Source organism: Scophthalmus maximus, chromosome 9 (assembly GCF_022379125.1).
Source record: "Scophthalmus maximus strain ysfricsl-2021 chromosome 9, ASM2237912v1, whole genome shotgun sequence".
Taxonomy (NCBI): Eukaryota; Metazoa; Chordata; class Actinopteri; order Pleuronectiformes; family Scophthalmidae; genus Scophthalmus; species Scophthalmus maximus.
The window spans coordinates 2,687,899-2,759,987 of NC_061523.1; the positions used below are offsets into that span (position 1 = coordinate 2,687,899).

The window sequence follows — 72,089 nt, forward strand, 5'->3', positions numbered from 1 at the left end:
GCTGTGAGGTTGCAGTTAAAGGGCCCATATTATGCCCCCTTTTACACAAGTTACATTGGTTTTCAGGTGTGTCTCTACATGTCTTTGCCATTCCATGTCAAAACACCTCAAGGATCAAGCCACACAGCACCCTCCTCTTTCTGTATAAAAAGCCCTGTGAGACTATCGTCGATTCCAGCGCTTTCCTGCTCACTCTTCGCCCCCCTCCCTTCGTGTTCTGCCTCGCTCCGCCTCGCTCCTCCCCGCTCCTCCCTGGGTCTGCTGCGCAACTACGGCGTTGCGCTGCCATGACAACAGTCGCACGTAACAAGGCACATACACGACGAAGAGACCCGGGAGGCACAGCAAACGCGTTCTCCATAATTACACACAGAGCACAAGGGGCTGGGCGATAGAATGTTAAGGACATCCCGGCCGGCCGAGCCCGCCGGCAGCCGCAAGCTACGCATTGCATTGACTCCCCATTAAAATCCAGAATAGAAAAAAACCTGATGCTTACATACAAAGCCCTTAATGACCAAGCTCCATCGTATCTTGCAGAGCTCATAGTACTGTTGGCTATTTCATTTATGTTTCTTTACATTATATTTGGAAATAGTAGTGGACTCAGGCTGTTTGAGGGGCAGGAGCGAAAAAATAAAAAGGGCACCTACTGCACGACACTGGGCCCCACCAATATGCAAAAATTGAATCGTAGAGATTTGGGCGCTTCATTATGTTTTCTCACCTGTAGGAGTACCATATACAGCACTGCATCCCATTTTCTCTACTGGAAAGGCACCCTTTAGGGCACTGTCATGTAGGGGCAGCATAGAGGGCAAAGTAGTAGAAGAAGGTGTATGAATATGACCCAGAACAATGACGCACGTAATCATATAAGTTACTGTTACATATGAATCATTTCCATCTGATACCACGGTAATACACACTGAAACATGCTGATGGAGCAGCTGCATTTTGTAGTCCATCTTCAGAAATTTGTAGTTTCACCACAGTAGATGTACGTGAATAACATCCGCCGTCGCATGATGATGTAGTTTAGTAAAAGTCGAGTGGTTTCTCTGAGCACTGCTGTCAGCTTTTCCTAAGTCCTATCAGTCCTCCTTTACACCTTTTCTTGACCACACAACGTTTTCCACTGAGATCAAGGAATAGTAGATAGGAAGTACACTCGACTGCACCCCTGGTCTGCGTCCATTGGTAATGGTAAGTCTCTTGGAAATTCAAAATGAACTGAGAAGTCCCAGACTAATACGCATTTGACTATTAGTCTGGATACGCAAGGGTAGGTCACCAAGTGCTTGTTCTTTTTGGGAACTATACAAATAAAATGTATTTAAATTTAATTAATACAATAAAACTTTTGCAACCAATAACATTAGAGACACAACCTGTAGCTTATTTAGATCTACCAATCATAAGTCATCACAAGGTGTAAATGAGGTCATTATGAAATGACATTACAATTTTTAAAAGTGAGCGTTGATAGACTTGGGTATATACAGTATACGTCCAGGGTATGTTCCAGCCCTCCTATGTTTTTCAATAGCACAGCTACACAGACTCTGACTTCCTGAATGAGAAAAGCACAGTCAACCAGAGCAGAAAAGATAAGTAGATCCAAAGAGTGTCAGCTGAAGGCAAGGTCTTCTTTCGGATGTGGTGCTCTGTCCTCCCGCAGCTGCAGACTCGAGGTGGTTTCTTTCGTGGAATTCCCACGTTTTTCAGGATTTCATTGTGTCTTTGTCTTTTTTAATGACTGTGACTTAAAATGTAGCATAGTACAATAATTGAAATAAATGTACTGAAGTTAAATAAGTGATTTAAAAAAAAAACTCAGTACAAAAAAGAAGACATATATTCATTACAGTAACAACAGTAAATATAATGGTCACTTCCACCCCTGCTTATTTTGTTCTTTTGATTTTATTTACTTAGAGAATCCTGATTATTCTTTTTAATATTTGATCTTGTGCACTGCAGGTCTGCGTAATGTGTTTTGAAAGCTTTGGTTTTTTGCTTTGTGTTCATCATCTATCTTGGCCAAAACCCTCTAATATTTTTTTCTTCCCAGTGAGGCCTTTCCAGCTTAAATAATAGCTGTAACATAACTAAAACGTTCCATACATACCCCTAATCAAAAGATGATTCTGAAAACAAACATAAAAGAATATGTTTCCAAAAAAAAAGATTCACCTCTTTCATTACTTCTTTACTTGCAGTTTCTGAATCTGGTCTCTATTTGGTTAAAGGAACCCACCACAAACTATCTACACCGTGAAAGGTCTTAATGATGTTTCAAAGCTTTGTAGCCTATGTATTGATTAATTTTTTGGCCCAAAATACATCAAATTCAATGCATCAGAAATGTCTAAATCACCAACTGTAACTGTTTTCAGTTACAAACATTAACACTGCTAAAATAATCACACTTCAGTGGAAGCTGCGGCCTGCTTCGTCGTGCTCTGATCAGTCCAACCTTCTCTTCTGTACAGACCCTGATCACCCAGGAGGATGACAACACACTGACACCACAAAGTTCTAAAACACTTTTATTTTGTAGACTTTAACAGCATGTTTCTTTTCTTGCCATTCACCTACAGCAGGAATGAGCGGGATGAGTCTATGCACTTAAGGTTGATAGTTTTGGACATTTGAGATCAGGATTTTTTGAAACTGCAGGGTAAAGTGACAGTCTGCTAGCAGCCACTTCGAGTTGTATTCATAATGAGTCATCATTAGCAAAGAATGTGTTTTAAGAGTTAAACTGTAACCTAAAGGTCAGGCAATAGATATGCAAGTCAGAAGATATGCTTCCCTAGTTTGCTAAAATCTGTTTGCCAGAGGGTAGCAGCAACAATACTACCCAGTCATATTCTATTATCAGCAAGTCATTCATACTGTACAGTAACTCAAGGCTAAAAAAAAATATGGTTCCAAACAAACATCCAATTCAAAATGTGAAAATATCCCTTCAACATTATTATTATTTGAGAAAACATATTTGGATATGTCAGCAGCAGATGGAAGTGAGAGCCGCACATCCTGATGTCAGCAAGTCACAGCTCAATGGAAGTTATTTACTCCCTTTTTATTGAGTCAAGACAACATTGAGATTCATGAGGAAAAAAATAAAAACCATGCGTGCACTTTGTTTATTCCCCTCAAACCTTTTTGTTCCTCAGCATAAGCTTCACTGCTAATGAAATGGGTTTATATAAAGACAGATTGATGACACCCACCATGTAAAATTCATATGCGGTTGTTTCATGTCCCTTCTTGGTAAAGCAATGGTAAGGCAGCCACGAACACATGCATCTTGTGATAATTCCAAGTCCAGTGTTCCCTCTCTTTTAGCTCTGTGTTTAGTCTCTACCACCTCCCGAGGAAAATATCGGGCTCTTCAGCTGTTAAATGCTCCCCAATGTTCACCAGATGCTCGCTTTTACCGTCTGTCTGCTGTTTGAAGCAGTAAATGATGTTGGTGAGAGAAAATGCCAAAAAAATGCTAGAGTGCTCTGAGAAGCCGAGGGGAACTGCTGAACTGGTGATAATTGTCTGTGACCCCTGGTGGGAGTAGCTTTAACTGTGGTTAGTTTTCTAGCTTGACAGCACAGTCACATACTCTACCACTCATTTGTGTCAAAAACGTGTGTATACCTGAAGCATTGCTGATACATAAGCATATGGCAAACCCCTTTCTCTAACACATGGGTGTTGACAAGATTTAGTGTTGTGGTTAGTGCATGTAGACATCAACACGTACAGGTGGAAAAGTGCAAACTCTGCAGTTGTCTTGTCTTGAGTGAGCACAAGGTCAAACAGTATACCACAACAGTGTTACGTGTCATACTTTCCTGCCTCTCTTTGACAGAACATTTTAACCAACAGGCAGGGGCAGGTAATGCCAATGAGTCTCTACTGGTTCTGTTAATAAGGGTTGACCCAGAGCCAATTTGATAGAATCAGATCGGGAATATCATCTTCTTGTATGAGCAACCTGTTTAAAGCCTGTCCCTCTGTGGTTTAATGCACATTAAACTAGTCGGTTACAACCAGGGGGACTGTGATGCAGGAAACCATTAACTAACAACAAGAATCCTAAAAAGCACATTTGCTTGTCTCCTGGGGAGATGACTCACAGTTTAAGTGCTGCAATTCAAAAGTACTAGAGACACTATGAAACGTCATAGGGCCGAATTAAAGTAGAAACTGATGACAGTGGTGGGGCAGGAAATGTTCTGAATAATCCAAATACATATTAAAGATTCTAAGGAGTGGTTGGTGGGGACAAGGCAGAGGAGGACTTTCTTTCTTTTGTTGTACTGATATCATGGACATACATCATATAAAAGTTTAATCTTTTTTTTTTTTAAGAAGTATGTCATTGGTCTAGGACAGACGTGTGTGTTTTAAGGCAATTTGCTTGATAAGTAGCTTCTTGTCTTGCCTGTAGTCACTCTGGTGGTACCTGGTTAGAATGTAATCTAATATCCTCACAGTCCTGCAAACAAACAACAAGGAAATATGTTTTTATTGCAGTGCAAAGTTTGTGAACTGTGATTAGCGTGTGAATCTGAAGCCTCTCTATACAGGGACCATGGTGAATTTTGTAGGCTTCCATCTGTCTGTCATGAGGGCCAGACCATTGCCTTCAACAGGAATGGAAACAAGATGATTGTTAGTTAATGACAACAGCACCCCTCTTCAATTCAACTCACACTTCCTTCTCGCCTCCCCTGTCCCGACTTTTACTACAAGCTAGCTGTGATGATGACTGCCTGTGGGCAGTGAGTAGAGAGGCAATGGAGATGGGCAGGGCTAAGTCAGACCTATCCATCAGTCCTGCAGAGTGTTTTCAGCAGAGTTGATCTTTGCACCTCTCTGCTGTTTCTTCTTGTAGCTGGGCCAGCGACACACTGGACAGCAGTGTCGGCCCGCTGCCAGCCAAACCACAATGCACTGCTGGTGGAAGGCATGGCCACAGGGCAGACCCATCAGCAGCTCCTCACTGACAAAGTTCTCCAGACACACCACACATTCTGAGCACTGCAGCATATCACAGGGCCACACTAACCAGTCACAGTGCTGCTGGTTAGAGACAGCTGGAGGTGTGAGGTGGCTGTTATCTACTGCCCTGTCACACACACACAGATGGTTGCTGCTAGGCTCCATATTGCTGTACAGACACAACTGGGTGCTGCTATTCTTACTGGACAGTGACCTCTTATGCCTTTCACTCTCGTTTTGAGGTGTGCTGGGACCTGTATGAGGAAAATTATCTGTGTCTGAAACATAACTTTCTGTCTCTTCATGCGGCTGTACACCAGAGCTGCCCCCATGCTGCTGACCCACAGCTCTGAACCTCCACGTTGGCAGGGTTTTAATGTAGTCCACATTCACTAATGGGTGAAGCCAAAGATCAGGGAAAGCCAAACGCTCAAACAAAAAGTTAGGATCATCCTCCCAGTCTGAGTGGTCCGTTGGGACCTGCTGCAGTGATGCAATAGGGTGGAGCAGATAAGAAGTATACGAGTCCCACAGACTGGCCAGCCACTCCAGGTTTGTGGTGCTCTCCTCTCGGCTCCTGATACCACAGCGGCGTTTCTTCTCAAATAAGTCAACTAGTAGGCCATGGGCCAGGTAGGTGGACAGAAATAGAGCAGGGTGGGATGAGTAGAAGGTCCAGTCAGCCCTCACCAGACTGGCCAGTGTCGTGGTGTCAGCATAACGAAGCAGCTTTAGACTGTAACCATATAGAGTGTCCAGATAAGGCAGCTGGAGCAGAGCCTGGAGGGAGTTATCAATCAGAGATTAGTGATCAAATATACTCTGTGCAACTCTCAAACACAATGAGGACAGTCATACTAACATTTGTGGATATACCTCAGTGGCTGCTTAATTAGATACACCTCCCTAACACGAGGTTGCATTATTATCTCCTTCCTGTGAGGTCCAACCGTTCGTCCATTCTCATTCTCTTCTGATTTATAGCATTACCACAGTCATAAGTCAGTCATAACTTGTCGTTCTAAGTCCAGCCGCAGAGTTAAGCCTGTTGCACCAACTAGGCTTAAGGATTCTAAGCAGTAAGACTGGTGGGGGGCAGGCATAAAGTCAAAATTTAAGCCAGTAAAGGTAGGTAAAGTAGTGAAGTAGTAGGGTACTTGATGTGCTGAGCAAAACTTGTCTCTCTCTTTCTCTCTGGTTCTCCAACGGAGCGGGGGAGGGATTTAAAAACAGCTGATTGCTGCTTGTGGTGCTCCCTCTCGTTGTGTGCCCCCTTGTTTCCCATAATGATTGGCAAGAGGTCAAAAAGTTTTTTAATAATAATTTTTGAAGCTACCAGGGTAAGACATTCATAAAACATGCCTTATTAACACTAAACATATTCTGTTTGTGTGTCTATGATCTCTTCTGCTCCATTTCTGTATCAGCACACACCTACACACAACAAACGGTGCAGTTGGTGATGTTCGTTGTGTGTGTGTGTGGGTACGCCAAGTGTCGGCTTTATGCGAGAGATAGCGTATGTGGCAGGGCAAATTAGATTTAATAATAGTTCATTAATCAATTAATACTGGTCTTAACAAAGACAGTTTCAGCAGTTTAGACCAGTCTTAGTAATGACTAGTTGGTGCTACCAGCCTAAGTAGATCAGCTGTTTGTCAGAAACTGATTACCAACAGTCCACACTCCCAAGTTACAGACATCATATTTCCTCCATATATCGGTTGGCAGATATATCAGTTGGGCTCTAGTCTAAACCTCTGTAGACCAACTGGAATTAATCCACAACACTGAGTCTATTTAAACATTTCCATTTAACTGAATCACTTTATTTAAACCCTAAAACCTCATTATAATAGCAATAAATTTGATTCATATAACTAAGAAATGTAATTCAGACATCCAATCGCTTGTAGGGCATACCTATTTTGAAACATGACAGCATATGCACCGATCAGCCATAACCTTATGACCACTGACAAGTGAAGGGAATAATATTGAGAATCTCAGTACAATGGCACCTGTCAGCGGGTAGAATATATAAGTCTGCAAGTGATTAATTACTTCCCAAAGTTGATGTGTTGGAAATTGGAATGGCTAGATGAATGGGTTAGAGCATCTAAAAAACTGCAGGTCTTGATGGGACAAACCTTGAGGTGGCGACACTGTCATAGGCAAATTCAAAAGCTCTCAATCCAATTGAGCATCTGTGGGATGTACTGGACAAATAAGTCCAATCCTTGGAGGCCCCACCTCGTACCTTACAGAACTTAAAGACGTCAACACACCTTCAGAGGTCTTGAGGAGTCCATGCCTCGTGGGCCAGACCTGTTTTGGCTGCAAAAGGGGAACTTGCACAATATTAGGCAGGTGATCATAACGTAATGGCTGATCGGTGTATATCAAACAGCACTGAGCCCATGTACATATATAATATTGTTATTAATAAAATAAAATAATTTAAAACAAAGTGTAGATAACAAAATAATGTCTAAAATGTGGCAATACATTTTATTTGTATTTGAATTTGATTTTGAAAATATGCTCATTAAGGCAGGTGAAATTTAAATAAAGGAATTAGCTAGGTATAATGCAGTTATAAAAAATAATCTCTTGAAGTGAATTTGTGCTATATCTTTCATAACATTATATAAAAGCCCAAAAAAACAAACAAAAAATTATTTCGATATATAGGAACCGTACAACTAAATAGGATAGATACAATTAAATAAAAACACCATAGAATAGTAGTGTGTAGTAATAGTTATATCTAATAATAGAGACAAGACATTGTTAAGTGTCGGCCATCTTGTGAGGGAGAGTACTCTGTGGGGACTTAAAAGCTGTAGTGGAGTCCAAAGGCACAGGCAGAGATGAGGTACCATAACAGAAAAAGCACGGTCACCATTGGTTTTCAGTTTGGTCTATGGGACTATTATGAGTTTTGGATCAGTTTCGAACACATTCTGGGTCCAAGCCATGGATGGACTTGTAAGTAACTAAATTTTAAAATGTTTTCCAAACAGGCAACCTACGACGGCGTATTAGGGCCATTGTAGGAAAAAAATAAAAATACGGAGCCAAGGAGTAATATTTCGAGAGAAAAAAGTCACAAATTTAACAGAAAAAAGTTGGAAAAATGGTGCTTTAATCGCTTCATTGTTTTATACAACTAATCTGCAATCTATAAAATATATGTCCTATTGTTTAGTGACCAAGAGTTGGTGGTGGGAGGGGCTTTTTTCACTGAATATGCATATTCCTGACATCAAAATATTGAGTGAAGTTTATAAAGAACGAAGAACGCATCCAAGGTCCGATGACGTCATTGCATAATAATTTGCCATGTGTATTTACCTTTGGTAGAGATGGGGGCTGATTTGTTTCCAGCAGCTACATTTACAAGACTTGGCCAAATTCCAAGATTTGTGGCAAACTAAGAAAAACATTCAGACTATTTACAGACAGCTTTCGTTTTAACTTGCTTGTAACAATTCATTATTTGCAGAGTAGGGCACTGTGTTTGTGTATGACAGCGGAGGTGAATGAGAGACTGCATGTAGACAGAGCAGATTGAAATATCGCTTTTCTACATAAAAAAGCGATGTAGTTCCTTGATAAACAAAACACTATTTTTTTGCTCGTAGATTTGCGACTTCAATCTCGTAGATTTGTGAGTTTTTTCTCATAGATTTGCTACTTTTTTCAAGTAAATTTACCACTTTAATCTCAGAGAATATCCGAATTTGTGTTCTGGTAAATTTACGCCTTGAATGTCAGAAATTCTGTGTTTTTTTCTCGGAATATTACCACCCCCCGTCCGTCCCCGTATGTATATTTTTTTCCCTACAATGGCCCTAATACACCATGGTAGCAACCAGTGCAGTGATGCCAAAACCAAAAAAATGCAATTGAGAAAATTGTTGAATTGTTGAATTCACCACTTAAAGTAGTAAATGTAAGCAGTAAAGAAAAGAGTAGCAGTATTCCTGGCGTGAAGATATAAAAGCATGTTTGACTTTCTCTGTGTCATGGAAATTGAGCAGGTGTCTGATCTTGCATATATATTATTAAAGCTACTCATACTGTTAAAGGCTTTGACACTAATATCATATCACATCAAACTTTTAACAATGACTTACAATACACTACACAATTATCAAGTAATTCAAAGGACCAAACACACTGTGTTACAATATGACACAAACAAAAATGTGCCTAATGTATTCAGGTTTAGGTTCAGGGTTTGTAACATGCCCTTCAGACTAGAAAACAGTTAATGCCACTGAAAGAGACTACTGTGAAAAGAAGTTTAAGGGGCAGTAAGCATTTTAATTCAAAACCCTTTGTGTAAAATTCAGCCAATATTTCCTCAGAGTCCGCTAACTGTCGGTTCTATGTGAGCCAAATAAAATCAGTTTATTCTGCACAGCCCTGGCTTTGTATATTGAAAACAAAACAAGTGGTGCCGACCTTACCACACATCACTGTGTGCGCAGTTTGTAAACATCACTCCCTGACACCTTAAGAGACATACTAGCGACAGATGCTACGACTCAGGGGTTTTGGCCTTTAGGTAAGTACATTTTTCTCCCATCCTCGAGGCTGCGGGTTTGAGTCTGACTAGTGCGGTCAAAAAATCAACAACAAACATCTTTCTTCAAAATCGCTTACTGCCCCTTTAAGTGTGAGAACTGTGAAGTGTGGATGATATCCTACCAGAACAGGAAGCCAGGACACCAGCAGGATGGAGTTGTAGGTTCCAAGTGTTCGGATCAGAACTACAAATCGTTTCACTGTTGCTCCCTGTCCATGACAATGAATACATGATAAAATAAATTGGATACACTCTTATCAACAGAATGAGAGGATCATGCGTAAGGCCAGAGCCAGGACAGGCAAACTACAGTACCAAGGCTCCCTCATTGTCATCTATGAGGACTACGCTCGTGAGATACTGGATCAGCGCAACAGATACTGAGAGGTACTTACCAACCTTTACAACCTCTGGCTCAAGCAAGCCCTGCTGTTTCCTGCCAGGCTTATTTTCACAACTAAATACTGAGGTAAGAAACAATTATTTTAGAGACTAGAGACTATATAGTGGCTGTCCGTGCAGGGCCCTTCTACTTCATGTGAAGGCGTAATGTTGAAGACGATATTCTTTCTTCTTCTCTCTACCAGCATTTGTGGTAAGTGGGCACTGGGCAACACTTAAAACCTGATCTGTTGACTGCTGTGTTTACCATATTATGACACTGAGCCTGTAAGCACTCTCACCATTACACCTCACCACAGAGAGTGTTGTTGGTGGGTGTTCATGCTGTCTTATAATGAATGAATGTATGGTTTGTTAGTTAATTATTCACGCTAAATCCTTTGTTCATGATTTTGCAATTTAAAGGGGCATTTCACTGTCAATGGAGGGATTTGAGACCCTGAAAAATATTAGATTAACCACAAAGTTTTGAGCTGGGATGCTGTGATGCGTAATGGAAACATGATCACCACTGGATTATGTTTTGGGTTGTTGCAGATGAACTCCATTAACTCAAGCCATCACTGTCACTTTCTATGGCTTCTATCTCTCTCTTTAAGAAAGTTAAAGATCTGGAACTCTGGTAACTACAGGCCAATATCCCTTTTAAATGTTGATTTTAAAATATTGTCCAAAATGCTGTCTGTGCCCCTCCGACAGGTCATGCCAACCACAATCTCTGCAGATCAAACCGGCTTTACATTAGGGAGACAATCGTTTTTTCCAACACCAGGTCTCAACAGTCTTTAGTCCCCTTCATCAAACTTCTGCAAAAATAATATTGTCACTCAATGAGGAGATGCCTTTGTTTTAGTTGAGTGGGGCTATTTGTTTTTTATACCATATAATTTGAATTGAATTGAATTCAACTTTATTTCTATAGTGCCAAATCATTACACACATTATTTCAAGGCACTTTACATAGTAAGGTTGAGAACTCACAGTAGCCAATTTGTTTAAGAATTTTCGACCACAACTAGGCAAATGTAAAACAGATCTACTCTGGTTTCCCCTACATGTTGCAGGACGTGTCAACCTGATAAAAATGGTCATCTTACAAAAAATCTGACATCTTTTTCAACAATTCCCGATTTGTTTGAATAAATCTTTTTTTCTGCAATCTCAATCATGAGTTCGATACATTAATTTGGAACAATAAACCTGCACATCTCAAAAGATTAGTTTTCCAGCTCCCAAAATCAATGGTGGCTTAGTGCTTGAATTTTTTTAACGATAGCTACTGAGCTTGTAACATTTCCAAGCTCCTCTTCTGGGTCAATTAGGAACTGTCTGTCAAGTGTCAACCATGGGGTCACACAGAAGTGTCATTGTTCCAGAGCTTGCTGTACTCTGTAATTTGCTCTCAGCTCCCTAAGGTGGGCTCCAAATTGTCAAAAAATCCTGTCTTCACTAATAACATTAGGGTTGAGGGGGGGCTCAAATGTTTCAATGTTGACACTCTGCATGTGCCTTTTCACATTGTTGTATTGCACTGTAATGTCTGCTGGTCAATATCAATAAAAAGACAAAACAAAAAGAATTGGACAGAACTAACTGCATGTCTCTGTAGAAAATGTCTGCTCAGGGGTGAAAAGATCATTCAGATCCTCCACTTAGATAAAAGGAACAACACCACCATGTATTATACATTTTACTTCAGTAAAAGTAGATAGGTATAAGGGAGTAAAATTCTAGTTAAAGCTAGTCAAGATGGAGCTAAATGTTAATACTTTATGTGCTGTTCAATCCAGGCTTTAAAAAAGGACCATCAGCTGGTGTGTTTTGTGAGTAAAATCTGCAGAGTTTGTCCGGTTCGACACGTGTTCTCTGCAAGAAACGTGCAGCTGTCTTTACTACAGCTGCAGATAAGAGTATTGAGTTAAGTGTAGTAAATCCCCCCCTTTCAAAATAAGTAAAATGGAAAAAGAACAGGGAGTGACCTGTGTAATGAAGAGATCCATCCAGGCCAGCAAGTTGATGAGGACCAGACTAAGGACAAACAGGTCATTGACCTCCGGCTGGACCGAACGCAGGAAAGTGTCCATGGCAGCTAAGGACAGAAACTCCCCCGTACTACAGTGAGGTGGAAAAGAGGAGGACAGGAGAAGAAGAGATGGGGAGGAGAGGATAAGGAGAAGTGGAAGAGAGGTTGGACAGGGAAACAGGGAGGAGAAGAAAGAAAAAAAACAATCAGAAGAGAAATAAATTAATTTGGTTTTATTTAACAATAATTATGAATTTTCATGTTCAACCATCACCTGTTGCCATAGCGATAGATGCCTTCAGGCATCTTGAAGATGTAGGCAGGGCTATGTGTCACACCGATCTCCTTAAGGCTGCTGTGGTTGTCCCAGTGACTCACATCAACAAAGATGAACTCAATCCTGCCAGTGAACTTGATGGACAGCGAGGAGAAGAAGGCGGGGGGCTGAGACAGTCGGGCAAACAGAAACATCTTCACTGGGTGGGCTGGGTCAAAGCGCCACTCCTCCACTAGCTGCTCAGACTGACGCAGGGTTTTAATTCGATGAGCCACATGTGAGGTCATCCAGCGGAAAATGTGTTCAATTTCATTATGACAGCCGTTGTATTCTTTTAGCATCACTTTGCCCTTGGACGCTGAAGTCTGAGGAACAGACATGATGAGAGTGGAGTGCTGCCAGCCACGCTTGATACATGACCTGGTGGACAGAACACAGATGGATCATGTCAGCATCAGACACACATGAATGCATGGGGAAACTGACAAGTGCTGCATGCTTTATACAGAGTATCAGCAGTGTTCAACTTTTTAAGACCAATGATATTGAACCCACCCACTTCTATTGTCTCCATTTCAGCGCAGCTATCTATTCACTCGGTGGTAGTATGAGAGCACCGTCAGTCAAATCCATTCCATATGTGGAATGCCCTATTAAATTAAACTCCATACCGCATTTTCGCTACTCCCTTGCCATCCACGCTCCTCAAATCCATTCCGCTTGATTTGCTAATTGATTCCATATAAATTAAACCCCATACTACATTTTCCTTACTCCTGCCGGCTTCACTCCCGCGTTCTTACACTGAGACACAGCTCTCACACTGAGGCAGCAGCAACTGACTACACAGAGCACCTACTGCCCAGCTGGGTGGGTCTGGCTGTGCCCACATACTGTCACTATAGAAGCTTAGCATGTTAATGGATATGCATAAGTTGTTCACCTGTTGCTTTTAATGGCATCATGTAAATATTAGATGCTGTTGTGTTCATTTTTGGGAAACCATGACAGGTATGTGGTTGTCGTTTTGGGCTAAAAAAATCAATTTCTTACGTAACGACGAGTTTGTCGAGAACCAGCAACGAGGAGGGATTTTTCCCCCTGCACAGCATTCAATTGTCCGGCCTCTATTACACTTATTAATTAAAACACACCAGAATACAGGAAATGGCATATAGGACCCACCAACATCTGTTTTGCTTCTGACGCCCATGGCTTGGCATGTTGGCAAAGGGTCAGCAAGCAGTCAAACAAGGGGCATCAAAATTCAACTTGAAAAGAGAACTTGAAGTCTCAGTCCCATGCTCATAATTGCTCACCCAAGAGTTTGATTTTCTGTTTGTGGAAACTGTGCACTCGTAGCATGTGTGGTTTTTCTGTGCGCAAATATCGAATAACTCTGATTGGCACCAGATGTCGATACCCAACCCTATGTAGCAGCGGCGGACCTTGATACTGAAATAATCCACTAGATGTCCCCAGATTGTCTTTAAATGGCATGCATGTTCAGTCCCCTTCCAACCAGGAAGACAGAAACAAGAAAATAACCCCAGACATTTGGACAGGGGTGAAATTTTGAGGGGTAAACATTTTTTCAACATGTGATACTGTCATCAGCCTTAAATAACATAATTATTTGTATTGATACAACAAAAGAAGTCTAATGAATGTTGCAAACTTTTATGGTAAAAACCATTTTATGGTAAAGATAACAAAATAAAACTACTGTGATCAAAATGGACTACTTGCTATGAAATAAAACTTCAGTAATTGCGGTCAATATGATACATAGATATTTTATGATGTTATTACCTCATGAATGTGTAAATAATATCATCATAAGTATGATTTTTGACAATTTGCAAAACAATTGTCTCAGTAAATATGGTGAATACCCAGAATGAATATGTGAAATAATACTACTACCCATAATACTACTTATTCAATGGTAACAAATTGACATGGTCGAGACATGGTTGGTCTAGAACCTGCACGCCATGCTGTCCAATCAATTTGCATCGTTAGAGCTCCCTTGATGACACAGAAGGAGCTGATGAAGAGAGTGCATGGACCTTGTGATGCTAATTCTGCTGAATGGGGTGATTGATGTGAAATGAACAGTAATGCCTGTAGGATCATGCCTCATTCAACTGTCAAACCATGGTGTAAAGAGTCCAATGCAAAGATTTCCATTCCGTGCCCATCACTTATTCCTGCCTACAATGAGCGTATGGGAGGGATCGATATTTCTGACATGCAGGTACATCTGTACAAGACCCCGGGAAAGTCAAGGCGATGGTTCATTGCTTCGCGAATTCCTGGCTGGTCTACAAGAGGGACTGTTGCCTATATTGTTTTGTTGAAATGAAAACCAGAAATGCAATGTTATCCTGTTTAAAAGCAAACGAGGAATGCTTTGTGGCATACCACCAGAAACAGGATTGTTGGAAATGGATGTAATTCATGCCCAATTTTTTTTGCTGTTTATTTCTCCAAAAGGATGTTTTTTTTAAATTATATTTTTACTATTTTTGGCATTTGTATGCATTTCGTTACTTTTACCATGATGTGACATCTCTACCATTTCATATAGGCCTATAATAAAAAAACTGTGGTCTGTTAAAGAAATAAACATTGATTGTTGTTATTATTGCCATATAAGGGACTAAGAAATGCATCAAAAAATATTTCCATTCCTTTTTCAATGGAAATAATCACGTTTCACGCAAAGAAAAAAATAATCCTTACAAAAACAGAGGGCCTACGCCAGCGCCCAGCTGGACAGCGCTCGAGCCCAGATAACCTAAAATAAAAATCCTCACGGACACCGGGGGCATCGCACATCCAGATGTCAGGGAATTACAAGCAGTTGTGCTGGAGTCCAGAATCCTGTCGTCATTGTCCCGAAAATTAAAAAAAATCAGAGTTTTGGTTAGTTAGTTCCTTTAAAATATTTTTTTTATCCGTAGACCCAGAACCTATGCTTTCTTCCTTAAACAATAAATAACGGAGAGTGAAACTTTTAGACAAGTCTCACTCCCTTTTATTGGAAGGGGCTTGCCATTAACCAACTAATTTTCTCCGTGGGCCAAATTATGTCAAGCATGCCAAGCCAAGGGCCATAAAGTTCGGGGTTAAACACGCACCCGTACACCTTTATATATCTGACTCAAACCAAAAACATTTTAATTTACTGTGCCTCCAAAATCAAAAAACAATGACAACAGTCATTGTTTTGCAATGACATGTCTGCATAACAAGGTTGTTGAACAGCATGTCCAAAAAGCTTTCCACATAGACAGCTATCAGCAGCAACCACCTCAAGAAGAGACACACACACAAGAAAGACATTTTCACTTTGTTAAATACCACAATATCACACCAGCACATTATTAGTTTGACACTTTTAGAATATGTGCTTATACCAAATAATATCAGATTATTATTATTTGCTTTTCTTTTTATATATATTTTTATATTCTTTTACTTTAAATTTATGTATATTATTCAATCATTGGATTCAATTTTACCAATTAGTTTGCTGTTTGTTAGTAGTGTATTGTCCACTTTTTCTGTTTTCATTTTATATTTGTTCTTTATATTATCGGCTTTGCCGTTTCAGCAAATATGAAAAAAAACTTTTTTTCATATTTGCTGAAACTGTCACTATATACTGGTAGTAATATGTGAGACAGATCATATATGACAGAATCTAGTTCATTTAGCGACCCCTACTGCCTTTAATTCTATTTGCAAAATCCACCGCGCCAAAAGAAAAATAACCAATCACAGCCAGGGGGGTGTCTCTCCGCTCTGTCAATCATTCGGGTATGCGATGCACAGCGCTGACAGTACCTGTGCACACACTCGCACGCTCTGTCAAGACCAAGCTCACGCCTAAGCAATGAGCAGCAAGCAGCAGAAGCGGAGTTGGTTTGCAAACACCATGGCAGAGAAAGCATAGCTCAAGCATCAAAAAAAACTGCCCACTTTCTTTGCCAGAAATGCATACATGACAAAGACCAGGAGCAAAAACAAGCCAAAAAGAAGGAAGCAGATCGAGCAGAGATAAAAACCTGTGTACGATCGGAGCAGTTCCACAGATGACAGAGCTGGGATTCACAAACGATGCTTTCTGCTTGACTGGTAATTATCCCTGTTTCATTCATCTTCTTTTATTTTCCATAATATTGTAGCATTATATTAAGCATGATGACTGTGTGAGAGAGAGTGACTGAGCAAATGTTATGTGAAGCTGATGTACAGGGCCAGTTGTAATCTTTCAATAACAGCAACGTCTCCAGACAAATCTTAAGCTCCTGTGTGTTGTTTACACACTGTTACGTTCACTGTCGAGAAAGTGAACTACTTTGGCCTTGGAGAAAAGTACAATGCACATCTCTCCTGCTTTGAACAGCATGTAATTACACATTTTGTTTGACTGATAATCATGACCACAGATTATGTATGCAAATGCCCATTTTACAGTTTGTGCCAAGTTGGTTATATGCAGCATATAAAGTGGACAATTTATTCACCTCATAGTATTTCGATTTGTGAACAATTTGTAAGGAGGAGTATTTCGAGACTCCATTATTTTTAACCCTGTCCTCTGAATTTGCAGGTCAATACTAATAATTCTATACATATTAAAAGGACAATAAATGTTTTTCAAGATTATTGGGTTGTGGTTGATTCCATGTCAGTGTCATGTTGTAGATATATAAGTGAATATTTACGCATGCTTTGTTTTTCTTAGATTCTTATTTTCAATTTCTAAGATAGTTAGGTGTTAGAAGATCAAAAAATATTCTTTTATTGCCTTGGATTAGAATCCACATGAATCAGGAAACAATTCCTACAACTATGTTCAAACATTAAATTTGTAGATCCAAATACTTAAGTGTACTTGATTATTATAAATATTCAACACACCTACTTTTTATTTTATTCATGTGCAAAATAAAGCTTGTCAATATTACATCATTGTTTACTTTGATCAATTTGTTATGCTTTTCTTTGATATATTGCATGGGTAGAACTGAATCAGTGAATCTGATTACACCACAATAATGTGTAATGCCTTGAATTGATTCAAAAGTATATTAATACAAAAATGAAGTAATCTTCACATTGTTGTATATTTATGCAATGAGAAACCAATCACTTTCAAAAATACACTTTATTGCAAGGCAAATACTGAGGTTGCATAAATATTAAAATGTAACTTTGAAATACATAAATTAAATTAAAAGAAATGTATTGCACAGCACACTATTTACATCTAGCAAAGGCAACTGATGCTACACCATCTTTGAATGACACCAGTGCAAGCAGCAGGTCCCAACTGGTTCATCACAAGAAGATCAGCAATGTCTTTGGCTCCAGGATCCTTGGGTGTCGGGCCAACACGCTGACCTCTTCCCCATCTCCCACGGCCCCTGCCCGCAGCGCCTCGTAGCTGACTCCCTCTTCTGCTCGCTCGTCTACTCGTCGAAGCAGCCTTGGGTGTGACCACCTCATTTGAGTCCAGTGTACCAGTCTCAAAGCTCTATTAATGTTATAAAATATATGAAAGAAAGCATCAATCATCCTGCAAAGCAACAAATGATGTTTGTGAAGATAAAGCTGTTAATTTACAGGCCTACCATGTAACACTCTGTAGTAGCTAATGTGCTAGCTAACGCTATGTACGTAAACAAGCTAATATAAACTAATTTACGGTAGCCTATGTTCAAAAACACTGACGATATTGTTGATATTCACAAAAAGTCACATGTACTAATGTGAGGCAACAGTAACTTTAAAACGTGTTATAGTCGTGTTAAGTTGACAGTAGTCCGTGTGAGCTTCTTACCCGATGCGAACCATGTTACGTGCCTGGCCTGGCCTCAGTTGCCGTAGTAGGCTGCGGGTTCACGGCTGGCTGGGAGGACCTGTGGAGGCAGAACCGAAGTGCAGTGGAGAGGGAGGGGGAGAGACCAGGAGTTGTTGGATTTTGAATTCTGAGACTAAATCCACACTCCTCTCAGTCCTTCCGACTGCCGCTTTAAGTGACGAACTACAGCAGAGCTGTTAATACTGTGCAACATGTGAGTCGCACTGTCACTGAAATAAAGATGAATCAGAATCGGAATCAGAATTGTCTTCATTACATAAGTACATGAAATAAAAAATTCTACTCTATGGTGCAAACGTAAAAAAACACATTGACTAAAAACAGAGCAGGGAACGTGAAGATGGTCAAAAAAGGGGGGGGGGGTTGGACTCTCTTGGGTTTCTTCCTGAGTTCAAGTATAAATTCCTTGGTTTTTGTGGTGTTCAGTGACATGTTGTGAAATGCATCAACAATTTTTTTCTTCTTTTCTAAATACTCGCCACATCAGGATGAACAATAACGGTATCAGGGTCTAGGTGAAATTATTTTCACCAATATGGAAATGAATATGGGGTGAATAAATGTTGTCCCCGTCAGTTATAAAAATAATTCAGCAGAGGTGGAGATATGTAGACCAGAAAGGGGGAAATCCCACGCATCCCCCCCCGGCAAATTGCATCCTGTATATATACACAGCAACATGGAGGGCACATACGATATTGGTGTTGACAAATCATCAGAAGACCACCACCACCACCACTGCATGCACACGCACACACAGGACTGTAAATGATGCAGTGACTGATAACCCTAGTGGTATGAAACATACAGACATGTTAAGTTATATTGTTATTCTGTTTTTCGTTTACATTATTTGCTGAAATTAGAATAAAATATACTTCTTGATCTAAAATGTGTTTTTAATGGCATTTTAAATTATACATGATATAACTGGATTTTTATGGATAAACCTTAATTCTACGAGTATAAAACCTGGATGTTCTGACAAAAACAAATTTTTGCCTGAGTCTAGACATGGTTAATTTAGGTTAAACATTCATCCAAAGATATAACATGCACATACACAAAGTCAGCGCCTATATAGAAACTCAGTATATTTAGTAATTGGGAGCTGCCGATTTTGACAAAAGCCATATGTTATTGTCGCTGATATACAGATGTTGAGTCATCTCTGTAATAAGTTTGGTGGCTCTAGTTAATAGGAATGTATTCTCCCACTTCAACTTCAGCAAACCAATCAATGCAGATTAACATAAAACACATCCCTATCAGTTCACCAGTGCAGGAATGTCACCACAGATGCAAGACACCAGTTTAAAACTATACTGTATACCTTAAAAATCATTTCATATATGTAGGCAAAAGGTTTTTTTTAACATCCAAGGGAACTCCAGCGCCCCAAGTGATTAATCCCTATCTGAGAGGAACAGTATCTCTACTCCATAAATTCAATTACTGCCGTACCAAATTGGTACTTTTTGGCTGCTGATTGCATGATTTCCATTTCAGATTCTAAATGACTTAGTTATAGCCATATAAATTACATTTTTGCAAACTTATTGTCTACCTGCACATGTCCTCAGATCTCATGCATTAAGTGAAAATTTCCTGACTTCATTAGCTGAGCATTACGTACACATGTCTGTGACCAGATATGAATTAAAAGTGCAGCTACTTTTGAGAAAGACCCTGCTGCCCACCTGTAGTCATTAGAGCAGTTAAAGGTTCCAGTTCTGATCCCGAATTGAGATACTTTCTGCACCATCTTACCCCAGTTGGACTTACTGAGCAGAGCTTCCTGGTCCTGGGCAATGACCTGCAGGTACAAACAGGGACATGATGGGGTCAGACAGGCAAATTAATACAAGACAAACCTGTCAATGAACATGAATTTACATGTGACAGTCAAAGCCCTCACCTCTTCCTCTTATTGTGACCTTTTTGCTCAGTGCTTTATAAATCATCATCATTTAATAAAAAAAAGTGGTGAAAGAAACACACATCAGATCCATTTTGTATTGAGATCACATCAGCTCTGTCCATTTCATGAATGAAATTGGGTTGGGGTTTTTTTCTCCACTGGTTTAGAGAAGAATAAATCTGCAGGATTTCAAATTTAAATAAAAATCTGCAGACAATTTATGAGAAAGGAAATTTATTCAACAGATCTATTAGAGTTCAAGGATAAACAGAGCATGTGATGGGGGAAACTCCACACACAAACAAAAGCTGTTTGATTGGAAAGAGGGCAAACAACTCCATCTAATTATATCACATCTTGAGAAGCAAAACAAATATTCAATTCATCTATCAGGGATGTAATCAAGTTTAATGCCAACCATCCGAGTCCTTTAAAAATGGGTATCTTCTGTTACCATCTCTGATTACATACTTATATTGGCCTAAATGACATCTGCCAAAGGCACAATCAAACAACCTGAATAGATATAAATGAAATTTATTATTATTATTATTATATGGTAGAACTCAATTTATTACCAATGTATATTAATATAGATACAATTACACTGGCCTATACATTACACATGTACACAAAAGCAGATGACACTCAGTGTTTATTACATATGAATCTGGCACATTAAATAACTGGTGTAGCTACTTAAATCTGACATTTATTTTTCATGAGTGTCATCATCCAAATAGTGAAGGTCCTGACTGAAACTTGTATGCTGATCAACTGAAATTGTTGACCAGATAAGAAGAAACTGAAATTGATGTGAAGTGATCGGCTAAAGAAAAGAGGTGTCACTCTGTTGGATTTGTTGTAACTACAGGTAAATCTTAATTGTACAGGGTACAGTGTAACAGAGTGGAGCTTCATTCATCACATTCAAATTGTCTTTGGCTACTTCTCTCAAAAATTAGAGGAACTGAGCAATGGAAAGGTGACTTCTTGAACAAATCTCTTCAGACTCCTCTTTGCATAAATTTCAAGACCATGCATGTAGATTATATAACTGTAATTTCATACATGCTTGCAGTTTTTGCAGAGACAGCCGCCCCAGGTCTACGTGTCCGCGCTGCACTAGATGCAGTGTCTACCACTAAAAGTGAATTGTTGTCTCTATTAAGCCACCTTAACTTTGCTATGAGAATCATTCCCCAAGGCGGATCATTATATCAATTGTTTGACCTCTCAAAAATAGCGGACAAACTTCACAATAGTGATGAAGGATGTAGATCTAACCTAAGATTTTGCTCTCTGCTCTGCAAATTGGAACGGTATTTTCGTTTCTCACAACGACAAAGTAGAAACGTCAGTCTCCCTGAAATGTTTACCGATGCGGCTCCTTCCATTGGTTTTAGGGGGATTTACTGATGTTCGGCCAAAAGAACTGCTCGCCCCTCCTTCTGATCTACATTCTACCGCACTTTGAGTTGTATCCCATTGTTGTTGCATGCATTCTCTGGGGCAACCTATGGTCTAGGAAACAAATCAGAGTTTTCTGTGGTAACGAGGCTACTGTTTATATCATTAAAAAGGGTTGCATCTATCTCCTTTATTAATAACATTTGTTAGACGACTAACATGGTCATATGACCCAGGCAATTTCACACTCCGCGCAGCGCACCTACCTGGCTTGGATAATAAAACTGCTGACTCCATCCCGATTTTAAATGCCAGGAATTCAGAATCCTTTTTTGGATTTGACCAGCCTTCCCACAAACTGTACTAGACTAGAAGATACACTTCAGTATAATGTGATCTCTGCATCTCATTACATGAGACTTGGACCGGCAAAGTGTACAATAAAAAGTATTACTCTGCATGGTCCTATTTCACTTCATTCTGCGCTGCTTTCTTGGTTCCTGCAATGCCTGTTAACATCCCCATGATTTGTACTTTATTGTTTACCATTTTAAATCAAGAAAGAAGCAAACTTCTTCCATCAAAGCATTCGTAGCAGGTATTCAGTTTTCATTCAAGATGTGCAGATCCCCCAGTATGTAACCTGTTTGGGAACATGTCCATACGCCTCCTCTTCAACAGCCTAAAAAGAGAGGCCGGGATAACATGATAAGCGCCTTCCTTTCTTATTACCTCTAGTGCACAAACTGGTGTCTCACCTTAGGCAGGGGTGCTTCGGCTCTTATGTAGATTTAGAAAACAGACTTCACCGACATGGTGTTTTAAAAACAGTTCATATTTGAAGGTGTATATGTTGTCAGGTTTTTGTGAGAAATACAGAAACAATGTGTCACTGTCATTTTTATGACTGTGGAGCGTCTTCACTCTCCGCTTCCTCATATTTATTACTTGTTAACAGTTAGCAAACCAGCTTTGAATTGCATTACCACCCGCAAGTGGACTGAAGTCGCTATATTCATTATGTCCCACTCATGAGCGAAGACAATCTGCATTTATTGACCTTAAATACAGCCTGGCCATCTGACCAATTTAGTGTTTCTTGGGAGGCAAGAAACATACACATCATTTTCAGTTAAAGAGCAATGTTTCATGTTACTAGCAACAGCAATTTGAGCCAAAGCGGCAGACAACATATAATTACAATAAACCAACACAAAAAAAATATAAAAACAACATAGTGTTCCCATATGTGTCTGGAGTATCTGAAAAACTCAAGGAAGATCTTGAACAAGGGTCATAACCCCGTGTTTTTCAAACCCAGTAACACATTAAGACAAAGACTGGTTCACCCAAAAGACTGCACACCACACATACACAGAAAAGCAACTTGGTATATGCGGTCCAATGCAGCGAGGAATGTGTCGACCTGTATATTAGAGAAACTAATCAACCACTAAACAAACGGATGGCTCAACACACACTGTCATACTAACATTGGGTTGAAGAAGCAGCTGCTGTATCACTGATTGTGCCGCACGTGTGCATGATTAAGACGAGCATGTCACCCCATGAGGGGGATTCCCCCGGCGTAGCGAGTTTGAAGTGTGCCATTCTGAAAGACATCGGTCAATATTCTGGGGAGGTTTAAAAAGACGTGACTCTGGTTAGCTTTCTTGTGCTTGCTGCTATGGCCGAAGCCATACACCTTTCGATTTCTGCAACATCTGTGCCTAGCAAGGGCATCTTTTCAACTGCAGATGAAATTCTTACCTACCAATTGTTCCTGCTGTCTCCAGAAAATGTGGATGACTTGATTTTTGTCGACAAAAATATGCGCAATAGGCGTCAGTTAGCTCACTTGGTAGCACCGGTGCCCCACGTCCAGAAGCGCTGGTGATGCTAAGGATGTGAAGTAAAGCTGCCACTACATGTGATAACATCTTACAGCAGAGTTTGTCTGTGGCCTCAAGCAGTGTATGAGTATGTGTTGCCAGCTAAATTTAGGCTTAGAGCTTATTTTGGAATTGAAATGGCTGAAGATTAAATCTTCAGCCATAATCAGATCTGAATATTCATACATCCCTGAAATGTTAATATCGAATCGTGGTGATATCGAATCGCAAACCTCATACCCTATATTGAACCGAATCCTGAGGTAATTGTATCGTCCCATCCCGAGGGAAGATCGATGGTTTGAAAGAGGAGTGAAGGAAGCCATCTATGTTAAAATAGAGAAACCACCTCTCAACAGAGGAGGACTTAGACACCATCTTTCTCCCACTTACAATGCTGTACAACCACAAAACACCTGTGTGGGTAAAGGTGACTGCAACAACTAACGACTGTCGTTACAACAGCTTCACCGACAGTGGTTCAAACAGTCTAGAGCATTAACACTGCCCAAACCTCACAGAGGTTAAATACCTGGGATTCACCACAATTTATGCAGAGTTCACACTAAATGATTTTAAGCCTGATTTCCCGCTTGCCGACACATTCTGGAGCTTGCGCAAATAAGAGAAAAATCTGTTTGAAATCCGGGTTGCAGATCGGCACTCGAGCGCTATGTGTGAACTACTAATGAAGCACGACGTCTGGAGTAGTTGAGGAGCCCATCTCTGTTGCTAACCAGTTAAACTGTTGCTAACCAGTTATGTGACTATTTACACAGGAATAGTCTGCTTGAAGACTTTCAGTCAGGTTTTAGAAAACATCATAGTACAGAAACAGCACTACTGAAGGTTACCAACGACCTTCTCATGGCCTCAGACAGTGGATATGTTTCTATTCTCGTCCTTTTAGATCTTAGTGCTGCATTTGATACCATCGATCACAAAATTCTGTTACAGAGACTAGAACACATTGGGATTAAAGGAACAGCACAAGAATGGTTTAAGTCCTACTTATCTGATAGATTTCAGTTTGTTAACGTTAATAACAAATCTTCCATTCATACAAAAGTGAGACATGGAGTACCACAAGGTTCTGTACTGGGACCGATACTTTTCACTCTATATATGCTTCCTTTAGGCAATATTATAAGAAAACGCCACATCAATTTCCGTTGCTACGCTGATGATACCCAGCTGTATTTATCTATAAAGCCAGATGAAACTAATCAGGTAGACAAACTTCTGGATTGTCTTAAAGACATAAAGGCCTGGATGACTTATAATTTTTTACTTCTAAATTCAGAAAAAACTGAGGTCATTACACTCGGCCCTAAACACCTCAGAGAAACATTATCTGATCATATAGTTACTTTGGATGGCATTACCTTGGCCTCCAGCTCTACTGTGAGAAACCTTGGAGTTACCTTTGACCAGGACATGTCCTTTGACTCACACATAAAACAAGTCTCTAGGACAGCCTTCTTTCACCTGCGCAATATCAAGAACATTAGAAACATCCTCTCTCAAAAGGATGCTGAAAAACTAGTCCATGCTTTTGTTACTTCTAGACTGGACTACTGTAATTCATTACTGCTAGGATGCCCCAATAAGTCTGTGAAAAGCCTCCAGCTAATCCAAAATGCCGCAGCTCGAGTTCTGACAGGAACTAGAAAAAGAGATCATATTTCTCCAGCGTTAGAATCTCTGCATTGGCTTCCTGGAAAATTCAGAATACAATTCAAAATGCTGCTCCTAACCTACAAAGCCCTTAATAATCAAGCTCCATCATATCTTACAGAGCTCCTAGTTTCATATTATCCCAATAGATCACTTCGCTCTGTAAATGCAGGATTACTTGTGGTTCCCAGAGTCTGTAAAAGTAGAATGGGAGGCAGAGCCTTCAGTCACCAGGCTCCTCTCCTCTGGAACCAGCTCCCAATTTGTGTCAGGGATGCAGATACCCTGTCTACATTTAAAGTTAAACTTAAAACCTTCCTTTTTGATAAAGCTTATAGTTAGAACTGCTCAGGTGTTTAATAAACCATTTCTTTATTATGCTGTTATAGGCCTAGACTGCTGAGGGAACTTATATCATGAGCATCTTTCTCCCTCTCCCGTTCTCTCCTTCTCCCTTTCTCTCCCTTTATATCTCTCTCCTTCTCCCACCTTTTTCAATCTCTCTCTCTCTCTCTCTGCCCCCATGTATCTACATTACATGTCACTAACTCTGTTTTCTCTCTCCCCTAGTAGATCTGACCCCAGAGCTGCAGGATCCAAACCCGTCATTATTATTGCTATTATTAATATTAATATCATCACTAATAATAACAACAACATAATTGTATTTTTTAATTATAAGTATCAGTCTGGTAGAGATTACAGCGGCGGTTGTACAACTGTCCTCTCTCTCTCTTCTCTCCTACTGTCTCGCCTCCCACCCTCTTTCTGCCAACCTCTCCTCTCTTCCTCCTCTCTCTCCTCACCCCAACCGGTCGAGACAGATGACCGCCCACAACTGAGTCTGGTTCTGTCAGAGATTTCTTCCTGTTAAAAGGGAGTTTTTTCTCTCCACTGTCGCCAAGTGCTTTGCTCATTGTGGGATTTGTTGGGTTTTCCCTGTAATATTGTAATATTGACCTCACTATGTAAAGTGCCTTGAGACAATGTATGTTGTGATATGGCGCTATACAAATAAAATTGAATTGAATTGAATTGAATCTCCTGCAGCGTGAGCTGTGAGGTGACAGGCAGTGAGTGCGTCAACCTGGAAAACCGGGGGAGGAACTGTATCACAACAACACAACAAAACTATTTTTTCATTCTCAGCATACACTATGATAGAGTTAAATAAAGTTCAATAAACAAGGATGGTAAGGTTCAATAAACAAAGAGGGTAAAGTTCAACAAAAAGATAGCATAGATTTTAATTGAATAAACAAAGACGGTTCAAATTTTTAATCAAAGACGGTTCAATAGAAGAGTTCAATAAAGACACACTTGTGAGAGTTCTATAAGAAAGATGGTATATAATATTCAAGAACTTTCAGGCTTCAGGGTGAGATTTGATGAATTGGATGTGGCATCAACCCATTTCAATTTACAAAGTAAACAACCTGCTGAATTGGAAAAGACTTCAAACTAGCAATTGAGATCATAATCTTCTCAGGAAAATGTTTGTTGTCATAAATCAAGTGAGATATAGGGTCGTTTCCTCACAAGACTTCTGTAGAAATATTTTTTTTTGCAGCCAGTGGAATCGTCCAGGATCTCAGTAACTTTGGAAAAGGCCTCTTTTTTTTCTTTTTTTTTACAAAGGCTGCAGCTTACGATTATTTTCTTCACTCATTAATCTATCGCTTTTTTTTTCGATCAGTCGCCTAAACTAATGTTAATGATTTTGATTAATCTAGCCATTTATATGCATCAATCTGCATTGACTTCCTCCTGTTTTCTTGTGCCATATACCAAATTTCCCATGTTTTGTTTTATTCTTTTATCCTTACCAGCATTCATTACTATATATGTAAATTTAAGTTTTGACATTGAAGTTGGTAGTAAAGGTAAACTCTGCTTGAATGTTAGAGTATTAAGTTTTATTATGCTGCTGAATAACTTTCTGTACTGCAGAGTGGAATCCCCATTTTTACAACACGAGAGGTCTTCATCCATCTCATTGACTACCTTAGAGAAGAGACAAGTGCCTTGATCAAGTACTTTGAGGTTAGTGAAATAAATAGTTTTAACGATTTTTAGCAGTGTTAAGTTGATCAAAGTTTTGTACAAATGCAATCAGAGATAACTGTTAAAAAATATCACTAACGGGTAAAGGAAAATAATAGAGTGAGCAGTCACTGGGGCAGTTTCAATACCACACATGCCCTCCGCAGAACTGACCAATGGAGCACCGCTGATGTGATGTCACGTGACATGATGATGGTACGGAAGTGCATAAGGCACGCCTGGCGGCTAGTCTGACACGCCCCCAATGAAGGCAGGTACAGCCAGACCCATTGAGAGAGAGAGTAGCAAGCACTCTGTTCACTCCAATGGACCTTTTTTTCCCAGCACTGGCAGATCAGGGAGCCTCTCAATAGATCCCGGAAGTGAGCAGCAGCACATTAGAGAAACAAGAGAATGGAGTCAATGGACCGTCTCTGTGGCACTTATGAAGGGTAAGACGTTAAAATAATTAGATTGTATATTATCAGCACATGGGAATCAAATCAACATGCACATTAAAGCATTCAATTATAAATTAAATTTTACTTTAAAAAAATTTATTGACTAACCACATAGAGAAACTACATAAGCATGTCGGTCTGCTATATTGCAAATCGATACATTTATTGACTACTAATTACCAAAAATCACAGTTCTGTTGCTCTGAATAATGGATTCCAAATGCGCGCCAACAACTTCGAGGAACTATCTGAAGTCTACATGAGTCACGTGACGTGCTATTTGAACTTCTGTTGTCGCTACTTTCTCTCTCAACAGCTCTGGTTACAGCGATTGACCATTGAGCAATCACAACAGAATGGGCCAGTTGGCCAATCAGAGCAGACTGAGTTTCATTTGGAGGGAGAGGCCTTAAAGAGACAGGAGCTAAAAACAAGTGTTGTATACAGAGGGTACAGTCGAATTGTCAAATTGGCTTAGGAATTTTCCTAAACCTTGAAGTGACCCGGAATTATTTGATCAGCAGCCATGATAACAGCTGTTTCGATCCTCTAAATGCATAGGAAAGGAGCTTCAATGCTTCCTTTCATATCTCCTTTAGCAAAGGGTACACTGGACCTTCCTATGCAGGCGTAGAGTTGTTCGTCCACTAACCCGAAGGTTGGCGGTTCGATCCTAGCTTCTGCCAGTTCACATGCCTTTGTGTCCTTGGGCAAGAAACTTAACCCTAAATTGCCTATGACGGCTCTTCTGACAGTGTATGAATGTGCGCACCATTGCGTAAATAGCAGCGCTGTGTGAATGGGTGAAGGTGACTTTCCTTTCCGTCTTTTGTAGTCCATCTTCAGAAAATTTGTAGTTTCACCATGGCAGACTCACGTCAATAACATCAGTGGTCGCATGATGACGTAGTATAGGGAAAGTTGAGCCGGTTTTCTGAGCAGAGCTGTAGGCTTTTCCTAAGTCCTATCAGTCCTCCTTTACACCTTTCCTGATGATGTTTTCCACTCTGAGGTCAAGGAGTAGTAGATTGGAATAGTAGATAGGAAGGACATTTCGACCACACCCAGAGGCTGGAAAGAGGAGCTTCAGGAATTTGATGTGTTTACTGAACATTAAAACATGTTAACCTTTTCAAGTAATAACCCAAATTAAAATTATGAGCCTAAATACGAGAATAATGTCTCCTTTAAGATTTAGATTGTACACAATGTATGTGTATATATATATACTGTAGCCAGGCTGACAGAGTGAACAGTCTATTCCTCCAACCCTTAGTAGTAATGATTTCATGAGCTTCTTTACTAATAAGATTATTACCATCAGAGAAAAAAATCACCAGCTTCTTCCCACTAATAGCAAATACACTGTCCAAAACAGTAGCCTCAGAAGCAACAGCCGAAAATAAAAACATTAGAGAAGCAATCATCGATCTCCAGGCTCGTAGTATGAGGGACAATCTGGTCATCTCAGGCAACCCAGAGCAGGCGGACGAAGCCCCAGAGGACACCGTAAAAAGCTTCATTAAAAATCACCTGAAGCTCCCCGCCAACACCGTGTAGAACATCGGCTTCCATCAGGTGCACCGCCTGGGAGGACGGCGACCAGAGAACCAGAGGCCCAGGCCCATGTCCGAAGTTTGAACACTTCAAGCAGAAGGAACTGGTTCAAATCCGCGGCAGCCGAGGGATCACGGGCTGTCATCGCGGTGGATAAACTTTACGTTGATGGCCAGCTTTACCGCGACCTGGCTCTACTAGGAATCCAACAAACCCAGCAACAGGTGAACTGTATCGCTGTGATTCTCTTTTTCTTTTTCTCTCTCTCTTCCCCTCTCATCTCATTACTCCGTGATATATGGCAGGTTAATGGTTATAAAATACAGTGCACGTCTCGACAGTATACTGTGGTTATCTGACTAGTCTGTCCGATAATGTTCTGTGTAATTTCCTCTGTATTTGTTTCACTGTTTCTTTCTGTCAATGTTGCTATTTCCCATGTCTTCTTTGGGAGGCAGCAAAAGCAGTAATGAGAGGTAAAATAATCTCCTACTCATCACACAAAAACATACTGAACTATCTGAGAAAATTAAACCTTGAATTTAATGATATTATTGATAAAAGGACCCAATTTCAGTTGCAAAGACTACGCCTGGAGAACTTCGATCAAGGCAATAAATCCAGCAGATTCTTAGCCAACCAATTAAAATTGAATAAAGAAAAAATAACTTTTTCCTCTATAAAGGACTCAGCTGGGAATATGACTCATAACGCAGAATAAATAAATAATGCATTTAGAGATTTTTATAAAAACTTATATACATCGCAAATTGATCCATCTAGCTCTAACATTGATGCATTTCTGAACAATTTTGATTTGCTACGGTTAGATGATGAACACATCAGGGTTCTGGATTTACCTGTTTCAGTGGCTGAATTCTATGAAGCCCTCTTGCATATGCCGAATAATAAACCCCCCGGGCCGGACGTTTTTTTTGTTGAATTCTACAAGGAATTCTGGGAAAGACTTGCGCCCACATTCTATAGGATGGTAATGCAAATCAGGGGGCATATCAGCCTGCTCCTTAAGCCAGACAAAGACCCCACACTCCCATCCAGTTATCGCCCAATATCACTTATTAACGCAGATCTTAAAATCATCTGCAAAGCCCTACCAAGAAGGCTAGAGAAGATCACTCCTTGCATAATTCACCCTGACCAAACAGGATTTATTAAGGGTAGACACTCTACCAATAATATAAGCAGGCTACTTAATGCTATACACTACGCCACTATTCATAACTTGGAAACTACGGTTGTCTCTTTAGATGCAGAGAAAGCATTCTATAGGGTAAGTTCAAAATTTCTACTCGCTACTTTACATAAATTTGGATTTAGAAACTCTTTCATAGACTGGATCTTGTACAGCTCCCCAAGAGCTTCTGTCAGGACAAATGACCATACTTCTCCCAGCTTTAGTCTTCAGAGGGGTACTAGGCAGGGTTGTCCACTCTCTCCCACGCTATTCGCCATTTTTATAGAGCCACTAGTGGCTGCTATCAGACAAAATAAAAATATTAAAGGAATTCAAACAGAAAATGTACTCCACAAGATAAGCCTTTATGCGGATGATGTATTGCTTTTCCTCTGAAACTCACAAACGTCTCTTTCAGAGACAATCACACTTATAGAGAAATTGTAATCCATCTCAGATTACTCCATTAACAGGAGTAAATCCATAGTTTTACCTCTAATGTGCGATTTCCAGAGTATATCCACCACACCACTAAAGTCAGGGAATATTAAATATCTGGGTGTACATATTTCCTCCAGGCTGCCAGAACTGACATGGCTAAACGGCTACACGCCTTTACTTAAATCAATTGAGGATGACCTTGTGCAACGGACAACATTGCCCATATCACTCATGGGAAGAGTCGCCACCATAAAAATGATGGTCCTACCTAAAATCAACTACCTGTTTTCAATGTTACCCACCAAACCCTCTGCTGTCTGGTTTAAGTCACTGGACTCAAACATCTCCAAATTTTTGTGGAAAAATAAACCCCCACGAATCAGTTTAAAAACTCTGCAAAAAGCAAAAGATTGTGGTGGTTTAGAACTGCCAAATTTTGCTCACTACTTCCTGTCAAACAGACTACAATATATCTCAAAATGGATAAACCATTGTCCCCTGGAACACTCATGGATGGACATAGAACAAACATTCTGTAAGGAAATTAAAATTTCTGATATACCATTCATCAGCTCCAGTATCAAACATCATACCTGCTTTAAAAGCATTAACATAAGCACTTCCCCTGAATTTCTCAAAATGTCTGGGTCTTCACCTATCCCGTGCGGATTTAGCCCAATCTGGAATAATCCAGACATCCTACAAAATAAGAAAACGCTAAATTTCCCAGTGTGGTAAGACAAAGGGATAAGACATCTACAGCATGTAATGCAGGGCAGTAACTTCATTCCATTCCAGGACTTAGTGGAACAATATGGAATTATCAATAATAGATTTCTTGAATATCAACAGTTTAAATCCATAATTCGGGCGCGATTTAAGGATAACAAAATGGACTTAGATCTACCACCAATGATAACAGACTTTCTTAAACTCTCGCCCTCAAAACTACTATCAAAGATTAACTTGTCACTCTTGAAAACAGATGGTTCAGTTTCTCTCCCCCTCTTAAAGTGGGAGACAGATCTATCTATTAGTCCAAACCTAAACTTCTAGACGCAAATATGTTTAAATACCTGTAGAATGACTTATACAGTATAAAATTCTCCATAGAACACACTATACAAGACAAAAGATGTTCAGAATGGGTCTTAGGCAATCAAACATCTGTCTTGACTGCTCAGGTAACATATCGTTTAGTTATATATATGCTATGTGGCAATGTGCGCCTGTCCAGAAGTTCTGGCAGGGGATATGTGATGACCTATCGACTTGGCTAAAATACCCCCTCCCAGTTACCCCATCACTCTGCGTGCTGGGGGACCTAAGTAACAGTACTATAGAGGCTGCCACATCATACATGCTTACTGCCATATGCATTGCCAAAAGACTATCCTCATGAACTGGAAGGCAACAAAGAATTTAAGTATCACCCAATACAGGAATCTCCTTATAGACCACATTACCATGGAGAGAATGTCTGCTCTAAAAAAAAACCAAATTGACAAAATTCCTGTCTCTCTGTTCCCCCTTGATCAACTCTATCACTTAGTCGGGGGGTTGTTTGCGGCCTCGCTGCTCTGGGTTCCGTGCGATCGTTGGGCGGGTCCTAGGGGCTGGGTGCGTTTGGTGGCCCCCTGGGGCTGGGGGGCTGTTGCTGCTGTCCTGGGGTGACTGCTTTCCCTTTCCTTTGGGGGGGACGGGGGTGTGTGTGTGGGGGGGGGGCTTTGGGTCGGGGCTATGCTGGGCTGCCTCAGGTGTGTGTGGGGGCCTGTGGTTTGGGGCTTTGGATCTCTGGGTCTGGGGCGGGTCTGCATGCTGGGGGGGCTAACCAACTTAGCCTCCCTATGACCTCTTCCACCTTCCCCCTTTGGTTATGTCTCACTACATGTATAAACCCTTAGGAGTCTGTGGGGCGGACAGGCGGCGAGGCGTTTGGTGGGCTGGGTTACTTTATTGCGGCCTCGCTGTCCTTCCTCCCCCGCTGGCCGCCCCTCAATTTTAATCACACATTAGACACAGAGGGCTTGGGGGGTTGGAGGGGCACTTTGGAGAGCATCACTACCTGCCAGTTGTGGGGTGCCCGTGTCGCAACTAGCCTCCAAATTTTAACTGAACTTTAGTTACCACACACCTTACCTCCACTCCACCATACAACACTTCACAAATCATGACACGCATCCAACACAATACAATACATTTACAGAGGCATGCAGGGGTGTGGGGGCATCTCATTGGCCCTGTGTTCTGCCCATGGAGCCCCAGGGCGTCGGGGGCGCCGTGGGGTTGGTGGCTGTCTTGCCTGGCCTGGGGTGGGTCAGGGGGGGGCGTGGCCCCTCTGGTGGGGGGGTGCGCTCTGGACCCGGGGGTCCGGGGCCTCGGGCTTTTTTCTAATGTCTGGGGCGGGTCGCGTGCCTCGCCGGGGCCCTCTTTGACAGGGGTGGGGCTCCAGCTGTTCCACTGCCGGCTCTCTCGCAGTGGGAGCGTGCAGTTGTCCCCGGGGGCATGTGGTCTCGGGTCCTTTGCACTTTCGGGGGGTCGCGGATTGCCCTGGCTACTGGGGTCCCTGCCCGCCTGCTGCTGGGGTCGGTGCATCGCTGTTGTGGCGTCCCGCTCTCACTAACTAACTAACTACATTCTGTGACAGGCTTATGCACACATACACACACACATACACACACGTACACACACACGTACACTCACCCGCACATAAACACGCACACTCACACAGACACATACACTCACCCATAGACATACACACAGACACACTCATAGACACACACAAACAAATTTAAGTTGTCCATGGTTATCAACAGGTAGAATTACTCTTCATGCTTTTCATTAAGTTATTTATTTAAATCTATTGTAATTATTCTAGTTCTCATGGCTGTGCAGTATTGTTTATTTATTTTGCCCGACTTTTCCTCCTTTTCATTTTCCCTCAGTTGTTTTAGTTTAGTTATATCAACTGTTTATTGCTGTTGTTCGGCTGGCTGTCTTTTTGTCTTTGTTTGTTTGTCTTTCTCCGCCCCAAGTCCCCCTCCCCGTTTTCTTGCAGGTTTCGTTGCAGGTTTCGTTGCAGGTTCCTGAAACGTTGTTCCCCTCTGTTGTTTTCTTTTGTCCCCACCCCCCATCCCCGTTCTCTTGCAGGTTTCGTTGCTTTGTGCAATCGTTGTTCTCCTCTGTTGTTTTCTGTTGTCCCCACCCCCCATCCCCGTTCTCTTGCAGGTATGGTCCCTTCTCTGCAGTGTCTGTTTGTGCCTCCATCCCCATTTCTGTCCCTCTGTCCGGCCCGGTGACAAATCATAACATAACTAAATAAATAATAAAACAGACAAGGGCGTGTATTAAAACTCCCATGTTAAAGTAAAATCTGTTTGGCACAACAAGGTATTCAGCTCCTCATACTGTATACCAGGCTGCGGGGCAGGCCAGGTTAAAAAAGAAAAGGAAAAAAAAAAAAGAAGCAACAGTATCACCTAATTTATATCTAAACTGCTTTTCCCCCATAGCCAGGTGTAGTCAGTCTAATACTCAAATGAGTATTTGTCTTGAACCTCTCGGTTAATTCTACTTCTTAAGTGGGTAACGTTACCAACGGAAGAAGTAGAATGATGTGACATCTGTTGTCAACAGACTTGAGCGTAAAGAGAGGAGCTGCCTGTGATGATGATTCCACAATGTCTGTGAGCGAGTGTTGCCGTTTTAGTGGGAGAAATTTGAAAATATCAGGTACTTTAAGTCAAATGCTCGTTCATCAGTGGCAGCCTTGGTTGTTTACAAAAGTCGCTTTCATCCGCGCCATAGTGCAAACCCCGCCTATTATCAGATAATCGGTTGTGATTGGACCAGAAAGTGTTCTGCGGGGGAAATCACTTCCCAATGGAGGGGATCCAGATTATATTCTGGCAGAGCAAATTTAAATGAGCTCCCAGAATTTGGCTGGGTCCCCGGCTATTTCCCCCAGAGACCTGGTTGAGCTGACTTCTCACTGGTCACTACATCCAAGCCATCAACCTGTCTTTTAGATCCTATTCCATCAAGGCTGTTTAAGGATGTATAATCTTTAACAACAGTTCCATATTATATCAGATCAACCTATCTCTATTAACAAAGTACGTACCAAAAGCCTTTAAGGTGGCAGTAGATATCTTAGTTAACTATAAACCAATATCAAACCTCCCCTTAATCTCCAAAATCCTTAAAAAATCAGTTGCTAACCAGTTATTTGAAGACTTTCAGTCAGGATTTAGAAAACATCGCAGTACAGAAACAGCACTGCTGAAGGTTATCAACGACCCTCTCATGGCCTCAGAAAGTGCACGTTTCCATTTTAGATAGGTTCTCCAGGGTAGAAGCTGCCTCGCTCTGGGACAACACGATCAGAGCCGGCTCTGAGCATGGTGAACAGACACTCGGTGAATAGAGGAGGTGGTTGGCCTGGCCGTGTGTCATTCAGAAAACAGTCGGCCATCAGAAGAGAGGCTCATAAAAAATTAATTAGACAGGCTAACATTGACCTGTTTCTTTGCAGAGCTCCTTAAAAAGAGCTATAAAACCAAATTGAGATATTTTTTGGTACTGAAAAAAAAAAAAAAAAAAATCTTCTTAAGGATATCAAAACTTCAAATAAAACACCACAAAGGTGTACAATATGGGACCTTTAAGTGCCTAGAGATAATGTATGTTATGATTTGGGACTATAAAAATAAAATTGTATTGGATGAATAAAGGTGGATGGTAGAGGTAGTCAGGCTTCCAGCAGCATTGAAAAGGGGTGTTCGATTGATTTAGTTGTTCCTTTCCAAAGCCTGGGACAAATTTTAACAGAACAATAATAAAAAGGACAGAGACAATGTCCTTCTTGTGAGGAACAAGATTAACAATGAAATATTTTTGAGTGATTAAAGAAATTAGATTTCCTGATGTTTACAGTCATTTTCACTTCATCATGCACCCATACTGTCAAAAATGACTTTTACCTGAACCAGCCAGATCCCATCTTTAGTGTCTTCCACAAATTCATAGAAGTGCATCTCTCCACTGAAATGTGTGGTGCTGGAGTCTCCTGGCTCCGTCTGCTCCTTCTCTTTCTTGATGGCCGAGTACAGCTCCCCTTGTGTTAACTCTCCTGTAGGGGACAAGTACTAAATATTTATTGACCCAAAAAGTAAAAATAATAAAAATAATTTTTTAAACCAAAGCTAATACAGATATGTTTTCTTTAATGCTAATTAAAACATATGCCATTCAAACGGCATATACACAATTTGTTCAGCTTTTCATTTGATCGCATGGAAAACTGTAGGTAGGTTGTCCATTTAGAAATTGAATCTTTAAATGACTTGAACTTAATATTAACAGACAATGGCAAAAATACTTTCACAAATACTTATATACCCTATAGGTTCTGCAGTCTCTCAAAATCCTATGGGAAACACTGGTTAATCACAATCAACTACTATTTCTCATTGTCTGTCATTTGTCTTTTACAGAGAGGAAGACAGCATGAGAGCAGTCTCATGTAATCAAGATATATTTTTGATGTAGTTCTGCTGTTGATGATTAAAATCTATTTAAAAAAAGTCAGGCATCCAACTCTTGATTTTACCATAATATCCTACATTATTGTGAGGCAAAGGACACACCAAAACTTCTTTACACTTATTTATTAGATCAAGACACACACACACACACATTTATTCGCTTATTCCCCTTGTCTCCAGAACGTGCGTACACCATACGCATTGATCAGAGTTTGGATGTGGGAAGCGTCATACGCACATTTCCAGCCCCCGTTTGGTGGGTACGCTACGGTTATAAATGAGACCCGAGAACTCTGATGCAAGACTGTTGTCCACATCCCACAGGTCTTCTCAGATCACACACATAACATTTTAGCTGTTTATCAGAAGTAATCTCCATGAGGGCTGCAAGATATCAGGAAAACTTGCAATATGAGATAATGTTGTTCACTATTGCAATGACGATATGACTCGCGATATAAACATATAAACTGCTTATGTTTGCGCTGCTAACAGACTCCAAACAGTGAATAGCCTATACACACTGCTTTAAAAAATGAGAGCATTATTTCACTTCTAACAAAAAGGTTTTAGTGGAAAAACTGCACTTCAGCTACAAATTTGACGGTGAAGAGATATCACCAACATTTACTTGATCAATTTAACAAGACATCATAGAGGAAACCAAAGTCAACACAAACTCCTAGTACTGTCTTGAAATAAATAGGAATAATTTTACTTAATTTCCCTGCTCCTCTTCAAATATTTTCTTCTACTCTGAACAAAACATCCCTTACTGCCTGGACTGTATGGGAGAGATTTAAGTACAGGGCATTATATTCTACCAAAATGGGAAAATAAAAGTTGAAAAATTACAAAAACAATTATCTACCTTTATGCCAACTTCTTGGCCAAGAAAAACTACCATTTGGAACAATTTAACAATGTTGTAATGTAAATTCAAGAGAAGTAAAGTTAGTGTTGGGGAATAAAAAACCTTTTGTTTAAACCAAGGTCACTTTGACCCACACTGTAGGAACAGTAATGCAATGTAGTGTGTGTGTGTGTGTATGTGTGTGTGTGCACGCTTTCTTATGGCAAATTCTTGGCTAGAAAAAACGAGAAGTTTACTTTGTTAAGTTTTAAACATGAGCGTTGACAGGTTACGTTTGCACTAAAAAGCCTCTAGGTGAGCTACTTGCAGGCATACATAGATACATAGAATCGAGGTACTGCCAAGTGAGAACCAGATGCCTGGATTTTCTGTCTGCAGAGAGAATGTCAGATAAGGCACGCTGCTGCTCCAGGACCTTCTCTATCATCTTTTGCCTGGAGCCCCACCTGGTAGGGCATTCTGTGATGAGTGAGTGCTCTGGGAGGCTGTGTTCCTTTTGTGCTTCTTTTAGTGCCACCTTCTGTTTGTAGCTATGGGAGAAATGTCCAACCAACTCTTTGAAAAGCCCAGCAGCTCTAGCAATACGGTCATCATCTTTAATAGCATTTTCTGGGTAAAGAGGGGAAGACAAGACACCAAACACCCATTTATTATTTGAAACCTACCAGAATACACAATTACTGCATAAAAATACCTGAGTTATAAAACTATAACAATTACAAACTAGCAGTTTAATTTGTGTATGCATACGTGTTCAAAATCAATAACATGCTATAAGTCTCAGTTGCAAATTTTTCTTCTGTCTCACTATGCTCTGTATGCTACTCATGTGAGAATTTGCCACTGTTGCCTCTAGTCTTCGTTATCCTGTCCTAATCCCCCATCTCCAGTCTCCTCTCCTTTCCTCCATTCTCACTTATCCTGTCCTGTACTCCACTCTTCCATCTTCTGTCTAGTCCCAAAAATAATTTGGCCTATTCAAAGTCACAAAACTATAAGACTACAATACAGACTAACGTTACAGTGACAAGCACATCAATTCTATTCACCAGTAATTTAAACACTTACCGATAGCGAGATGCATCCTGTGGCCGAATCCGTGGCGATACACACTTACGGCTCTTCATTTAATTTCCAGCTGGCAAACACATCACGCCGTACATGAGCTATATTTTCACTGGTGTGCAATTCTGGGATTGGGTTTTAAGTTTGATGTCTTCAGTGAGAAAATGCACTGTGAGGGTCAAATAAGGCTCTGTCGTTCTCAACTTGACTCAGCTCTGCTTTCACAGTCTTCCGACACGTGTCGAACATTTTTGGAATAATTCACTTGGGTGAAGTAATTCCGTGATGGAATGTAGAAATCTAGCTAGTTTTTTTTAACTCCTCGTACAGTTATTTGTGGTTGTGTTGCAGGTGGCTATGAAGATACGTCGTGTTCCCCCTGGTAGTTGCCACAAGTGTTCGGCATGACTTGCAGAATACTTGCCTTTGTATCACGTCATCTCTTCTGTATTCAAAATACTCCCGAATAACAGACAAGCTGTTCTTTTAAAACACGAGTTGTCCTTCATCATCCATGTTTCCCTCAGTGTTCGTCTCTCCCCTTTCCGCCATTACGGTGCTCTAGCTTGACCTTGGTCACAACGTCACTTCTACATCCGGGAAACTAGGGCATTCACCTCTGTTAGATCAGTTGTGACTGACAAGAACCAATAAGAAGACGAATGTTGGTGACAGTTTCTAAATCCCTGCAATTTTTGCCCAACCCTACAAAGCTCCCCCAAAGTTTGCAAACTAAAACTGGGCCAGCAGAGGTTCCAAAGTTCTCAATTTTTGGGGTGTAAACACCCTGGAGTTGTGTGGAACGAGAGCTCTAAACGTAGCAACCTTGATGGGTTTTAAAAATATAGTAATATGGATGTAGCCTTAGGTCCTCTGACCTGGAGCCTATACTACGAAGCAAGTTCAACATACCCAGGATAGGGGTAGGTGATCATACAATCTTATACAGTAAATAATCTTACTTTGGTATATGATCTGCTTTTCGGAGGAATTATACAGATCCCAGGGAAGTTTAAAAAAGCGCTCTGGTGAACACGGATGATGACTTATACAAGACAGTCTTGTTACAGAAAACTGCGTGTGATTTTCATTACTTAAGTAATAGTATTATTCCACCCTTATAAAGCACTGATGCTTAATAGCTTAATAAACAAACAAGAATAAACTGTATTTCTCTTCACGAGAATCCCTCAGCGAACCAATAAAGAGAAATACGCACTGGGAATTGTTACCTTGTTCCCTGCATTGAAAGATCCCCTCTCCAGGAAGGGATATGTAAGTCTTACTTTGATTACATAGCTAATTTTGAATTGTACTTTGAATTGTATCAATAAATCCCTTTATACAATTTTAAATGTATTTATACAGAAACATACTTTTTTTGGATAACTTTGGCTATGTTGATGCATAAGTCATGAATTTCTTTTTTAGTCTTTAACCTCCCTAGGCCTCTGGCTCAGGGTCCTGCTCGAAAATGACATTTCCAACATGAATATAGTCAATCTCTGCAACTACAAGGTCTATATGAATAATATAGGTATCATAATAAAGGTAACACTTGTGAGATGCCTGTAGAGGTGAAAGGACCATATATGTTACTGGGTCATAATAAATGAAGATTGAACACAGCATAAATTACATATTTAATTTCCGCCTGACAAAAATTTAAATTTTTAGAGTGAATAACACCTTCTGAATTATGCTACTGTAGCCCAAAACCTCTTGAAATTGTAGCATAACATCTGAACATTATCTGTGCCAAGTGTCATGCTAATATAGTGAAGCACTGCAAAGTTAGAGAGATTTTAGTAGAGCTATGTTTAGGCACTCAACTCGACTCGTTGCAAGCCATGACGTGTCCATAGGAGTGTTTTGAAATTGTTGGGGTGTGTTATTTATTAGTTTTGAGGGAAAGAGCGGCTGTACAGTCTGCTTCAACTCTGTGTACTACAGTTAACACTCCGTCTCTGCTTTGTAAGTATTGGCAAGCTAATGAAAGGTAATGAGGTAATGGGCGAATTTGCCAAAATGTTGAACTATCACTTTAAGATGCAATCAAAATCTGCACTACAGTCTTATGCAATAAAAAATCCTTTTCTAAAAAAAAATTTTTTAATACACAGCATTAGCAGTTTTATTTTTCTCCCTCATTTTTCTAATATCTTGGTGGTAAAATCCTTTCAAATTTATGTTTTATGTTTTTCACTAACTTTTGTCTGTCTTTGGTCAGGAACATTTCTATGACAGCCAAAGCGGCACTGGATTTCTGGCATGGCGGCTCAAAACCGCTCAGAGGAACACAAAACTTCCATCCAAGGAAACAAAAATGCAGACAGCAGGAGGTGGTGGTCCAGGACAAAAGAGGGAGCTTCCTCAGATTGGTGGTCAGTTGGATGAGGAGCCTTAGCTGATGACCGATACGTACTGCCGATTTTCTTGAGCCGATATTTGGAGCTGATACTACTTTTGCTCCCTCAATTTAATAGTTAAATAGAATTAAATTCAGCGGCTTGTCTCGTCTGATCTGAGGTCTTAGTCAAAGTGGGGTTATGGCCAAGGCCGTGGCTCGCCTCCCTGGGTAGAGGGAGACGAGGCTCACGTCGCTCTGGAGCATCTCGGAAGTTCCCACTGCACCGGGACTCGTCCGCCCTTGAACGGGATCCCCTGCGCATAGCCTGCGGCGCGGTCAGTGCGGAGACTAAAAAAGTCCACGGCAGCCACCCCCGAGTGTGCGGGGCCCGACGGGGGGCGCCGCCAGTCCCAGCCTGCCGAAGCAGAGAAGGGAAAGGCGGGGAACAGAAGGAGGGTACGGGGGGGAGAAGAGCCAGCTGACGAGCAGAGAGAGCGCGTGGACGTGGAGGATGCGTAAAACAGCAACCACGAGCCTCGCGCCCATCCGTCGGCGGCGGCCCCCCGAGATTAAAAAGTCAATTTCCACAGGGCAAATGGTTTGGAGAAAAAGGTGAAAGACACAAACCCACCGGGCGCTCCGTCCACCGCTACCCACAACTAAGCCGGCCGGAGCCAGCGAGAAGAAGGAGGAGGAGGAGGAGGAGGAGGAGCGGCGGGCCGGGAAACATTGAATCCCCCTCCCGCTCTCCGGAGGAGAAGGGAGAGTTGGGTACCCGGCAGGCGTGCAGCGCGGCAGCCTAGGGCAGAGGCACCGCGACGGCGCTGGGAAAATGGCTCCGGAGAGAGCGGGGCCGGGCCCGATAGGCGACCAGATCTGCCCTCCCCAAAAAAAATAACGGCGAACGTAGCAGCCGCGCATTGGCCGATGCAAGTAAAAAACGCAAACATCGGCCGATATATCGGTCGAACACTACTTTATACATGTGCTTAATGAGGAGTTTGTGTTATCTAAAGTGGGACTGTATGATGTAATTCTCCATAGTTTTGAAATGAAAGAAACATGATATTCAAATTATACTATACACAAGTGTTTTTCTCTTTCTACAGAGTGGGACAGTGACATGGCATCTCTCTTGTTACTCCTTTTTTTCAGTCTGTTGGTGGAGCTGGACTGGGACAGCAGTCGGCCACTGAACACTCCTCTGCCTGGTGAAGGTGTTGTGCAGTGGGTGGTTGGCGTTGTCCAGTATGGACAGCAGTTTGTCCAGTGTCCTTTTTTCTGCCACTGTCACCAGAGTCCAGCTCTGTGCCCACCACTGAACCAGCTCTCCTCACCAGTCTGTCCAGTCGACCAGTGTTGTGCACGAGCACCATTGGTATAGGACGACTTCGGCCTACATGTTATCTCAGAAGCCTGACCACATGGTCTTCTGAAGAAAGGGAACGCCAAGACCCCTGGACCCCCGCGGTGACCCCGCATCTCCCACCTGAGGGCGTGGTTTGGACATAGCCCAACTCGCATCCCTCATTGGCAGAGACCCGCACGGCACCGCGAGGGGTCACGCGACGTCACAGACGCTATAAAACATTGCGATGCCCACCGATCATCGCTCTCCAGGAAAGAAACCCACTTTGATCAGGTGGGTTCCTCTGACCTACAAAGGAGGCAACCACTTCTAAATCTAGACTTCATCCACCGCGACGATCACTCTAGAACCCAGAAGAAGTGACCGTGCACGCAGCTGAACCAGGCCCCAGGATTCCCGACTTCGCCGGACGAATCGGAATCCGCTTATTTGGAAACGCACACCGTGCTGGTACCGAGACAAGAGCCGCCGAGACGGAACACTCTGTCTATGGATTCCTGCAGAAGGAAAGATCTGAACCCACAGTCTTTCAACCGAGTCGACCGCCGGTCCGATCCGAACCCCGGAGGACCGCGCACCCCGCGGGGGTATGTATAGGTGTCATATTTGTAGGTCCATGCACAATGCACCCAGTGCATTAATTCTGTACGTCAAGTTTTTTCATGGGTTATATCCAGGAAAGCAATTTGTTGTTATTTGTGCCCAAGAAGGATGTTCCTTGCAGTTTAACAGTTATGCGGGTTTTAGAAAGCACTTAAATGGCTCTCATAGTTCTGTTAACACAAGTAATGATGATTTACAAACACTACATCAGTCAGATTTAGATGAACAGAGCTTACAAGAAGATGCATTTGGCATGGTTCCAGATACGACTAATCAACCATCAACATCCCAAATGCCAAAAGATAAGACAAAAGATACGTGTGCTTCAATCATAGCAAAGTTACAAGGCAGTGGTGTCGCTAAAAATGTTGTCTTATCAGTTAATGAGTATCAGGGTATCAATGATGCTCATGCAAATCTCAAAGAACAAGTGTTAAGTGCAGTGCCTGCTGATAATCCCAGTAGAAGTGCAGTGGAAGAAGTTTTTAACAATACTTTCAAAGTATTTTAGTGAAAAATGGGGTGTTGTTGAACCACTTGAAATTCATTTAGGAGTGAGATATGACTCAAAGAGAAACAAAATATCTCGGGTATATGAACAGGTTCCGGCAAATGACACTTCATTTACATACCACTTTTAAAAACGTTGGAGTTCATTTTCAAGAATAAAGTAGTTTGTGGTCAAATTAATAAATCTGCCAATGTCGTTAGCTTATATCAGGATTTCTGTGATGGAAAGTACTATCAAAATCAGCCATTATATTCAAAATCTAAAAATTCATTACAAAACATCAAACCCACTAGGATCAAAAAAAGGCATTCATAAGCTTTGGTGTTTATATTTCACACTCCGCAATTTACCACCACGTCTAAACTCATCCCTGATGAATATCTATCTTATTTATTTGTTTCATTCCCAAGATGCAAAAAAGTATGGAATTGACCAAATTCTTACTCCATTTATAGAAGATGTAAAGATACTAGAACATAGTGGAATGAAAGTGTCATTTGCTGATCAACCTATCTATAGCACTATAGCACAAGTAACAGGTGACACCTTAGGTTTGAACTCAATTCTGGGTTATGTGGAATCAGTGCCAACCATTACTGTAGAATGTATCTTAGTGATAAAGCCTCCGCTCAAACAGTCTTTAGTGAAAGTGATCCATTTGTGATGTTACGGACCAGATCAACCAATGAGGAGCATTATAGTCATCTTGTTGAGAATCCAAGAGAAAATTCTTGTTTTGGAATCAAACGCAACAGTATTCTCAATTCCTTGTCATACTTCAATGTATCAGATAACTCTGTGTTTGATATTATGCATGATATCTTTGAAGGTGTAGGACAATATGAGATTAAGTTATTGTTTGAATATTTGAAGCAAAACTTCATTTCTTATGAAAACATACTCCAACGTGTATATACATTCAACTATGGATTCATGGATAAAAAAAAAAAATCGACCAACAGGCATAAACATATTTTGTACCAGCAGTGGTATTGGGCTTAATGCCAGTCAAACATTGTGCCTTATTTGGAACCTCCTACTTATCTTTGGAGATATTGTAACAGAAGGTGACAGACTGGGTTTCACTTTCTGCTAAAGGTATTGAGTCTGGACCTGTGTCATCTAAAATACTGACTGATGTTGAACATGGTGATGTGATTGCAGATTATTTTCAGATTGATATTTCAAGTGAAATAAGTGTTACAACTTGGGTTAAACAAAATGGCATTGAGTTTCACTCTGGTCTTGTTGTTTGTACAGTTTTTGTCAATGAGATGCCAGTGCTAAATAAGATTCTTTGCATCTGTCTTAAAGGTGACATTTATTTTGTATTATCTGAAATGGAGACTGAATTTGTAGAACATTTCCATGCCTTTCATGTTGTTGACATGGCGCATAATGTTTCAGTTGTCAGACCTGATGACTTGAGATACTTCAAACCCTTTGATATCCAAATGTCTTACGGTGCAGATTCTAACGTTTATGTTGTGCCATACAGTTGCATTATTTAAGTCATCAGTCATCTTCCTTGTTAATGGAAAATAAATATTTTTGACATTCATTTTTGGAGTGATTATTTCATGTACATTTTAACTGTTAATACCAGTGGTCCATATATGCTGTATCAGCAGCACAGTAAATACTAGTTAAGTATACATTTTACATCAGTGTTACGGGTCATAACATAACTGGTCAATAACATCATTTAATCGTGTTCATTAAAATTAACTGGTGTTAATATTTTACACTTGGTTTGTGAAGTAACACTGCTGTAGTGCCAATTAATTAAAATTAATCTAAATTGGTGTCACAGTTTTACACTATTAGAGTTTGAAGTAACACTATTGTAGTGTTACTTAATGTAAACTTATCCATATTGGTGTCAAAATGTTACACTATTCGAGTTTGAAGTAACACTATTGTAGTGTTAATTAATGTAATCTTATCCACATTGGTGTCAAAATGTTACACTAAGAGTTTGAAGTAACACTGCTGTAGTGCCAATTATTTAAAATTCATCTACATTGGTGTCAAAATGTTACACTATAAGAGTTTGAAGTAACACTATTGTAGTGTTAATTAATCTAAATTTATCCATATTGGTGTCAATTTTTTACACTATTAGAGTGTTAAAAGTAACAATGTTGTTGTGTTAATTAATTTAAATGTATCCATTTGGGTGTTAATATTTTACACGATCAGAGTTTGTTAAGTAACACTGTGATAGTCTTAATAATCTCAACATTATCAAAAGTGTTAATTTAATTCTGAACCAGTGGTTCCAATATAAACACTGGGTCAGTGTTAATTTTAACTCTGAGGTAGTTAAATTAGCGATTTCAAATTTGCAGTGTAGAATAAGAGAGTAAAACACTGTTAGTGATTCTGCAGGAAATCAAATATATTGAATTCAAATAAAGATCTAATATTAATGAGTCTATGATTATCCAGGATGGTCAATGTTAGGTTAAGTTAATCCAGATAACCAGTGTTGGAAATGGTGGGGTACACAGTATCGGAACTTCTGCGATTTTCTCTTTGGAGTACCATTACTTTTTCTTGCTCACTGGGACTTTCCGCAAGCCGCCGATACTCGTTTAGGCTATCTTCATGTTAGATTCTCTGGTCAATTCACTATGGCCCTAAAAAATCTACATTACCCAGACAGCCCAAATTTAAAGTTCGGTGAAGCTCGAGATCATATTTTCTCCAGTGAAACACAGAATCGTGAATCAGAGGATCAGTTGATGCCATTGACAGTGATGAGCTGTTTATTCAAAATGGATCAAAACTGAATGTAATATGTCCAAATTCAACACTGCACTTTATTGGACCTTAAACAACACATGCCAAGATGAACGGTTCTTGAGATATGACTTACAGACAGACCGATTTCTTGACTTATTAGCAAGATTTGTAAGTTGATGTGACCGGCAGGGGAGAGCACCCTCTCTGCTGTCCTTATATATAAAATATATGTGTCTGAAAATGTATCTTAATTTCTTTGAAGAAGACAAAACATATGTATGATAGTGGAAATTAAATGATATTCATAAAACAGACAGAATTATGGTCTTTAAAACATGACGGGGAAAAAAAAAAATCATCCGACACGTCACACGTAACATCCTCAGGAAATAATCTGTTTTTTACAAATCGCTACTTTTAGTCAAAATACCTGTAGGTATCAAGTTAACTATTCATGGTCATTGTACAGTTAATTGTTCTTTGCTTTTATAGTTTTTATGCAAATAATTATATATTTTTTAAAGAAGCTACTTTCCCTTTTTTGTAATAGTATGTGGGGGTGGGGGTCGTCAGTGTCCATCCATCCGTACAATACATAGTGACGTCAATGTAAACAGGATTTAAATGTACAAAATCTTTCAGGGGAGTATGCCCCCAAACCCTACAGGATCTGATGTCTACCCCCCATTGTATCTCAAAATCCCTCAGGAAATCACTGATGGACTGTCAGCTAAGATAAAATAAGATTTCTTTCACGTTGCCACTAATAGTTCCTGGTATCTTTTATTCACTGTAGAAATTCATAATGTAATACTAAATCATTTACTCATGCCAGCAGAAATACAGGCCACATGTGAGTAAAGGAAGTACTGGAACTTATTTTTTTCCACTTCAAGCCCTGCAGATAAAGAAAACATATCCTGGGTATGTTGAACTCGCTTCGTAGTACAGGCTCTAGGCCTCAGGACTTACTGGTCGTTCCTTGTGCTCATTGAAAAAAACAAAAGGTTATTGTGCCTTTGAGGTTATGGTGCTGACCTGTGGAATGCTCTCCTATTGGCTTACGTTCTGGGGCAATCTATTGACACCTTTCAAAGACAGCAAAAGGCCCATTGATTCTAACAGGCCATATGCAGTTCTCAGCAGGCAGGGACACTATCTTGCTTGTCACTCAAGCTCTGACAGCGATCTGCCCAAAAGCAAATTGATCGGAATTTGAGCATGGGCTGTAGGAGGTAATTGGGGGCACTGAATATTACCTGATTTCTCCACCAGCTCGCTGACCTCCTTCTCAGCAAGTCCTGGGTACCCAAGCCCCCGACACTCCAGGATGGTCTTCAGCCTCTCATAGCTCAGAGTAACTGGATTGACCAGCTGATTTGCGAAGACGCCAGTCTCGTACCAGACCACAGCCTCAAATATCCTTGCGAGCAAGAAGAGCACCATGAAGTACAGCAGCAAGAAGAACAGCTTAAGCCACATGTTACAGCTAGACCGAGGTGGACTGGGCTGCACTGATGTCTCTAAGTCCGTCAGACCGTCATGGTGCTGGGGACGTTCCTTGACCTCCTACCTCCAGTTTACGGTCATGTATCCTGCTGACGGTGACAGGTAGCCACTTAGCTTAGCATCGCTGGTAGGCTTGCTGATGTATCAGCCGCAACGAACAGGCCTCTTGTAGTATGAGTGTTGGCAGCACGCGACGCAGTTTCCCGACGACGGTGAGCGGTAGGTAAGCACCCAAGGTCTTCTTCTTATCGTCTTAAATTCCGAGGATTAATGAACTGACCTGCTCCAACAAGCCGCTGTACACAGAAGTGCTGACGTCATACCCGACTTCTTCTTCTTCTTCTTCTTCTTCTTCATCATCATCATCTTCATCTGCTTCATCTGTTTTTATTTTGGCGGTTGGCAAACAACAAATTGGGGCATTACCGCCACCAGCTGGTATGGAGTGTGACTCAGTATCGCTATTATTTTCTATATACACTAAGACTAACCAAACAAAACAAACAACATTTATAATTTAAAAAATAAAAAATAATCAAAAAAAAACATTAAAAAACTGATATCATCTCAACATGTTTTTGTCTAAGATCCTGAAATATGACTTGATAACAGTGTTCATCTGTAGAATATCTACAAGATTAAGTGTAGTTTTTTCTTTCCGAGGTTTTTGCCTTCTTTCTTGCTCATATTTTTGACAGTGCAGCATAAAATGCTCTATTGTTTCTTCTTGGCTACAATAGTCACATTTACCTCTATTATGTTTCCCTATTTTGAATAATGTACTGTTTAGTCCAGTGTGTCCAAACCTAAGTCTTGATATTATTGTCTCTTGTCTCCTGTTCCTTCCTGCACACCTCATTTCTCCCACTTTCCTTTGAACTCTGTAAAACCGTCGTCCTTTCTTGTCTTTCTCCCATTACTTTTGCCACTTTCCCATCAATTTCTGTTTAATAATACTCTTGGTTTCTGTTTTGCTTAGGTTCACTGCTAAGTCAATGCAACCATTCTTTGTTGCCTCTTTTGCAACCCCATCCACCATTTCATTTCCCTTCATACCAACATGAGCTGGTACCCATAAAAAGATTACTGTAAGTCCCATCATTTGAATTCTGTATAATGTTTGTTGTATTTCTATCAAAATGTCTGGTCTGCTGTTGGAATGATTGTCCTTTAAATTGGCTAATGAACTTGAGTCTGAACATAACTTTGGTAACCATCAATATATGCCTGTATGATATGTGAATGACTAATAAACTCCCTCTTCCTTTTCTAATAGTATTAGATCAACTGTGGCTTCTGGAAGTATCCACGTTGGTATTGCCGGCAATGGTACAGTTGGACAAAAGTTGAATTTAGCTACTTTAAGTTCTGTTGCTTTCTGTGTCCAAACCTTTTTGTTTCCCTCCTCGTCGTTTCCCAACATAAATCTGAATTTCTTGTGCTGGGGGATCCTGATTATGGCCCTGTAAATTAACCAAGTAATTTAGTGAAAGCTATACTTTTTGCATATCTAGTGGCATTTCTCCCATTTCCATTTGAAATGCCACTGTTGGTGTTGTTTTAAATGCACCTGTGCACAATCTCAAAGCCTGATACTTATTAGTATCTAACTTTTTGAGAGATGGGTTTGCTGCTGATCCATACACCACACAACCATAATCCAGTATTGATCTAATTAACCCATTGTATTTTGCTTTCAAAGCTGGGTCTGTCCCCCATTCGTTTCCAACTTAACACCTCATTACATTTATTACTTTCTTGCATTTGCCTGACTATTTTCTGAATATGAACAGCCCAGGTAAGCTTTTCATCCAACCACAACCCCAGAAACTGAAATTGCTTTACTCTCTCCAATTCTTGATTATATAATTTTAGTTTCATCAACCTTTGATACCTAATTTACACACTCTGATTAATAATCTTTCTCCCCACATCATATCCTGTGCCTTCTCAATATCCAAAAATACAGCAACTACATTTTCTCTGTTTACTTGTGCTTTTCTAATTTAATGTTCTAAACATAATGTCACAGTCAGCCACCGTCATGCCCAGTAGGTTCCCACGTCACCTCCCCTCTGTCCCGCACGAGCAATCAGCTACACCCACCTCATCACCTCACCTGGCCCCGCAGCTGCAGCTCATCACCAATCAGGTCTGTATTTAACCTCCTCTCACTCAGTTACTCACCGCCAGATTGTTCTTTGTACTCCATGTCAGACTTTCCAGCATTTACCCACGGACGGATCTCCCGGTTTCGACTCAGGTTCTGCCCCCGACTTCCCCGTATCGTCTCAGCCCTGGTTACGACCCTGCCTTTGTCCCTGGTTTCCCCGTTTCGCCTGAATCCCGGTAAAGACCTCTGCCTGCTGTCCCCGACCTTCCCGTCTCGCCACGATCCCGGAAAAGACGTCTTCCTTCTGCCCCTGACTCTGAGCCTTGCTTGTGTTCTCCACAATAAAGTTGATTACCGACTGAGCTACGTGTGTCTCGCGCTTGGGTCTAAACTGGTTCGTTACACATAAAGCTGGATCCATTGTATTTCTTCCTCTCCTGAATCCACTCTGGTATTTGGATATATATCCTTTATTTTCTATATAATGTTAACCTTTCATTTAACATTCTCTCCATTATTTTGCAGATGTTGGACGTTAAGACAATCGGTCTGTAATATCCTGGATTTGTGCAATCTTTCCCTGGTTTGCGTATTGGAACTACAACAGCCTCCTTCCAGCTTTGTGGTAATTTTCCACTTTCCCAGACCTTGTTATATAGTACCAATAAAATATCCTTGGATGATTCACTGATACGATTTATCATAACATAACATATCTGATCTTTTCCTGGTGCGAACATCTTACTTTCTTAACAGAGCGGTTTAGTTCAGTCTTTGTAAATTGCTTGTTTAGTATTATCATTTATTTTCTGCTACTGTAGGTCCCCTTCCCCTTTTCCCTTCTTCACTAATATTATCTGAACTGTGAATTTTAACAAAATTCTTTGCCAGCATCTCTGCTTTCTCCTCATCTTTCACTGCTGTTATTTCACTATCATTTAATACTGGGCACCCAAACTCTCTTTTAATCCCATTCATTCTGTTTATCATTCCCCAATTTTTTTTCCAATTTCTGTCTCCCTTCCCACAGAGTTACAAAATTTCCTCCAAGTCCTTCTTTGCTATTTTATGGTTCTCCTTACATTAGCTTGCAACTTCTTATACTCAATAACATTCTGAAAACTGTGAGTCCTTTTTATTGCTTTAGTACATGCTTTTGTCCACCATGGTCCAATCTTCCTTTTGTGCTTATGGGGTGCTGTTTGTCAAGTGGAGCACACTGAAAGAAACAGTAACATTTCGTCACATATAGCATTAAACAACGTATTAAAAAAGTGGTGTGAATTTTCACTTTTGTCACTTTTGACCAGATTTACAGCAGTATTTGTTAACTTGTGAAATTTACTTTTCTTGTAAAAATGTTACCTCAATGTAAAATCTAAAGTTAATGTTAAATCCAAATCCAAATCTTACTTTGAAATGCTGAATGTGAAATCTAAATGTTAAAACAAAATATAAATGTTAAATATAAATGTAAAATGTTGAATCTAAATGTTAAATGTTAAATCTAAATATTTAACCAACAAATTCACACTGCCTGTCAGCGGAAGTACCAAAATAAAAGCTTGATGAAGCGCTCCAGCGCAATCCGCGATTTTTCTTTGGCAGTCACGACTGTGTGACTCCATGTCTGCCAGTAACTGCACCTCATCCTGCTCTACTGTTGCCCACCAACATGGCCAGTGATTTAGCTGAAATCATTGGAAAGGCCGCTTTGGCAGCAATTCAGAACTTCTCTGGTGGGTCTGTGGTGGTCGCTATCACTGTAGCTGCAGAACTATGCACTGAGAGGAGACATTTAAATACACGGCAACAATATGATATGCTAACGAGGCAGGTGTATAATAATTATATTGGCTGGATATGACCAGCTGATGAACGGCTGATCGCTTAAATGATGCTCTGGGAAATGAAAGGGACGAAAATGAGTGTGCATGCATGATGAGGAGGAAAGGCAAGATAAATGAGAAACAGACTATGATAGGGAGCAAATGAAGCTTGCATAAGAATAGTCTTCCTGATAGAATTTATGCTAGATAGATTGGATAGGACAAATATTTCCCCTGCCTCTCCATCACTATATTCTTAAAGAACATATTTTATTCTTTGCTGATTAGGGTGGTATTATGCTGATACAACATTTCCAATGAACTTAATAAACAGCTTGATATGTTCAATGTAGAGTGGCCTCAACAGTATTTGAATCCTTGGTTTTAGAGCACTAGAATTGCCTTGATTGTATTCTCTAAATATCCATCTATCCATTATCACACTCACATCAACAACGTTCAAAAATGTTCAATTTAGAGTTATTCTCTAAATATCCATTGTTAAAATAATTACCACTTTCCACCATCAACTGGGTTACAGCCCAAAATCCCTTTCCATCTAAGTTCCTAAAGACAGGGTTTTCCAGATCAATCATATCAAAAAAGACAATTAACTGTGGAAATGTGTTTTTCATATTTTTAAAACATGTTTTATCAACCACAGGTTGATTTATATATTTTCCCAGAACATTCATTTATTTTTTGCACAAACAGAAAGCATAAAAAAGGTCGAAAGGGTGCATTTCATTAACACATGTACATTGCTTATAAGGATGTAGGGCGTTAAGGGCTGCTCATATTTTCCTGTTTGAGTACATGTCTCTTTGTCCAGGGAGTGGGAAGTCCATATAGATGTCCACGTCAAGGGCAAGGCAGATAGGCATCACTGAGTAGTGCACAAGGGGTCAATATCATGCTTCCACACACATTGGCCTAAGCCAAGCTCAAAGGGATAAGGTAATTGTGCCATAAGCAGCAGATCTTTACACAGCCATCTACACATATGCCATCCACAATTCAACATTCACATCAGTGTGAGAAAGAAAGGCAGGTTATGGAGGATATGCTCAAGTAGGGACGTAGCATGAATCTAAATTATTCTAAATTCCCTGCTGTATTAAAATGTAGGAACCATTTCCTCCAGGAGTGAACAAATGTATCAATACAAAGTTTTGAAAAAACGGTCAACCTTTTCAGTCTGTAAATTTCCTTCAAAATTCCCATCCATTCTAATTTTGTAGTGGTTTCCTTGACCATCCACCTCCAAAGTATGGCTTTTTACAGGTGGCGAGCAGTATTTGGAGAAGATACCTCCTGGTTTTCCTCTGTTATATTTTTGAGGTGATGAAAAACCTGATAGTGCTGTTTTGCAAATATCAAGCCATTCCTCCTCTGTGACAATTTTATTGGCTTGTTTCTCCCATTTCGATTTGACATACATCTCGCAGTGACTCTCAGCCAATGGTAGATATTAATAAATTCTCACAACCAATTTTCTATGGAGATTGGAGAGAGATGCTCATGATCGGAGTTCCCCCAGCACTCTAGGCCTATAGAAGCATAACTACGAGATGGTTTAATGAACACCTCAGCATCTTAAACTATAAAGTTTCTCAAGAGGAAGATTTTAAGTTCAACCTTTAATGTAGAGAGCTGGCTCCAGACGAGAGAAGCCTGGTGGCTGAAGGCTCTGCCTCCCATTCTACTCTTACAGGTGTGTGGGGTTGATTGCTAGTGCTTACAATGTGAAATTTGAAAAATGTGAATGCTTGTAACCTTTGGTGGAGCTTTTTGTGTTGTGTGTGAAATGTTCCATGTCGTGTGCTCACTTACTGTCACTATAGAAGCTAGGCATGTTGATGAATGTTCATTATTTGTTAGCCTGTTGCTTTTTAAGGCGTCATGTAAATACAAGATGCTGTTGTGTTAATTTTTGGGAAACCGTGGCAGGTACGTGGTCATTGTTTTGTGTTATAAAAGCAATTTCTTATGTAACGAGGGTGAGTCAAACTCACGACCTCCGGCATGAGATGTCCCAGTCTGCCCTCTCCTCATCTCATCCACTTCACCTCCCAGTCCACCGGCCCCCCTCCTTCTCCTCACCTGTCTTCCTGCCACTCCCTCCTCATCAGCCCAACTCTCTTCACCTGTTGCACTCAGCTGGCTCTGATCACCAATCAACCCGGTATTTAGACTCTCCTCACCATTCACTCTGTGCCAGATTGTTCTCAGCACTCATGCAAGACTCGCCAGCGATTACCAGACTGCCTACACGCATTCGACCCTGCCTGCTTCTGACCATCCCGTCCTGTTGCCTTCCCGGATATCACCTCAGCCTTCTGTCACCGACCAAGACCTTAATCCCGTCCCTCCTGGTTCCGTCTGCCTCTCTCCTGGGCTGTGTGGTGTATCCCTGCAACGGCTCCTCGACTCCCTGCCTGGCTTAGACTCTCCTTTTGCCTGTCCCTTGCTGGTTCGTTGGCATAGTGTGTTGGATCTCCTGGTTACCGGACCTTCCGCTTCCCTGACTACGTCTCTTGCCTGCCCCTCTTCGGAACCCCTCGCTCAATCCTGAGCCTCTGCGTGAGTACGGTGAAACCATTCATGAACTGTACTCAATGTTGTTCCTGTTCGACTTGGCTGAGTCGCTTCCCCGACCCTCCCCAAAGACTCTGAAGGCTTGCGGCTCGCAGCCGTCAGCGAACTGTTTCCTGTGTAGCGACTCTGTCTCTGGGGGAGGACACACCCACATTTTTTGTGCTTCCCACGGCCATGTTTGGGGACATTTCTCCTGGAGAAGGATCGTGTAGTGTTGTAACCCCCCCCCCCCCCCCCCCCCCAATATACAGTATACGAAACTTGTTTACTCAAAAACAATGAAAGCAATTAATTAAAATTATTGAAAAATATGATTTTGTCATGAAAATATAAAGTTTGTGGAATTTACAACCTGACAAGATAGTGGACAAGCTGTGGTGGATGAGCAGTAAGCTTTGCAAAGTTTGTCACATACATCGTAATGGAAAGTTGGAAAAATAAGGTGTTGCACAAGATGTTTAGATGGCTCTAGACATTTTTTTGCCCTTGGCTAAATTCTGACTGGGTGCAATGATGGCAAAAACAGTGACAAAATGTCCGACTACCTGTTGAGATTAGAATGTGCCTCCAATGAACTTTTAGGTGCGTTTGGACATGATAAATGTGTGTGCCACATTTCATCCATGTAAGTGAAACCTGAATGAGGGGCTTAATTTTGCCACACCCATACTAAAGCTTAAATTTATGCATATTACATCCCATTTCTGTCAAGTGTGCAAATTTTGGGGACTGTACATGCACGTTTAGGCAGTCCAAATCGAGGGCAAAGCACAAAGAGAATAATAATAATTAAACATTGTTGTCATGTAGGGCTGAATGATTAATCATTTTCTAATCGAACAGCGATTTGAAACAATGCAAATGGAAAAAGGCTTAGAGTCACATTGGTTATAATGCAGCGCATCTGACCACGGTGACAGTCATGCCAACCAATCAGAAATGCCGTGCTGCACATACTAGTCATTCTGACCAATCAGAAGTTGCCTATGGCGACTGCGTATATACGCCCACCAACAAAACACGAGTGAAACCAAAGAATAACATTGCATTAGCTGAGTGGCCTCATGGCAACATTTGACAATTTAGTCCTGAAGAAAAGCCGCAATTCAGTGATACGTGAGTGTTTCGGGCTTGAGCCGACAGATGTGCAACAAAAGAAGGTATTTTGGCCAAAGCATTCAGTCGCTACGTCCCGAGGCAACACCACCAACCTGTATCAGCGATTGACAAAGCGCCACAGCAGCTACATGACGAGTGTATGGCTGAAAAGTTACGGAAAGTAGTGACTAACGCAGAACCACACGAGAGTTGTTTGCGACTGTTACTTCCTATGAAAATGTCTCACGTAGGCACCGTGAGGTAAGCACCACCATGACTATTCCCTCGTTAAAGAGACAGACTGCTATCAGAGAGAGAGCTCTCTCCCCTTCTCTTCTTCAACACATCTTGCTCTCTTTCAGTGTGTCTGTGTGCTAATTATAATCGCAAATCATAGCGCAATCGCAATATCTGTTAGAAAAATCAGTTAGATATTTTCCCCAAATCACTCATCCCTGTCATGTGAAATCCACTGTTCTCTGTCAGCTAACTTCATTCATTCTTCTTTATTTCTTCTCACTGGGTGCGCTTGTTTATGTCACATTGCTGCAGACTAAATTAAAGTGTCCCCGCATTTCTCTGTTAGTCAGTAGTGTAATTCAAATAATTTTCATATCAATCATGAATTTGACAGTCCTTCCAATCATTACTGAGCAAGAGTTCTGTGCAAAACGAATTAAAGGTCTGAACATTCGTAACAACAAATAATATCCCTAACAACAACAACACTAAAAATCATCATAACAATAATAATACTAACAAGAAAATACATTGGCCTGCTGTAAATGTAATGATTAATTAAAGCTGCGAGCAGCGATGATCGGGCCCTCGCACTCTTGCCGTCGGGGACGCGCTGGCAGCCGCTCTCGACGCGTCCGCCGAGTCTCGCGACGGCCGGTCGGGACGCGTGGATTTCTCTTCCCCGTGTCCTCCCTTGAAAAATGCCTTCTTCCTGGTGGGTTCAGTTCGTGGCACCGACAGACTTCGGCCTGTAGATACGTTCGCTGGTGACATTTCATACGCTCGGGTGGCTTGGTTTTTTTGTATTGTAAGGAGCGCTAAGGAGCTGCTTTGCAACGGCCGAACTCAAAACTGATGTCCGATCGAACCTGTCCTCGTTTGTAATGTGTGTGCTGTGTTTCGTGCCTTTAGAAGCATCCCCGACACAGTGAAAAAACAGCTCACGTTTCATGGCGAATCGCGCTCCACTGCGCCCGCACCTTTCGTCGTAGACTATAAAACCCTATAGGTCGTTTGATTGGGAAGATCTCATCTACGCTTCGCCCAAGTTTGAGGTGGTTTCGATTAACGGCCAAGGAGGAGGTGGTAAAAGTACGACACCTTTGATTTTCCATGTTTAGTCATATAAAATCTAAAATGGCTGACTTCCGGTTGGGCGGAGCTAATGGCTCCAAGAGGCTTTTTTGTAGGTCGGAGGAAGATACATTAGCCGACCGAATTTCGTTCATCTACGTCAAATTTAAAGGCGGGGGCCATGACTTTGAAATGTTGTAGGGGGCGCTATGGAGCCATTTTGACACAATTGGACAAAAGACACATATCGGACATATCGACTTGCCACTCTGAACATGTCTGCCAAGTTTGGTGACATACAAATCATCCCAAGTGCCTCAAACATGTGTCCGTATCTGATGGCGAACAGGGCGTCACCATGGCAACAGCGTTTGACACATGGTCAAAAATTTCACAGTACAATATCAGCCATGTCTCACAACTAAGCTGACCAAATTTGAGGTTGCTCCAGTGAACCTGCGAGGCAGAGGACGTAAAAGTACAATTTCAAACTTCCTATCACCATTAGGTGGCGCTATGACTTATGTCTAATATTGACATGTAGATGTGTTTAGGAAGGAACTGTTATCATGCCTGAGAAGTTTGGATCAGATTAGACCATGTACCTTTGATTTGGAGCAACTTCCTGTTCATGGCGAATCACACTTCACCCCGGCCACTCCCTTCGATGTGGACTAAATCTTTTGATATCGTTTGATCCAGAAGGCCTCCTCTACGCGTTGCACAAGTTTGAGACGGATACGATGAACCGCCTAGGAGGAGTTCGAGAAAGTACGACACCTTCCGTTCGCTGCTTACGCCAAGGTAAAATCAAAATGGCGGACTTCCGGTTGGGCGGAGCTAATTGCTCCAAGAGGCTTTTTGGTAGGTCGTCGAAAGGTACATGAGCCCACCGAATTTGGTTCTTCTACGTCAAATTTAAAGGTGGGATAATTGACTCTTAAGTGTTGTAGGGGGCGCTATGGAGCCATTTTGACACAATTGGACAAAAGACACATATTGGACATATCGACTTGCCACTCTGAACATGTCTGCCAAGTTTCGTGAGAAACAAAGCATCATAAGTGCCTCAAATATGTATTCGTATTTGATGGCGAACAAAGCGTCACCATGGCAACAGTGTTTGACACATGATAAAAATTTTCATGGTATCATATCAGCCTTGTCTCACAACTAAGCTGACCAAATTTGAGGTTGTTCCAGTGAACCTGCGAGGCGCAGGACGTAAAAGTAACATTTTTTAACGTCCTCCTACCATTAGGTGGCACTATGACCTATGTCCAATATTGACATGGGAATCTGTTCAGGGCTGGACTGCTATCATGCCTGAGAAGTTTGGTAGAGATATGACCAAATATGGTTGAGTTATGACGTTCACAATTTTGCTAGCCGTTAGCACGTTTTGTCCGACACCCCCCGGGGGGGGGGGCGTCGCACGGAACGTCGCAGAATTTTTTACATGACATCGGCCCATTGGTATAACTGTTGTGAGTAAGTTTGAGGTGGATCAGATGAATCTGCAATGCAGGGGAAATAAAAGTAGGATTTGTGACGTTATGTTGTCAGTAGGTGGCGCTATGACTTATGGTCAATGCGAACATGGCGATGTGTTGAGGGCGGGACTGGTACCATGCCTGAGAAGTCTCGCACAGATTGGACCATGCGCCTTTGATTTATAGCAGATGCTATATGCACCCGAAAAGACAAAGTGACAAAAGGTGGCGCTATGGAGCCCCTGGGGCTCAACTTGTGCCGGGCCTCCGGGCCTGAGTAGCGGGAGCAATTTCTGACGTGTGTGCCAATTTTCCTTCGTTTCGCCATATGGGAACAGGGTGCAAAATGAGCGAACGATGCTGAAAAATAAGAATAATTAAAGCTGCGAGCAGCGATGATCGGGCCCTCGCACTCTTGCCGTCGGGGACGCGCTGGCAGCCGCTCTCGACGCGTCCGCCGAGTCTCGCGAAGGCCGGTCGGGACGCGCGGATTCCTCTTCCCCGTGTCCTCACTTTGAAAATGCCGTCTTCCTGGTGGGTTCAGTTCGTGGCACCGACAAACTTCGGCCGGTAGATACGTTCGCTGGTGATATTTCGTACGCGCAGGTGGCTTGGTTTTTTTGTATTGTAAGGAGCGCTAAGGAGCTGCTTTGCAACGGCCGAACTAAAAACTCGTATCCGATCGAACCTGTCCATGTTTGTAATGCGTGTGCTGTGTTTCGTGCCTGTAGAAGCATCCCTGACACAGTGAAAAAGCACATCACGTTTTGTGGAGAATAGCGCTCCGCTGCGCCCGCACCTTTCGTCGTAGACTATAAAACCCTATGTGCCGTTTTATCGGGAAGGTCTCATCTACGCGTCGCCCAAGTTTGAGGTGGATTCGATGAACCGCCAAGGAGGAGGTGGTAAAAGTGCGTCGCCTTCCATTCACTACTTACTTCAAGGTAAAATCCTAAATGGCTGACTTCCGGTTGGGCGGAGCTTATGGCTCCAAGAGGCTTTTTTGTAGGTCGGAGGAAGATACACCAGCCGGCCGAATTTCGTTCATCTACGTCAAATTTAAGGGTTGGGGCCATGACTTTGAAATGTTGTAGGGGGCGCTATGGAGCCATTTTGACATAATTGGACAAAAGACACATATCGGACATATCGACTTGCCACTCTGAACATGTCTGCCAAGTTTCGTGAGAAACAAAGCATCATAAGTGCCTCAAATATGTAACGTATTTGATGGCGAACAGGGCGTCACCATGGCAACAGCGTTTGACACATGGTCAAAATTTTCACAGTACAATATCAGCCACGTCTCACAACTACGCTGACCAAATTTGAGGTCTCTCCATTGAACCTGCGAGGCAGAGGACGTAAAAGTGCAATTTCAAACTTCCTATCACCATTAGGTGGCGCTATGACTTATGTCCAATATTGACATGTAGATGTGTTTAGGGCGGAACTGTTATCATGCCTGAGAAGTTTGGATCAGATTAGACCATGTACCTTTGATTTGGAATAACTTCCTGTTCTTGGCGAATCACGCTTCACCGCGGCCACGCCTTTCGATGTGGACTAAATCTTTTGATATCGTTTGATCCGGAAGGCCTCCTCTACGCGTTGCCCAAGTTTGAGACGGATACGATGAATCGCCTAGGAGGAGTTCACGAAAGTACGACGCCTTCCGTTCGCCGCCTACGCCAAGGTAAAATCAAAATGGCTGATTTCCGGTTGGGCGGAGCTAATTGCTCCAAGAGGCTTTTTGGTAGTTCGTCGGGAGGTACATGAGCCCACCGAATTTGGTTCTTCTACGTCAAATTTAAAGGTGGGATAATTGGATTTTAAGTGTTGTAGGGGGCGCTATGGAGCCATTTTGACACAATTGGACAAAAGACACATATCGGACATATCCACTTACCACTCTGAACATGTCTGCCAAGTTTCGTGAGACACAAAGCATCTTAAGTGCTTCAAATATGTATTCGTATTTTATGGCGAACATGGCGTCACCATGGCGACAGCGTTTCACATATGGCCACAAATTTCATAGTACCACGTTAGCAACTTCTTACAACTTTGCTGACCAAATTTGATGATGATGTGGTCAACCTATAAGACAGAGGGCGTAAAAGTGTACACACATGTTACTTCCTGTTGCCAGTAGGTGGCGCTATGACCTATGTCCAATATTGACATGGCAATCTGTTCAAGGCAAGATTGTTATCATGCCTGAGAAGTTTGGGTCCGATCGGAGCATGTACCTTCGATATCGAGCGACTTCCATTTTCATGGCGAGGGATCGAAATTCGCCACATTTTCGCCACGCCGTCACAGCGGGGGGCTCTGACGTACACTCAAGCTTTTAATATCGTTTCATCCCATGGGTGCAATGCCCCAGGTCCGCGCACCTCGGTGCTCGGGCCCTAATAATAATCCTAACGGTGCATGCAATGCCCCAGGTCCGCGCACCTCCGTGCTCGGGCCCTAATAATAATCCTTACGGAAACAATAGGGCCTTGCACCTTCGGTGCATGCGGCCCTGGTGCATGCAATGCCCCAGGTCCGCGCACCTCGGTGCTCGGGCCCTAATAATAATAATCCTTACGGAAACAATAGGGCCTTGCACCTCGGTGCATGCGGCCCTGGTGCATGCAATGCCCCAGGTCCGCGCACCTCGGTGCTCGGGCCCTAATAATCCTTACGGATACAATAGGGCCTTGCACCTTCGGTGCATGCGGCCCTGGTGCATGCAATGCCCCAGGTCCGTGCACCTCGGTGCTCGGGCCCTAATAATCCTTACGGAAACAATAGGGCCTTGCACCTTCGGTGCATGCGGCCCTGGTGCATGCAATGCCCCAGGTCCGCGCACCTCGGTGCTCGGGCCCTAATTATCATTACGATTACAATAGGGCTCTTGCCATGTGCCTGGCTCGGGCACTAATAATAATATTCCTAACGGATTCAATAGGGCTCTCGCCAGCTTAGCTGGCTCGGGCCCTAATAAGAATCATTACGATTACAATAGGGCTCTCGCCAGCTTAGCTGGCTCGGGCCCTAATAATAATCCTAACGGATTCAATAGGGCTCTCGCCAGTTTAGCTGGCTCGGGAGGTGCGTGGGGCTATGCATTTAACTATGCCTCCAACGAACTGTGTCTGTATCAACTCGATCTGCGTGGACTTCCTAACTGTTATACACTCCGTTCTCCCACCTTAAAGAAGTGCATCTAGGTCATCCTAGGTTCAGTGACCTTCTCACCTTGACAGCCAACCCATATATGCCCCTTCCTTTTGGTCACGATTTTTATAGCACTTTAATTCATTAATTTATCCGTTTAACTGTTTAATTATACTCTTCTTTAAATCTAAGTCTATTCATTGTTGAAGTGTGAAGACAGAGTTGACGCTAGAGTCGTGCACATATCAGAAAACGGAACAAAATGGCTACACAACTAGATTTAAAAGTCTCAGACCCACCCTTTGTGTAAATGCAAAGCTCATTATCAGCTCTAGGTATCATTCTGGTAAGGAAATACAAGGGGAATCAACAAATTAATAAGTGTTTTGCTACAACCCATCGCCCGCACACCCCCCCCACAGACACACACAGCACCCCCAGCGATCTCTGTTGGTCACATTATTCAGCGAGACCCGGCTGCTTAACCTCTTCATCCGGGGAGTGCAGCAGGATCAGTTCGGTTACGGGGTCCCTGTCATAAATCCCGTTCACAACAACAACTAAGTGTTTTAGTGACTTGAAGTGTTTCCTAACTCATGAAATTGTCTAAGCTTCTTATCAGCTCTACGTTTCGTTCTCGTAAGGAAAGACAAGGGGAATCAACAAACTCCTAAGTGGGTGATCACAGGCAGCATGTTTTTTAAATCTAAGCCTCATTCAATTGTTGAAGTGTGAAGACAGAGTTGACACAATAGCCGTGCACATACAACAAAACAGAACTAAATGTCTACCCAATGACCTGACAACTAAATGGCTACACAACGACCTTTTTGATCAACTATAGAGTCTAAAATCCCCCAACTAGTGTTTGGAAATGAGTTTTGGTTTAGTTTGTATTTTGAGACTTTGTTAGAGTAGCGCTCAACAGAGCTGAACCATAAATTAAGTGTTCATTATTGGCATACAGGCTTCTTCACAAGACTTCACAAGACTCATTTAACAACATTACGACCCCTCAGCAGCACATGTTTGTCCGACTCGGGGTTGGGGTCTGAGAAGCCCCGACCCCGAGGCTCCTGGGCGGTTTGTCCGACTCGGGGGTTGGGGTCAGAGAAGCCCCGACCCCGAGGCTCCGGGGCGGTTTGTCCGACCCGGGGGTTGGGGTCAGAGAAGCCCAGAGGCTCCGGGGGGTGTCCGGGGGTTCGAGAGACCCAGAGGCCCTCGAAAATTACACGCGTGGCAAGCGGGAGGGGTATTTCAATGAGACAACAGCTGTTTGGTGCCACAGTGAGTTAAACCAAGTCTTACTATGTCAAAACGGACGTATTTCAATGAGAAAACGCTGGTTTTGACACAATAAGTACAAAACTGACGTATTTCAGTGAGAACACTGACGTATTTCAATGAGAAAACGCTGGTTTTGACACAATAAGTACAAAACTGACGTATTTCAGTGAGAAAACGCAGGTTTTGACACAATAACTGCAAAACTGACGTATTTCAATGAGAAAACGCTGGTTTTGACACAAAATTTCAAATCTATGATAGTTTGTAAAACTGACGTATTTCAATGAGACAACAGCTGTTTGGTGCCACACTGAGTTAAACCAAGTCTTACTATGTCAAAACGGACGTATTTCAATGAGAAAACGCTGGTTTTGACACAATAAGTACAAAACTGACGTATTTCAGTGAGAAAACGCAGGTTTTGACACAATAACTGCAACACTGACGTATTTCAATGAGAAAACGCTGGTTTTGACACAATAAGTTCAAAACTGACTTTTTTCAATGAGAAAACGCTGGTTTTGACACAATAAGTACAAAACTGAGGTATTTCAGTGAGAAAACGCTATATTGACAAAATAACTACAAAACTGACGTATTTCAATGAGAAAACGCTGGTTTTGACACAAAACGTTCAAATCTATGATACTGTGTAAAACTGACGTATTTCAATGAGACAACAGCTGTTTGGTGCCACAGTGAGTTAAACCAAGTCTTACTATGTCAAAACGGACGTATTTCAATGAGAAAACGCAGGTTTTGACACAATAACTGCAACACTGACGTATTTCAATGAGAAAACGATGGTTTTGACACAATAAGTTCAAAATGGACTTTTTCAATGAGAAAACGCTGGTTTTGACAGAATAACTAAAAAACTGACGTATTTCAATGAGAAAATGCTGGTTTTGAAACAATAAGTTCAAAACGGACTTTTTTCAATGAGAAAACGCTGGTTTTGACACAATAAGTACAAAACTGACGTATTTCAATGAGAAAACGCTGGTTTTGACACAATAAGTTCAAAACTATCATGCTGTGTCAACACTGACGTATTTCAATGAGAAAACGCTGGTTTTGACACAAAACGTTCAAAAATATGATACTGTGTAAAAACTGACGTATTTCAATGAGACAACAGCTGTTTGGTGCCACAGTGAGTTAAACCAAGTCTTACTATGTCAAAACTGACGTATTTCAATGAGAAAACGCTGGTTTTAACACAATAACTACAAAACTGACATATTTCAATGAGAAAACGCTGGTTTTGACACAATAAGTTCAAAACTATCATACTGTGTCAACACTGACGTATTTCAATGAGAAAACGCTGGTTTTGACACAATAAGTTCAAAATGGACTTTTTTCAATGAGAAAACGCGGGTTTTGACACAAAACGTTCAAATCTATGATACTGTGTCAAAACTAACATATTTCAATGAGAAAACGCTGGTTTTGACACAATAAGTACAAAACTGATGTATTTCAATGAGAAAACGCTGGTTTTGAGACAATAACTGCAACACTGACGTATTTCAATGAAAAAACGCTGGTTTTCACAAAATAATAATTACAAAACTGACATTTCAATGAGAAAACGCTGGTTTCGACACAATGTACAAAACTGACGTATTTCAGTGAGAAAACGCTGGTTTTGACACAATAAGTACAAAACTGACGTATTTCAATGAGAAAACGCTGGTTTGACACAATATACAAAACTGACATATTTCAGTGAGAAAACGCTGGTTTTGACACAAAACGTTCAAAACTATGATACTGTGTAAAAACTGACGTATTTCAATGAGAACACACTGGTTTTGACACAATAAATACAAAACTGACGTATTTCAATGAGAAAACGGTGGTTTTGACACAATAAGTACAAAACTAACGTATTTCAGTGAGAAAACGCTGGTTTTGACACAATAACTACAACACTATCGTATTTCAATGAGAAAACGCTGGTGTTGACACAATAAGTACAAAACTGATGTATGTTAGTGAGAAAACACTGGTTTTGACACAAAATGTTCAAAACTACGATACTGTGTCAAAACTGACGTATTTCAATGAGAAAACGCTGTTTTTTTACACAATAAGTACAAAACTGACGTATTTCAATGACAAAACGCTGGTTTTGACACAATAAGTTCAAAACTATCATACTGTGTCAACACTGACGTATTTCAATGAGAAAAAGTTTGGTTTGACACAATATACAAAACTGACATATTTCAGTGAGAAAACGCTGGTTTTGACACAAAACGTTCAAAACTATGATACTGTGTAAAAACTGACGTATTACAATGAGACAACAGCTGTTTGGTGCCACAGTGAGTTAAACCAAGTCTTACTATGTCAAAACTGACGTATTTCAATGAGAAAACGCTGGTTTTAACACAATAACTACAAAACTGACGTATTTCAATGAGAAAACGCTGGTTTTAACACAATAACTACAAAACTGACATATTTCAATGAGAAAACGCTGGTTTTGACACAACATGTTCAAAACTGTGATACTGTGTCAAAACTGACGGATTTCAATGACACAACAGCTGTTTGGTGCCACAGCGAGTTAAACCAAGTCTTACTATGTCAAAACTGATGTATTTCAATGAGAAAACGCTGGTTTTGACACAATAAGTTCAAAACTATCATACTGTGTCAACACTGACGTATTTCAATGAGAAAACGCTGGTTTTGACACAGAACGTTCAAAACTATGATACTGTGTACAAACTGACCTATTTCAATAGGACAACAGCTGTTTGGTGCCACAAGCGAGTTAAAGCAAGTCTTACTATGTCAAAACTGACGTATTTCAATGAGAAAATGCTGGTTTTGACACAATAAGTTCAAAATGGACTTTTTCAATGAGAAAACGCTGGTTTTGACACAATGAGTACAAAACTGACGTATTTCAGTGAGAAAACTCTGCTTTTGACACAATAACTACAAAACTGACGTATTTCAATGAGAAAACGCTGGTTTTGACACAATAACTACAAAACTAATGTATTTCAATGAGAAAACAATGGTTTTGACACAAAACGTTCAAATCTATGATACTGTGTCAAAACTAACATATTTCAATGAGAAAACGCTGGTTTTGACACAATAAGTACAAAACTGACGTATTTCAATGAGAAAACGCTGGTTTTGAGACAATAACTGCAACACTGACGTATTTCAATGAAAAAACGCTGGTTTTGACAAAATAATAATTACAAAACTGACATTTCAATGAGAAAACGCTGGTTTCGACACAATGTACAAAACTGACGTATTTCAGTGAGAGAACGCTGGTTTTGACACAAAACATTGAAAACTATGATACTGTGTAAAAACTGACGTATTTCAATGAGAACACACTGGTTTTGACACAATAAACAAAACTGACGTATTTCAATGAGAAAACGCTGGTTTTGACACAATAACTACAACACTGACGTATTTCAATGAGAAAACGCTGGTTTGACACAATATACAAAACTGACATATTTCAGTGAGAAAACGCTGGTTTTGACACAAAACGTTCAAAACTATGATACTGTGTAAAAACTGACGTATTTCAATGAGACAACAGCTGTTTGGTGCCACAGTGAGTTAAACCAAGTCTTACTATGTCAAAACTGACGTATTTCAATGAGAAAACGCTGGTTTTAACACAATAACTACAAAACTGACATATTTCAATGAGAAAACGCTGGTTTTGACACAAAATGTTCAAAACTGTGATACTGTGTCAAAACTGACGGATTTCAATGACACAACAGCTGTTTGGTGCCACAGCGAGTTAAACCAAGTCTTACTATGTCAAAATTGATGTATTTCAATGAGAAAACGCTGGTTTTGACACAATGAGTACAAAACTGACGTATTTCAGTGACACAACAGCTGTTTGGTGCCACAGCGAGTTAAACCAAGTCTTACTATGTAAAAACTGACGTATTTCAATGAGAAAACGCTGGTTTTGACACAATAAGTTCAAAATGGACTTTTTTCAATGAGAAAACGCTGGTTTTGACACAATAAGTTCAAAACTATCATACTGTGTCAACACTGACGTATTTCAATGAGAAAACGCTGGTTTGACACTTTATACAAAACTGAAGTAAATATCAGTGAGAAAACGCTGGTTTTGACACGAAAGGTTCAAATCTATGATACTGTGTCAAAACTGACGTATTTCAGTGACACAACAGCTGTTTGGTGCCACAGCGAGTTAAACCAAGTCTTACTATGTAAAAACTGACGTATTTCAATGAGAAAACGCTGGTTTTGACACAATAAGTTCAAAACTATCAGATTGTGTCAAAACTGACGTATTTCAATAACACGCTGGTTTTGACACAATAACTACAAAACTGACGTATTTCAATGAGAAAACGCTGGTATTGACACAATAAGTTCAAAACTATCATACTGTGTCAACACTGACGTATTTCAATGAGAAAACGCTGGTTTTTACACAAAACGTCCAAATCTATGATACTGTGTCAAAACTGACGTATTTCAATGAGAGAACGCTGGTTTTGACACAATAACTACAACACTGACGTATTTCAATGAGAAAACGCTGGTTTTGAGACAATAACTGCAACACTGACGTATTTCAATGAGAAAACGCTGGTTTTGACACAATAAGTTCAAAACTATCATACTGTCTCAAAACTGACGTATTTCAATAACACGCTGGTTTTGACACAATAACTACAAAACTGACGTATTTCAATGAGAAAACGCTGGTTTTGACACAATAAGTTCAAAACTATCATACTGTGTCAACACTGACGTATTTATATGAGAAAACGCTGGTTTTTACACAAAACGTCCAAATCTATGATACTGTGTAAAAACTGACGTATTTCAATGAGAAAACGCTGGTTTTGACACAATAACTACAACACTGACGTATTTCAATGAGAAAACTCTAGTTTTGAGACAATAACTGCAACACTGACGTATTTCAATGAGAAAACGCTGGTTTTGACACAATAAGTACAAAACTGACGTATTTCAGCGAGAAAACGCTGGTTTTGACACAATAAGTACAAAACTGACGTATTTCAATGAGAAAACGCTGGTTTTGACACAAAACGTTCAAATCTATGATACTGTGTCAAAACTGACGTATTTCAATGAGAACACGCTGTTTTTGACACAATAACTACAAAACCTGACGTATTTCAATGAGAACAGGCTGGTTTTGAAACAATAGTTCAAAACTATCATACTGTGTCAACACTGACGTATTTCAATGAGAACACGCTGGTTTTGACACAATAACTACAAAACTGACGTATTTCAATGAGAAAACGCTGGTTTTGACACAATAAGTTCAAAACTATCATACTGTGTCAAAACTGACGTATTTCAATGAGAAAACGCTGGATTTGACACAATAAGTTCAAAACTGAATTTTTTCAATGAGAAAACGCTGGTTTTGACACAATAAGTACAAAACTGACGTATTTCAGTGAGAAAACACTGTTTTTTACACAATAAGTTCAAAACTATCATACTGTGTCAACACTGACGTATTTCAATGAGAAAACGCTGGTTTTGACACAAAACGTTCACATCTATGATACTTTGTCAAAACTGACGTATTTCAATGAGAACACGCTGGTTTTGACACAAAACGTTCAAATCTATGATACTGTGTCAAAACTGACGAATTTATATGAGAACACGCTGGTTTTGACACAATAACTACAAAACTGACGTATTTCAATGAGAACACGCTGGTTCTGACACAATAAGTTCAAAATGGACTTTTTTCAATGAAAAAACGCTGGTTTTGACACAATAAGTTCAAAACTATGATAATGTGTCAAAACTGACGTATTTCAATGAGAACACGCTGGTTTTGACACAATAACTACAAAACTGACGTATTTCAATGAGAAAACGCTGGTTTTGACACAAAACGTTCAAATCTATGATACTGTGTCAAAACTGACGTATTTCAATGAGAACACGCTGGTTTTGACAGAATAAGTTCAAAACTATCATACTGTGTCAACACTGACGTATTTCAATGAGAAAACGCTGGTTTTGAAACAAAACGTTCAAATCTATGATACTGTGTCAAAACTGACGTATTTCAATGAGAACACGGTGGTGTTGAAACAATAACTACAAAACTGACGTATTTCAATGAGAAAACGCTGGTTTTGACACAAAACGATCAAATCTATGATACTGTGTCAAAACTGACGTATTTCAATGAGAAAACGCTGGTTATGACACAAAATGTTCAAATCTATGATACTGTGTCAAAACTGACGTATTTCAATGAGAAAACGCTGGTTTTGACACAATAAGTTCAAAACTATCATACTGTGTCAACAATGACGTATTTCAATGAGAACACGCTGGTTTTGACACAATAACTACAAAACTGACGTATTTCAATGAGAACACGCTGGTTTTGACACAATAAGTTCAAAATGGACTTTTTTCAATGAGAAAACACGGGTTTTGACACAATAAGTACAAAACTAACGTATTTCAATGAGAACACGCTGGTTTTGACACAATAAGTTCAAAATGGACTTTTTTCAATGAGAAAACACGGGTTTTGACACAATAAGTACAAAACTAACGTATTTCAATGAGAAAACGCTGGTTTTGTCACAATAAGTTCAAAACTATCATACTCTGTCAACACTGACGTATTTCAATGAGAAAACGCTGGTTTTGACACAAAACGTTCAAATCTATGATACTGTGTCAAAACTGACGTATTTCAATAAGAACACGCTGGTTTTAACACAATAACTACAAAACTGACGTATTTCAATGAGAAAACGCTGGTTTTGACACAATAAGTTCAAAACTATCATACTGTGTCAACACTGACATATTTCAATGAGAAAACGCTGGTTTTGACACAAAACGTTCAAATCTATGATACTGTGTCAAAACTGACGTATTTCAATGAGAACACGGTGGTGTTGAAACAATAACTACAAAACTGACGTATTTCAATGAGAAAACGCTGGTTTTGACACAAAACGATCAAATCTATGATACTGTGTCAAAAATGACGTATTTCAATGAGAACAAGCTGGTTCTGACACAATAACTACAAAACTGACGTATTTCAATGAGAACACGCTGGTTTTGACACAATAAGTTCAAAATGGACTTTTTTCAATGAGAAAACGCGGGTTTTGACACAATAAGTACAAAACTGACGTATTTCAATGAGAACACGCTGGTTTTGACACAGTAAGTTCAAAACTATCATACTGTGTCAACACTGACGTATTTCATTGAGAAAACGCTGGTTTTGACACAAAACGTTCAAATCTATCATACTGTGTCAACACTGACGTATTTCAATGAGAACACGCTGGTTTTGACACAATAACTACAAAACTGACGTATTTCAATGAGAAAACGCTGGTTTTGACACAATAAGTTCAAAACTATCATACTGTGTCAAAACTGACGTATTTCAATGAGAAAACGCTGGATTTGACACAATAAGTTCAAAACTGAATTTTTTCAATGAGAAAACGCTGGTTTTGACACAATAAGTACAAAACTGACGTATTTCAGTGAGAAAACACTGTTTTTTACACAATAAGTTCAAAACTATCATACTGTGTCAACACTGACGTATTTCAATGAGAAAACGCTGGTTTTGACACAAAACGTTCACATCTATGATACTTTGTCAAAACTGACGTATTTCAATGAGAACACGCTGGTTTTGACACAAAACGTTCAAATCTATGATACTGTGTCAAAACTAACATATTTCAATGAGAAAACGCTGGTTTTGACACAATAAGTACAAAACTGACGTATTTCAATGAGAAAACGCTGGTTTTGAGACAATAACTGCAACACTGACGTATTTCAATGAAAAAACGCTGGTTTTGACAAAATAATAATTACAAAACTGACATTTCAATGAGAAAACGCTGGTTTCGACACAATGTACAAAACTGACGTATTTCAGTGAGAGAACGCTGGTTTTGACACAAAACATTGAAAACTATGATACTGTGTAAAAACTGACGTATTTCAATGAGAACACACTGGTTTTGACACAATAAACAAAACTGACGTATTTCAATGAGAAAACGCTGGTTTTGACACAATAACTACAACACTGACGTATTTCAATGAGAAAACGCTGGTTTGACACAATATACAAAACTGACATATTTCAGTGAGAAAACGCTGGTTTTGACACAAAACGTTCAAAACTATGATACTGTGTAAAAACTGACGTATTTCAATGAGACAACAGCTGTTTGGTGCCACAGTGAGTTAAACCAAGTCTTACTATGTCAAAACTGACGTATTTCAATGAGAAAACGCTGGTTTTAACACAATAACTACAAAACTGACATATTTCAATGAGAAAACGCTGGTTTTGACACAAAATGTTCAAAACTGTGATACTGTGTCAAAACTGACGGATTTCAATGACACAACAGCTGTTTGGTGCCACAGCGAGTTAAACCAAGTCTTACTATGTCAAAATTGATGTATTTCAATGAGAAAACGCTGGTTTTGACACAATGAGTACAAAACTGACGTATTTCAGTGACACAACAGCTGTTTGGTGCCACAGCGAGTTAAACCAAGTCTTACTATGTAAAAACTGACGTATTTCAATGAGAAAACGCTGGTTTTGACACAATAAGTTCAAAATGGACTTTTTTCAATGAGAAAACGCTGGTTTTGACACAATAAGTTCAAAACTATCATACTGTGTCAACACTGACGTATTTCAATGAGAAAACGCTGGTTTGACACTTTATACAAAACTGAAGTAAATATCAGTGAGAAAACGCTGGTTTTGACACGAAAGGTTCAAATCTATGATACTGTGTCAAAACTGACGTATTTCAGTGACACAACAGCTGTTTGGTGCCACAGCGAGTTAAACCAAGTCTTACTATGTAAAAACTGACGTATTTCAATGAGAAAACGCTGGTTTTGACACAATAAGTTCAAAACTATCAGATTGTGTCAAAACTGACGTATTTCAATAACACGCTGGTTTTGACACAATAACTACAAAACTGACGTATTTCAATGAGAAAACGCTGGTATTGACACAATAAGTTCAAAACTATCATACTGTGTCAACACTGACGTATTTCAATGAGAAAACGCTGGTTTTTACACAAAACGTCCAAATCTATGATACTGTGTCAAAACTGACGTATTTCAATGAGAGAACGCTGGTTTTGACACAATAACTACAACACTGACGTATTTCAATGAGAAAACGCTGGTTTTGAGACAATAACTGCAACACTGACGTATTTCAATGAGAAAACGCTGGTTTTGACACAATAAGTTCAAAACTATCATACTGTCTCAAAACTGACGTATTTCAATAACACGCTGGTTTTGACACAATAACTACAAAACTGACGTATTTCAATGAGAAAACGCTGGTTTTGACACAATAAGTACAAAACTGACGTATTTCAATGAGAAAACGCTGGTTTTGACACAATAAGTTCAAAACTATCATACTGTGTCAACACTGACGTATTTATATGAGAAAACGCTGGTTTTTACACAAAACGTCCAAATCTATGATACTGTGTAAAAACTGACGTATTTCAATGAGAAAACGCTGGTTTTGACACAATAACTACAACACTGACGTATTTCAATGAGAAAACTCTAGTTTTGAGACAATAACTGCAACACTGACGTATTTCAATGAGAAAACGCTGGTTTTGACACAATAAGTACAAAACTGACGTATTTCAGTGAGAAAACGCTGGTTTTGACACAATAAGTACAAAACTGACGTA

The 72,089-nt window shown here is 40.6% G+C and overlaps 1 protein-coding gene and 1 long non-coding RNA gene across 16 annotated transcripts; one reads left to right on the forward strand and one right to left on the reverse strand.

Annotated features, from left to right (window-relative positions):
• Window positions 1-2,536: 2,536 nt before the first annotated feature.
• rnf103 (ring finger protein 103) lies at window positions 2,537-47,747 on the reverse strand. Of its 14 annotated transcripts, none has more exons than XM_035649450.2 (8): window positions 47,445-47,586; window positions 47,131-47,294; window positions 35,788-35,936; window positions 19,909-20,024; window positions 12,307-12,729; window positions 11,989-12,121; window positions 9,730-9,816; window positions 2,537-5,790 (listed from the first exon to the last, which is right to left on the reverse strand). In XM_035649450.2, the coding sequence occupies exons 1-8, from the start codon at window positions 47,459-47,461 to the stop codon at window positions 4,840-4,842; spliced, it is 2,040 nt and encodes a 679-aa protein (XP_035505343.1). In that variant the 5' UTR covers window positions 47,462-47,586; the 3' UTR covers window positions 2,537-4,839. The 14 variants fall into 14 exon arrangements, 9 of the variants coding, with proteins under 9 accessions (XP_035505343.1, XP_035505344.1, XP_035505345.1 ...); XM_035649451.2 differs by lacking the exon at window positions 47,445-47,586 and adding an exon at window positions 37,672-37,834 and having other exon boundaries at window positions 47,131-47,265; XM_035649452.2 differs by lacking the exons at window positions 47,131-47,294; window positions 47,445-47,586 and adding exons at window positions 37,672-37,834; window positions 38,294-40,810.
• Window positions 47,748-49,716: 1,969 nt separating this feature from the next.
• On the forward strand, window positions 49,717-54,155 carry LOC118319892. 2 transcript variants are annotated; one of them, XR_004796151.2, is made up of 3 exons: window positions 49,717-49,729; window positions 49,841-49,887; window positions 50,019-54,155. It is a non-coding gene; the product is annotated as an uncharacterized LOC118319892 (long non-coding RNA). The 2 variants fall into 2 exon arrangements; XR_004796150.2 differs by lacking the exon at window positions 49,717-49,729 and having other exon boundaries at window positions 49,827-49,887.
• Window positions 54,156-72,089: the final 17,934 nt, after the last annotated feature.

Coding starts and splice junctions, on each gene's coding strand:
- rnf103 (XM_035649448.2), bottom strand. CDS start 47,353: ATGTGGCTTAAGCTGTTCTTCTTGCTGCTGTACTTCATGGTGCTCTTC. Junction 35,937..47,130: donor CGAGCTGGTGGAGAAATCAG/GTAATATTCAGT, acceptor TGTCCCCTACAG/GAGAGTTAACACAAGGGGAG. Junction 12,730..19,908: donor AACTGCTCTAATGACTACAG/GTGGGCAGCAGG, acceptor TCTGTCCACCAG/GTCATGTATCAAGCGTGGCT.